Source organism: Tachysurus vachellii, chromosome 21 (genome assembly GCF_030014155.1).
Source record: "Tachysurus vachellii isolate PV-2020 chromosome 21, HZAU_Pvac_v1, whole genome shotgun sequence".
Lineage (NCBI taxonomy): Eukaryota > Metazoa > Chordata > Actinopteri > Siluriformes > Bagridae > Tachysurus > Tachysurus vachellii.
This window is the reverse complement of record NC_083480.1, coordinates 1,756,460-1,828,548: the sequence shown is the minus strand read 5'-3', so window position 1 is coordinate 1,828,548 and position 72,089 is coordinate 1,756,460. Positions and strand designations below refer to the sequence as shown.

The window sequence follows — 72,089 nt, the reverse complement described above, 5'->3', positions numbered from 1 at the left end:
ATTCGATCAGTCTGCGGCACTGCTCAGGTGTTATGAGAGCCCAGGTTGCTCTGATAGTGGCCTTCAGCTCTTCTGCATTGTTGGGTCTGGCATATCGCATCTTCCTTTTCACAATACCCCATAGATTTTATATGGGGTTAAGGTCAGGCGAGTTTGCTGGCCAATTATGAACAGGGATACCATGGTCCTTAAACCAGGTACTGGTAGCTTTGGCACTGTGTGCAGGTGCCATTTCCTGTTGGAAAATGAAATCTGCATCTCCATAAAGTTGGTCAGCAGACACAATCACATCTGCGCACACAAAACTCACTACCCTTGGACTCCGATACCCACAGATACTTTCCTCTCCTCTCTTTCCTCAACCATGGATGTTCTCTGCCCCCTGTTCACTAAACCCAAGAATACTTCTTGTTCTGCTCTTTGGCTTTCAGATGTGCTGCGCAACAATCGCAGAGCGCTAGGATCATCTGAGAGAAAGTGGAAGTAATCACAACTTGATGCAGATCTTGATTCTTACCGTACACTCCTGGCCAAGTTTTTCTCAGATGTGACTTCTGCCAAGACTTCTACAAGGAAAATCTTGAAGCTTTGGGACATGACTCTCGGAAGCTCCACGACATCATCTCTTCTCTACTCAACCCCCCGCAGCTCCACCTGCTTCATTCCTCTCTGATTGCAGAAGACTTTGCTTCTTTCTACCATGAGAAGATTGAGGAAATCTGCGGGACCTTAAACTACTTTCAAGAGAGCAAGGGTTATCCCATCTGAAAGAAACCTGCTCTGGATCCATCAGACATCAGTAACAACAGACCGGTATCACTTCTCTCTTTTCTTTCAAAACCTCTTGAATGCATTGTCTAAAATCAACTGTCTGTCTATCTCTCACAGAACAACCTCCAAGATCCCAACCAGTCTGGCTTTAAAGCATCTTTGGATGGTTGTCTCTGAGAAACTACATGTTGCTAGATCAGCCAAACTGTCATCCGTCCTTATCCTCCTTAACCTTTCAGCAGCGCTTGATACGGTCAACCACAAGATTCTCTTGTCCACCCTCAAGAGTCTTGGGATTTGCAGATCAGCTTGGGAATGGTCATATAAGGTAACATGGAGGGGAGTGACATCTGCTGCACGCAGACTCTCCACTGGTGTCCCACAGGGCACAGTACTTGGTCCTCTTCTTTTCTTCCTGTATACTCACTCTCTTGGTGAAGTTATTTCCTCACATGGGTTCTCTTACCACTGCTATGATGATACACAACTTATCTTCTCTTTCCCCTCAGATACCACAGCTTCTGATTGAATCTCAGCATGTCTGGCAGAAATATCATGGATGACTGCTCTTCAGTTAAAGCTCAGTCCTAGCAAAACTGAACTGCTGATCATCCCAGGTGATTCATCCCCAGGTCATCATGATCTTGCAATATCCCTCCATAACGATCTGATCTCCCCTTCAGCCACAGCTCGCAACCTTGGGGTAACCAAGGACAATCAACTGTCCTTTTCCTTTCATGTTGCTAATGTCGGTTCCTTCTCTTCAACATTAGAAGGATTCAGCCATTTTTGTCCTCACAGGCTGCTCAGGTACTTGTCAATTCAATCTCTTGTCATTTCAAGACTGGACTACTGCAATGCACTGCTAGCAGGTCTACCTATGAACGCAATTTATTCTCTGCAAATGATCCAAAATGCAGATGCACAGCTTGTTTTCAACCTGCCTAAGTTCTCACATACCACCCTGCTGCTGCGATCCCTCCGCTGGCTTTCGGTAGCTGAACGCATCAGATTCAAAACACTGATGCTTCCCTACAAAGCCAAAAACGGACCAGCTCCCTCTTACCTCAAAGCCCTCATCACTCCTTGCACTGCACCCCGCACTCTCAGATCTACCAGCACAGCTTGACTGGTCTTCCACCATCCACCATCTCTCAGGGTAAGAGGCAAGTATACTACAAGACTCTCTTTTGTTCTGGCACCAATGTGGTGGAATGAACTTCCCCTAGGGGTCCAGACAGCTGAGTCACTGGCTATTTTCAAACGATGGTTGAAGACCTACTTATTCATGAAACACTTCAACTAGCACTTCCTCCCTTGTCTGTTGCATATATGTTTATAAAAAACAAAAAAAAATTAAAAAATTTGTTTTAGACTCATGGTATCTTAAGTATGTAACCTAGTGAACCAGAGTTAATGTATCCAATGATAAAGACTTAAGCACTTCTGGATAAGGGCGTCTGCCAAATGCGAGTCGTCAGTGGGAATTCCATATTGGACCGGTCGAGGCCCAGGTTAACAACGACGGCGCTGTTGACCCACAAGGTGTCGGCAGAAATTGGACTACTTTTGTTCAAGAGAAGAAAGGAGGGAGAAGGGTTCATAGACAGAGAGGGAAGAGGAATGGCAGGAGTATAGGTCTGAGAATACAGACTCTTGTTGTTGGTACAATGACAGTTTATCTACCTTCCTTCATGTCCGCCAGCTCTCTTCCTTTCCCTGCGTGTGCAGAAGAACAGGTGGAAGTGGAGCAAAGTACGTAGTGTTGGATGGGGATGAAACCGTTTTATTATGGTGTGGATAGGAATGAAATGAGTGATCCTGAAGGATGAGCTTGTGAGGAATGTTTTAGAGGTGAATGAGTGTCAGACAGGGTCATCATGCCAAAGAAACAAACAAAAAATTTTGCTAATTTCTGAACATTAATTCACTTGCACCCAAAGCACTTTATAATTAAATGAAATAATCTCAGAAAATAGCCTTACCGCATTTGGCTTAAACCAAATGATCACATTTGTATAAATGAGTCTACCCCATCAAAATATATCTATAAGCATGAGCCTCATCAGACTGCTCGTGGAGGTGGTGTTGCCACTATCTTTTTAGTGATTTCCTTACTGTTACTCAGAACACAATATAGATTAAACTCCTTTGAAATCCTTGTTCTTAATGTTACATTGTTGAAATACACTCAAAAAAATCCCTGATGTCTCTTGCTCTAGCAACCGTGTATAGACCATGTATATATAAAATGTCTACACATTTTCTTAGAGAATTTGCAGATTTTCTTTCAGACTATTGGTTAATTTTATAGTGTTAATTGTAGGAGATTCTAACATTCACGTTGACAATACAAATGATGCTTTAAGACCCACTAAACACATTTGTGCTTAAACAAAACATCACTAGAGCAACTCATTGTTTTAAATCATATGCTAGATTTAATAATATCACATTGAATAGATGTCACTGATATAGATATCATACCTGAAAGTGATGACATCACAGACCATTACCTCATACTGTACACACTACCTGTAGAAGACTAACTGTGTCTCACCACGTTATCAACCGTGCCAAATAACCTGCCTGATCTGTCTGGACTTCTTACTGTACCCTTAAACACAAACCATCTAGATGTAATGACTAACAGCATAGACACTATACTCACTAGCACATTAGACAATGTTGCCCCAATCAGATTACAGAAGGTTAGAGATAAAACGCTTGCACTGTGGTATAATAGTCACTCACACCCTCAAGAGAGAAACCCGTAACCTCGAGCGAAAGTGGAGAAAAACTAAATTAGAGGTTTTTAGAATTGCGTATAAGGAAAAGTATGTCCAACTATAGACAGGCTCTAAAAACTGCTAGGGCTCTGAGCACCTGAGCAAATTCATAGAAAATAACCAAAACTCTATTCCTTCACAGTTCAGTAGTGAGGACTTTGAGATTCTTCACTGAAAATTTAAAGTATCAGGAACAAAATAGTTGATGTTCAACCCGTGACAGCATCTCGTGATCCAGTCTCATCTAAAGCTCCACAATCACAACTACAGTGATTTAAAAATATAGGACAGGAAGAGTTAGATAAACTTGTAACCGGGTGGTGAAGAAAGAAACACACACGGCAACAGAATAGCTAAATTGTTATAAAGGGGTTTATCTGACTGCTGTTTTTGTTTTACTTTTAGTTTTCAGCGATATTTACCAGGAGGAACAGCACCATTTTTAGAATAAATTCTCCTCGATGTCTACACAACACGCAGCATGCGACTGCTCCACAGCGTTCTCAAGAAAATGGCCGTTCTATTCTCTCGCATGTGGAAGGGAAATCTCGCGAGCCCAATCTCTTAAAGGGCAACACACGCAATTTCAGCACAGTGAAAACTAAAGGCAAAAAATGATTTATACCACTGGCCACAAACATATTACTACATGTGTGTTAGATAACAGATAACTTTTTAATACAATTTACTTCTCACTATCTTTAGGTTACGTCCCTAAATCCTTCAAGTTGGCAGTTATTAGGCCCTTCATTAAGAAACCTAATTTAGATCCTAATGAACTATCAAATTACAGACCCATTTCAAACCTCTCATTTATGTCTAAAATACTTGAAAATGTTGTGTCTGTTCAACTGAGCTCCTTCTTACAGGACAACAATATCTTTGAAGAGTTTCAGTCAGGCATCAGGCCCCATCATAGCACAGAAACTGCACTTGTTAAAGTTACAAATGATTTGTTTCTAGCTTTGGCCCAAAACTGCATCTCACTATACTTGACCTTAGTGCTGCATTCGATACTATAGATCACAAAATTCTCTGAGATCGCTTACAAAATTACACAGGTATTTAGGGATGGCCTTTAAGTTGGTTTAGATCCTACCTCTCTGATCGATACAATTTTGTAGATTTAAATGGTGAATAATCCAGTTTATTGGCAGTTAATTATGGGGTCCATCAAGGATCAGTTCTAGGACCTCTGATTTTCTCAATATACATGCTTCCCTTGGGAAACATCATTAGAAGGCATAGGATTAGTTTCCGTTGTTAAACTAAAACCAGTACACAGAAGCTATCCGCTTTCATCTTCCTTTTAGAGGGATGTACTGTAACTACTAGCTCAACAGTGAAATACCTGGGTGTTATATTAGACAGCAACTTGTCTTTAAAACCATATCTCACATATTACAAAGACAGCCTTCTTCCACCTTAGAAATATTGCCAAGCTAAGAAACATCCTTATCTGATGCTGAGAAGCTAGTTCATACATTCATGACCTCTAGACTGGACTATTATAATGCTTTACTAGGTGGTTGTGCTGCATCTTTAATAAATAGGCTTCAGTTAGTCCAAAATGCAGCTGCCAGAGTTCTTACCAGGACAAGAAAATGCTCTCTGAGATCACAAAACTCTGGACTTCTGGTAGTTCACAGAATAAAACTACTAAATGGGGTAGAGCGTTTTCATATTTAGATCCCAAACTTTGGAATAGTCTTCCTGAGTGTTCGGGGCTCAGACACACTTTCTCAGTTTAAATGTAGATTAAAAACTTCTCTTTATTCAGGCATACACATAATCTTGTAATCTCATAATCTTCTGCTCTGACCAAATGCACATTATCATCTAGTGCTTGCTAATATTGTGAACAGTGCTTTTCTCTTTCTACCCATCCCGAGGCATCCAGAAATTGCATCCAGAAAAGATTTTGGACCCTTACTGAGATGAGGCCGACTCTGTGAGGATCCTGAGACATCTAGACATGTACTAGCTCCAGTTGGACTCTGCTTCATGAAGGATTCAGATATCCTAAGAGGAGATGCCAACTCCATGTGGTCTTTGAGGACAGATTGTCAGACTGTATATTTTCACACCCTCCAGTGTCCCCCAAATGAGGATGGGTTCCCCTTTGAGTCTGGTTCCTCTCAAGGTTTCATTGTTTACCATCAAAGGGAGTTTTTACTTGCCACTGCTGCCTGAGTCACCTCAGACTTGCTCATTTGGGATAAATACAAATACATTTAAATATATCTAATATTAATCTTGCATCTAGGAGAGAGTGTAGCCAGACAGCACAGAAAGAAGATAAAGACAGAAAAGAAGACCACGCTGAGACAGGCTTTGGGTGGTCAGGAAGAGCTTCCATTTGACATATGGATGTGCTAAAAGAGGACATGAATTTAACTGGTGCGAGAGTAGAGGATGATGAGAGTAGAGGATCAATGAGAGTTGATGATTCGCTGCAACAGACATGACAGCTGTGAATTTTGGGGGGAAAAAAAATCACCAAAACCCTCTGACATTCTGAGTCTCCAGTATGAGATCCATGACATCCATGACAAAGCTTTAAAAATTCAAAACGCTGAGTTTTCAAATAAATGTATTTCATGCACAAGCTCGTGGCGCCATCTTGTGCAGGTAAATTTCTGAAAACATGCGACAAAAAAAGAGAGCACAGGTTACATTGTCCTCAAGTCTGCAAGCGTAGAAATCAACTTCTAAAGAAACGCTGTTGGAAATATCTTCTGTCCTTGGTCATTTGGCAGGAAAAGTCTGGTTTCCTATTTATTAAGAAGAATAAAAGTCTTTGTATGAGGAAGCCTCAGCCTACTAGCTTGTCCAGAGCCACAGACTTCAATGAATCCAACATCACAAACCTTGCATCTGTCGTATAAAAACATGACACCACACCCAAAAATATCTGGAATGTGGATGAGACAGAAATCACAACAGAACACTTCAGAAAAGGCGATGACAACTAGGTGTGTGTCATGAGCTCAGGGGAAAGGGGCAGCCTGGGGACCATGACCCGGGTTCTATACCCAAGGCAGAGGAGCTAACCCAGCCATTAATAGTATACTAATACTACTGCTTATACACTAATAATAATCACTCAACTTCTTGTTTTGCTGGTCCCAAGCTAGGACTAAATGGAAGGGGTTGCATCAGGAAGGGCATCTGGTGTCAAAACTGTGACAAACCAAATATGTGGAAATCACTGTCCCCACAAGCTTAGCTTCAGAATTATGTATGGTCATTTAGCAGGCAGACGAACGCAGCCATGGATCTATTACACTAGAAGTTCCTCTCATACCTAATGCAACTAGCTTGCATAATCCTATAGTTAAATATTAATTGATTCATGTCATTTGTTTTTTGGGATTTTGTTTGTTGTACTTGTTAGTGGCTTTGAAGTAAAGCATCAGCCAAAAAGTAAATCCACATCAGTGCAGTAATCTTCAGTACAATAAATACAACTAGTAAATGAAAAGATACTGTGAGGCTGGTGGTTATGGCAGTGTTTCTTAACAGAATCTGACAGTTGCTGGTCACAGACCACAGGGAAGAACGGGTGATATGTTCATATCTTCTGGTTCTAGTTAGGACTCAAGCTGCTGCTTCTGGACTAACTGGAGCTTGTTTATGCTCCTAATGGAACATCCAGACAGTAAAGCATTCCAATAATAATGAACTGGTGTTTCTGCATCATTCATTCATTCATTCATTTTCTACCGCTTATCTGAACTACCTCGGGTCACGGGGAGCCTGTGCCTATCTCAGGTGTCATCGGGCATCAAGGCAGGATACACCCTGACATTTGCCATCACACTGTAATATACACATGTGCACAAATAACGTTACACAATATAACCTTTACAACACCCATTTTTGGTCTTAGCTTCTGCTCTCTCTTTCAGCGAGTAACAAGTAGTATGTGGCGGCGATGACCATGTATTTTTAAGAGGTGCTACCCGGAGTCGTTTGCCTTTAGACAACTCCTGGGGGCCGTTTCAGAAAGGAGGTTCAACCAACTCTGAGTTTAAACTTGAACTCTGAGTTGACAAACCCCGAGATGGGAAACTCTGAGTTTTCGGTTACAGAACAGCTGAAAAGAGTTAGTTTTATCAACTCTAAATTGACTGACTCTGAGTTAAGCGCGTGCACTACAACTAAAAAAAGCCATTATCAATGGAGAGCAGATATAACGAGTCACCATGGCAACAGCGTCAGACAAAAGAAACGTCTACATATTTCTCGGCCAGCAGAACCGGAAGTGCTTATGCAAGCATATGTAGAATTTGAACACGTATTTAAAAAATATATATATATACACATTTTTAAAATACACCTTTAAAAGTTTTAAAAAAATATATTTTTAATGTAAACTTCTCCCTCTAGTTACACACTTTGTTCAATTCAAGGATAATTCATGCAATTGTATATTGCAATTGTATATTGTTTCTCCTTATTGTTCAAGTGGTTGAGGTTGATATGGGATTTAGAAAGTAATTAATAAGTAAGTAGACCAATACTTTCTAGAGATAGTAATTATTACATTAATCTAATTAGACTTGTTGAAGATGTAATTTATAGTTAGTAATTAAGAACTATTTTAGAGTAAATTCCCAACTGTTATAATATGTGAGGTGAAACTGGAAGAACAGTATTTTATTTTATCAGGAAACAACACAAAAATGGTCAGAAAGCGCTTAAGAGCGAGGCACACTTTCCTGACCACTCTGCAATCAGTAGCCTTGCTAATATGTTCTGCATCCCCGAATGTTATACACAAAACTACAATTCGCAAAGAAACATAAGGTAACGCAAAGCATCTGCTCGCATGAAAGAGCATGGCCGTGATGGCTGACAAAAATCCACTCTGGGCTCAAAAGAATTAATACAGACTCTTCATCAACAGGATCGTCCATAAAAGGACACGCCACTACATTAATTTTACATTTACGGCATTTAGCAGTCCCCCTTACCCAGATTGACTTATATTTTGTTTCAATTTATACAGCTGAGCAATTGTGTCCACAAAACCTTAGTGGACCTGGGATTTGAACCCCTGACCTTCTGATCAGTAGTCCAACACTTTAACCACTGAGCTACCACATCCCACATTTGCTTTGCTGCGAACTGCGTAACTGAAACGTGGGCAATGAATGAGGTGTTTAAACGTCACTTCCTCTTTAAAAAGGGGAGGAACTGAAAGAAACTCTGGGTTTACTGAAGAAAACCTGCTCCCGACCAGGTTAGGTTCACAGAGTAAGTTACTATGGTAACTGACTCTGAGTATAAGTTACCTCACTTTCAGAAACGGGCTTAACTTAACCTGCTTTCTCGGGTTTAACTCACCTCCCTTTCTGAAACGGAAAACCCAGAGTTTCTCTCATTTCAGGGTTAACATACTCAGAGTTTTCACATAACCTGCTTTCTGAAACAGGCCCTGCTCTATGTCTTCTTTATTCTCTGAAAAATTATAGAAACAAAATAAGAAACAAAACTATATATCACTCATTTGTTTATATTGTGCCGTGAACGAGTTACGATGAAAACATTGCGATATTTATTTTTGGAAAGTGCAGTTACCTTCGTGAACATAGTTGCTTTAAAGGTTGCATACCAACGCTGATGCTGGGTAATATCTCTTCACATTACCACTTTACTAAAAAACCAACAAACAACTTAACTACTTCTTAATTGAGACAAAGATATTTCCATTTATATTTCTTTGGGCTGGGTTTTTCTTGGTCCCAACAGATTCGTATGGTAATAAACCCCAGGCAGTTGTAAGTAGCCTACTCAATACACCATAAATTATGACAAATAGTATTATAAAGTGTACTCTATGAAATGCTCATCTTCACAGGATGATGGGGATGAAGAAACCATTTCTGCTACCACAGAGAGGCCTACAGAGGTAATGTTAATATTATGTGTCTACACATCAAACAATCTACACATTCGCATTTCTTCACTGTTTTATGTGGAGTAGCCTATAGAATCTAAGTTTATATATATATATATATATATATATATATATATATATATATATATATATAAATGGTCTTTCTTATCTGTGATGTTATCATATCTTTTTTGTAGAAAATAAAGAACAACATATAAATTGCTGTGATTTTGTGTTGATTCATTTTCTTTTTTTTTTGTTTTGTGGTGGTGGTGAATATCATGATTAATCTGAGAAGACATTGCGGCATATCATATCCCGGACTACCCTTCCATCCTTGAAATCTGCAGGGTTGTAGGGCAGGGTGTCGCTCCCCTCTAATTATGGCAATATTATGGAGAACAACACATGCCACAATAATGTCGCAGGACCTTTCAGGGGTTACCCTGAGGTGACGTAGGCACTGGAAACGTGCTTTCAACAGGCCTATGGTCATCTCCACCCAGGCTCTCATCCTGCAGTGTGCCACACTGAAGCGCTGCTGGGGGCCTGGTTTAGATTCTGGGTAAGGGGTAATAAGATTTTGGCATGTGTAACCCCTATCTCCCAGCAGAAAGCCATCAATCTCTCCTGTAAGAAAGTTCACATTGCTTTAAAGCTGCATAGAAATTCCCCTGCAAGTGTATAGTGCATACATTGAAATATGTGTATAGGACATACATTTACTTACCCCTTTCCAGTCTGTTGCTCAGGGTCGACTCCTGATACATTATTGAGTCATGAACAGAGCTGGGCTACTTGGCCTCCACATTTGTGATTATGTGCAGCATCACATATAATCTTGAAAGTGCAAAGAATGAGACATGTACAGTATTGTGATGTAGTCTTTGACCATTAGAAACAGTAGGCTGTTAGTGTAGCTGCACATTAATACTGTGGATGGACCTCCTGTTGACATAATCCGCTTCATTTTCAGAAGGTGCAATAATTAGAATATGTGTGCCATCAATGCATCCAACCACATTCGGAAATCCTAAAGGGAATTCTAATTATTAGGTTACTTCCAGGGGTCGTAGCAAGATATTCTTAACTGAATGTCATTTATCAGGTTAGCATCATTTAAACCGATTTATATACCACTGACCTGCAGTCCTGTAAAACTCCTCTTTGATGACTCTCACTGGTTTGTGCCCAGGAAACAACACAAAAATTCTCAGAAAGCACTTAAGAGCGAGGCACACTTTCCTGACCGCTCTGCAAACAGTAGCCTTACTAATATGTTCTGCATCCCCGATGTTATACAGAAAACTACCATTTGCAAAGAAACGTAAGGCAACGCAAAACATCTGCTGAGCATGGCCGCGATGGCTGATGTTTCTGATGTAAGGATGGATGACATTATGGATGTATCTTATTGACTGTAAAGAAAAACGAGAAATAAAAATGCATGATATAACAAAAAATCCAGTCTGGGCCTCAAAATCCTCTCCCGATGTAAATGTAACTCCCTACGAATTAATACAGCCTCTTCATCAACAGGATCAATTTCATTCCCTTTGATGCTCTCTGTGTAACTGAAATGTGTGCAATGAATGAGGTGTTTAAACATCACTTCCTCTTTAAAAAAGGGGAGGAGACCTAAAGAAACTTTGGGATTACCGAAGAAAACGGGCTTGACTTAACCTGCTTTCTCAGGTTTAACATACCTCCCATTCTGAAACTTAACCTGGGTTAGGGTTAGATTAATTGATTTCTCAACTGATTTCTCCATCAAATGATTTCTATTGAAATCAATAGAAAAAATCTCATTTTACAGATTTGCAACAGATGGACAAAGAGACAAGTGGAGATCTGTGTTGCATTGTGAAAGGATGTTTTTTCCCCACTCTGGCACTCACTCTAGACAGATCAACTTCACAGTTATGTTTGTCCCAAAACAACATTTTCAGCACCAACACCTCTGTTTACTGACATGTGCTTCTCTAATGAGAAAGGGTAATCAGGTGGTCCTGTCTAGTACAGTCTGGCTATGGTTCATTGGTGAGTGTAAATAGCGACAGGAGAAGTCAGGGAGAGACTGGTCATAAGAACTGTAGTCTGTGGGGTAGGGTTCCTCTGGTGGCTTCTCTCTGGTGTTGTGGCAGCAGTGGGACTGTTCGGACCATTAGAGCAGGAAGTCTGGGCATCGATCCAGGGTAGGACTTACAACAGACAATTTTTTTATTTCATTATGCCACATATATATATATAGCTTTTCAATCTGCTTGTACCTTCTTGCCCTTAACTTACTTTTCCCTCTCTAATAACTTCTGCTTCAATGTATGTAATTGTCTTTCACTAAAACGTCTTTCTCAGGGAAACCACACTCGCTTATTCACATTTCAACCTGACCTACTGCTCTTGGCCCATAATTATTAAACATGTGTTGTATAGTAGGTTAGTTTAGTCTAAGTTTAGGCAGGGGCTACATCCCTTCATCCTGATCCTGTCAGACCGCCGCCTCATGACGGAGATGGCGTTAGCATCACTAGCACCGTCACAGCTTCGAGCGTAGCTTCTGCGGACTTTAAAGCCAAACTTCTTGTTGCTCTCCGAGAAGAGATGGTAGGCATTTTCAAGTCTGAGTTACAGATGGCTATGACTGAAAACTTATCCCAAATAAAGTCAGAATTGCAAAGTGTGAAAACGGAGCTGACGGCTAACCTAGCCGCTACAAAATCTGACGTGGGTGAGCTAAGGGGGGACTGTGATTGCGATGGAGGAATCGCTGTCAACTTGCACAGATGATGTGGCGTACCTCAAGAGTAAAGTGGAGAGCCTATCTAATAAAGTTCTGGCTCTTGAGAATAAATGTGAAGATCTAGGAGGTAGATCTCGCCGCAATAACATCCGTATAATCGGGTTATCTGAGCAATGTGGCACGGTTACCGCGGCATCTACCTCCGCTTTGCTTAGGGAAGCTCTTAACTTGGATAAAGCACCTCTCATTGATTGTGCTCATCGATCCTTAAACCCCAAGCCCAAACCCGGAGAGCGGCCAAGTCCAATAATAGCACGTTTACATTATTATGCAAACTGTGTCGACATCCTTCAAAGTTCCAGGACCCAGCAGCGGATCAAGATTGGGGACTCTACAATCTCCATCTTTCCGGATCACACAGCCCGGACGGCGAGAGCACGCGCTGCCTTTAATGATGTCAGGAGGCATCTCAGGGACATTCCAGGCATACGGTATGGTCTGATATATCCTGCCCTCCTCCGGATCACAACGAGTGGAGGGGTTACAAAGGATTTCATATCCCCTGGGGAGGCTGCCGTCTTTATTAAAACCCTTAAATAGTTATAACTGATTTTGAGTGCCACCTGCCTACAAAATGACTTTGAATGTCTATATAACATGAATATGTAACATCAAAGTAAATTTGACTTTGAGACATAAGTAACAGTGGCAGAAATATTTTATTATTTTGATATACAAATATCTTTCTCAGGTTCACACAAGTTGCACTGTTCTAGTTGAATGTACACCCTGTAATTTAAGTTACACATTTTATTATTGTTGTGCAGGGGCTCCTGCTGAGTTTGGAGAAGCATGAAGTTGACTGTTAGGTCTAATACACGGAGTTTAGTTGTTTTGTTAATGACTCCTAGTGGAGTCTGCACAACCTTATCGTTTAAGCATGGGGTAATAGTAGGTGCGGGGGGAGGGGGGTCTGGGTTTATCTCTTATTTTTGTCTTTGTCACGGAATCGCCAGGTTCTCCCCTCACTCAGCAAACCAGATCCTCATCACCTGAGTTCTGATCACCGTTACCTGGCACCCGTCATTACCACTACACATAAAAGACGCTCACAACACACACACTTTGTCCGGTCTCGTACGCGCTAGCTGCTATTGCACGCTGTGTCTACTAACCTGACTCTTTATCTCTCTTTATGCAGTAGTCATCCAATTTCATCTTCCTCCCAAGAAGCTAATCCGTGTGGTTCTGCTTCCAGTGATCCCGTGTGTGTGTTGGAGCTTCATCTGCACTGTTTCACCATCGTTCACCTCATTTCACTACCTATTGTCAATAAACGCTGTTGTTTTGACATACCTCTGTCTCCGTTGTCTTCTGGCTGTGACAGTCTTTTCCCCTTTTTTTTTTTTGGAGGTCGAATTGTGGTTGCAGTTTCAGTTATGATATAAATTAAACATGACAAGTATTAAAGCTTTAAATGTGAGATTTGTTAGTTGGAATATCAAGGGTTTGGGGAGTGCTGTCAAACGCTCAAAGGTGTTTTCTCATTTAAAGCGTTTAAAGCCTGATATTGTTTTTCTGCAGGAGACCCACATGTGAAATAATGACCAGACATGGCTGTGGTGTCCCTGGGTTGCAGAAGTATTCCATTCCAGCTTTAATTCTAAAGCCAGAGGGGTTGCCATTCTGATTAGTAAATCAGTTCCATTCACACAGACCAAAATCATTTCAGACAAGGACGGCAGGTATTTGATCATTTTAGGGACTGTATACCAGGTTCCAGTGCTACTTGTATATGCACCAAATTTTGATAATCCTTGTTTTTTAAATAATCTGTTTAAGAAACTACCATCTTTAAATGATGTATTTTTGGTTTTCGGCGGGGACATGAATTGTGTTGTGAATTCCCAGCTAGACCGTTCTTACAGTCAGCTTGAATAAGTCACAAATGGCTAAAACTCTAAGTAGTTTTATGTCCAACAATGGCTACATTGACCCCTGGAGGGATCGCAATCCAACTGGCAGACAATACTCGTTTTATTCACATGTACACCAGACATTTTCCCGTATCGACTTTTTTTAATTGATGCCAGACTGATGCCCAAAGTGACAGATACTTATCATCCTATTATTATTTCAGACCATTCGCCTTTAACCTTGGACATTCAGTTCTCGTCTGGATCTCGTTACTCCACCCACTGGAGATTTAACATATCTCTTTTGTCTGATGATAAATTTCATAAATTTATTATAAGTACAATTGAGGATTTTATATCTCTCAACCAATCTGAATCAGAACCCATTTCTAAGACGCTCCTGTGGGAATCTTTAAAGGCCTACTTACGGGGTCAGATTATTTCATATTCTGCTCATTTGAAGAAATTAAGAACGTCAACCATTCAAAAATTATCAGCCGATCTGGAATCTGTGTATCAACAGCTTGTCTCATCCACGTCTCCTGATTTGTTAAGGCGGCGCATGGTATTAAAAACAGAGTTAGTCTTGATCACAACTAATGAACCAGAGCGGTTACTTCTACATTCTCGGGCCAAATACTACGAATATGGAGACAAATCTGGAAGATTACTAGCTCACCGATTGCATCGACAAGCAGCCTCACGTTTAATACCTCGTGTTAGAGATGAGTCGGGGATGTTGGTGGAGGAACCTGACCTTATAAATTCAGTATTTTCATCCTTTTATAAATCTTTGTATAGTTCTGAATGTCCTTCAGATTTGACTGATATGGATGCGTTTTTGCAAGATCTAGACTTTCCGGATATGAGCACAGATGCAATTGATCAGTTGGATTCTCCACTGACTACGCAAGAACTTACACTGGCACTACAAAATATGCAAAATAATAAGTCCAGACGGGTTTCCGGTTGAATTTTTCAAGGCATTCCATAATCAACTCGTTCCGCTGTTACACACTGTTTATGTAGAATCTCTGTCAAATATCTCTCTTCCTTTCACTTTGAGACAGGCCTCTATTAGCGTTCTTTTGAAAAAGGGTAAGGATCCCGAACTTTGTACAGACCTATCTCTTTGATGAATGTCGATACAAAAGTTCTCACGAAAGCCTTGGCATGTCGTCTAGAGAAGGTGCTTCCGACAATTATATCTCAGGAGCAGCCAGGCTTCATAAAAGGACGCCAGATTTTTCCTTTAAAGTAAATAACATTTAATAAAGTACAAACATTATAATGTTTTACATTTTTAGCGGCATTACGCGTTCCCATATCGAATTCAAACTTTCTTTATATGCTGATGATCTGCTATTGTATATCACAAATCCTGTAGGGGCGTTCCCTGCTATCCTTTCTTTTTTCACAGATTCGGTTCGTTTTCGGGATACAAGATGTCTCAAAGAGCGAATGTTACCTGGTCAATGCCCTAGCAATGCAATGAAATGCAAAGCTCTCTCAATCTTATATCCCCTTCAAACTGAGTCCTTTGGGATTTAAGTATCTGGGGGTTCATGTGGCTAAGTCCTACAAAACTCTTTATGATGTAAACTTTTCTCCCCTATTAACTGAGATTAAGGCTGATTTCCAAAGGTGGGGTTCCCTCCCCCTTTCCCTGATCGGTAGAATTAACGTGGTTAAAATGAGTGTCCTCCCAAAATTCTTGTTTCTGTTCCAGTGCCTACCTATATTTTTATCTAAAGGTTTTTTCCAAAACATTGATTCAGTTATATCTCATTTTCTGTGGAATGGTAAGACACCTAGAGTTAGGCTGAAATTACTTCAGAATTGCAAATTCGATGGTGGCCTCTCTCTACCAAATTTCAAAGTTTATTATTGGGCTACGAATATAACCAAAACTATATTTTGGCTAAAATTGGTTAACATACCTTGGTGTCAGTTGGAAATACAATCATGTCCCTCGTCCTCTTTAATGGCAATACTGACTGGCATGGCTTCAGTCAACCCCTCTGGCAACCCAGTGGTCATTTCCACATTAAAGATATGGTTTCAATTTAGGAAGCATTTTAAATTTCTTACTCCCCCCATATCAAGTCCACTGTTGAGGAATTATGCGTTCAAACCTGCATTTACTGATTCTATTTTCACTTTATGGCATGATAAGGGTCTGAAATGTTTTAAGGATTTTTATAAAGATGGGGTTTTTCATTCTTTCACAAATCTAACTAGCGAGTTCGACCTCCCACCTTCACATCTTTTTAGGTATTTCCAAATTAGGAACTGCGTAAAAAATTTATTTCCGAATTTTCCACAAATTCCTCCCAAGCAGACATGGGACAATCTTTTACGGTTGAATCCTTCACAAAGATCTTTCATTTCAAAAGTCTATGGTACTATTCAGTCCTACGATGATCATTTAGCCTCTAGGACGAAGGAGGCTTGGGAGAAAGAGTTGGGTTTGGACTTTGATGTTGACTGGTGGGACTCTGTTTTAAACGGAATTCACAAAGCCTCAATCTGTGCCCGCTTGACCTTAATACAATTTAAAGTAGTGTTCAGATGTCACTATTCTAAAACCAGACTATCTCAAATTTTCCCTAATACAGTTGATGTCTGTGACAGATGCTCTGGCTCGCCCTGTACTCTTGCACATAGGCTTTTCTTTTGTCCATCTCTAGGAAATATCTGGCAAACTTATTTTGACACCATATCTAAAGTGCTCATCAAAACCATTAATATTTCTCCGCATGTAGCCATTTTCGGTACTCCTCAAGAATACCACCTCTTTTCATCGGTGCAGTTAGAGGTCCTGGCTTTCACTTCCTTGATAGTGAGACGCCATCTCCTCCTTAATTGGAAAGCAACTAATGCCCCATCCAGTACACTTTGGATCACTGAGGTCGTCTTTTCTAAAACTGGAAAAAATAAGATATTCTAAAAAAGGTAATCTCGCCAAATTTTACAACAAGTGGCAAGCATTTATGCAATTTTTCCAAGCTAGCTAGGCCTGACACCAACATACATTCTTTAGTTTTTTTTTTTTTTTTTTTTTTTTAATATATGTATGTATTTATTTATTTGCTTGTGTTTTTTTATGGGAAACAAAAGGAAAATGTTGTATACAAATATGTTGGTTATTGTTATCCAAGTGTCTTCACGTTTTTTTTGTGTGTGCAAACCAATAAATATATGAAACAGAGAGAAAATGATGACTGGAGATTAAGAAATTAAAATATCTTACTATGAATTTTGTTTTAGGCTGATCCCAGTGTTGAAGCAACATGGTGAACCCAGGTTCTGACATGCTCAATACCAATCCTGGGCTTCAGATGAAGTAAAGCCTTGAAGGCGCTGTGCTCACACCTCCCTGGAATTCCCCCTGCTGTCCTCAAGCACTTGATCCTGTTCATGATGGCAAGATTGTTGTGGAGTTGGATTGAAAAAAAAAACATATCACTTTGAGAACAAACAAGATGGGGCATTCAACAGTCAAGTCCCTATCGCTATCTAACATAAAAGGAGTTGTTTTCCATGTCTTTGGTGATTTATGGTGTACAGACATATGATGTGCAGTTAAAACTAAATGTACAGACATAGGTCAGACAATGGCCAGACAAAGGGCCATGAGATTCTGAGCTTCCTCTTAAAAAAATCATTACATCATCAAGATTCTTTTAGAATACAAGTTTTAACCTTTAACCACTTCACAAAGTGCATGGTGGCAGCTCTGCCTCAATTGTGACTCCAGAGCATCCATATACTGAATCATTTCAATGACTGACCAATTCTAAGTCAGTCAAAACAGTCAGTAGTACTGCATCAAGATGTCATGCTTGCCAACATCAGATGTTTGGGGCTTGAGCTGAACCTGGAGAGGTGTGTGCTATTTTCCATTCTGAGAATCACTTTTTTTAGGGGTAGCATGTAATTCAACCATGATGCAGTTGCAGTTGTCTCCTGCACATATACATTGCTGCTATGAGTGGCATCAGGCTAGGCCAAGATTTATAAATTCGGTTCGGTTAAACAAGGTTTTTGGGTCTAATGGCAGCAGGCAATGTTATTCCATTGGTCTATTGCATATAAGACCATTCCAGGCCTTGCTCAAGAACAGAGGTTTTCACTCTGAACTACCAGCTAAGGGTCATAACATTTATGTATAGGGATGCTTTATATCATTAATTTATGGAAAAGACACCAGTTTTTGACCTTGGAGCATGCTGCCATGACAAAAACACCTCTGACAGATGCCTTTGTCATGGGCTGTTGTCCAGGTCTTGATGGCTGCACAGCCATTGGCCTTTAACTACCTGCATTTAAACTACCTGGAGATGAGGCCTGGGTTTCTCGGATTGAACACAACTGAAGGGCAACCATGTGTTTATCCACAACACTACAGTGATCTCTTACATCAACCACCGGGGTTGGCTGTGCTTGCACCCCCACTTGCCACACTTTAGGCATATTGGGCATATTTAGGCATGTAGTCTTCCTTAAGACAATTGGTATCTAAGGATTCCATAACATAGATGCACTTTTATTGCCCACTTACACCCATTGCTACTATTGCTTCTAATCACTATTGGTCAATAGAATTTGATTTCACACATGCTCTAGCCAGCAACAATTTGCTGAAGACAAGGAGACTAAGGGCATGGATTACTGAACCATGTCCCGTGGTCTGATAAGACCAAGATTAACTTATTTAGTTCAGATAGTGTCAAGCGTGTGTGACGGCAACCAGGTGAGGAGTACAAAGACAAATGTGTCTTGCAATTCAAGCATGGTGGTGGGAGTGTCATGGTCTGGGGCTGCATGTGTACTGCCAGTACTGGGGAGCTACAGTTAATTAATTGAACTATGAATGCCAACATGTACTGTGACATACTGAAGCAGAGCATGATCTTCACCCTTCAGAGACTGGGCTGCAGGGCAGTATTCCAACATGATAACAACCCCAAACACACCTCCAAGAAGACCACTGCCTTGCTAGAGAAGCTGAGGGTAAAGGTGATGGACTGGAAAAGCATGTTTCCAGACCTAAATCCTATTGAGCATCTGTGGGGCATCCTCGAACAGAAGGTGAAGGAACGCAAGGTCTCTAACATCCACCAGCTCTGTGATGTCATCACAGAGTGATGTGGGTGAAAGAGGACTCCAGTGGCAACCTGTGACGCTGTGGTGAACTCAATGCCCAAGAAGGTTAAGGCAGTGCTGGAAAATAATGGTGGCCACACAAAATATTGACACTTTGGGCCCAATTTGGATATTTTCACTTGAGTACAGGGGTGTACTCACTTTTGTGGCCAGCGGTTTAGATATTAATGGCTGTGTTATTTTCAGAGGAATAATTTACACTGTTATACAAGCTGTACACTCACTTTTACAATTTACATTGTAGCAAAGTTTCATTTCTTCAGTGTTGTCACATGAAAAGATACAATAAATTATTTACAAAAATGTGAGGGGTGTACTAACTTCTGTGAGTTACTATTGTTGTGGAAATTTTAAATATCATGAGTGTTTTTATAATTTTTTATAATTATATTTTATATAATCACTCACGATTTGTGAAGAGGATGTGAATCGGCTCTTTCAGAGACAGAAGACAAGGAAAGCTCCCGACCCAGACGGGTCTCCCCCTCCTGTCTCACCAACTGGCTCCTATCTTCGCCCATATCTTCAACAGATCACTGGAGCTGTGTGAAGTCCCCTCCTGCTTTGAACTCTCCACAATCATCCGAGTCCCCAAGAAACCCTCCATCACTGGACTGAATGACTACAGGCCTGTCGCTCTGTCGTCATGAAGACCTTTGAACAGCTGGTATTGGCCCACCTGAAGACTAAAACAGAACAGATGCTGGATCCCCTACAATTTGCCTACCATGCAAACAGATCAGTGGACAACGCAGTCAACATTGGACTGCACTACATTCTGCAACACCTGGACTGCCCAGGGACATACGCCCGGATTCTCTTCAGTTTGGGTCTAATGGCACTTCAGTTCACTTTTAATACAATAATTCCGGACATTCTCCACTCCAAACTCCTAAGCCTCACTATACCCCCTTCCATCTGTCAGTGGATCACCAGCTTCCTGACAGGCAGGAAACAGGGGAGACTGGGAGGTGTCACCTCCAGCATTCGGGCAATCAGCACTGGCGCTCCACAGGGATGCGTCCTCTCCCCACTGCTATTCTCCCTCTACACTAATGACTGCACTTCAAGTGACCCAACTGTTAAACTGAAATTTGCACATAATTCTACGCTCATCAAGATGGTGATGAGTCTGCATACCAGCAGAAGGTGAAACGGCTGGTGCTATGGTGCAGTCAGAACAGTCTAGAGCTAAACATGCTTAGATGAGCTAAATGCAGAGATTCTGATAATGTAATTATTAATAGAATCAAAGCATTGATAGCCAGTCAAAAATAAATGGCTGCAGGTCAATGGAACTTGTCTACAGTTGAAAAAGTTTACAATTTTTTGATCTGCTCAGTGAAAAAGGGGCGTAATATTTTTCAACACAAACAGTTAACCATATCTAATTTTAATATAAATTAACAATAAAAATTCTTAGACGATATTCATCAAAGACCATATGTGAGCTCACAACCCATGGCATATTTTCTGCTGTGAATACACTTACCACTTTTGGTTGTTTCTAAGATCTTAGCAAGTAGTGACACCTATCGCAAGCAATCTGCCTATTGTCTGCCCATTGTTTCAAACACCATCACGGATCAACTTCCCAACCCCCTCGTCAGGCAGACAGAAAGTCCTTTGTGGCCCAAGGCACACAATGTGTCAACTAAAAATAGTAGATATTGTTGATGTTTTTAATGAATTTCCAAAACAATTTCTTAGTCTATGTCTGCTTTCACCTTCTTCTTTAGATCAATAGTGATTGGGGGTCAATTCACTATGGGTGAACAGTTTATACTTTTTTGTAAGATCCACTTTTAGTGTGTTTTCTAAATACAATTTTCCCTCTACTTCTCACTTTCAGGTCTCAATGTTCACTCTGCTTCCCTTAGAAAATGTCCTGTTCTATGTCTTCTAGATGATTTTTTGATGACTTGAAAAGTTTTGAAACAGTTATCCACGCTTTTATCTCAACTAGACTCGACTACTGTAATTCTTTGTACTCTGGGTTACTCTCTTTTCTATCTCTCATCTTCAGATAGTCCAAAATGAGGCAGCCTGTCTACTCACAGGTAGCCAGAAACAAGACCATATTACACCACTCTTTTGTTCTTGCACTGGCTGCCAGTCCGATACCGTATCAACTACAAGTTTCTGTTATTCGCTTACAAAGCTTTCAATAATTTAGCTCCCAAATATCTATCTGATTTAATTGTTATGTACAACCCTTTGAGATCACTTAGATCCCAAAATGGTCATCTTTTGGCTGGTACCATGATCTCGTCTGCAATGCAGGGGAGACCGAGCTTTCGCAGTAAAGACAAAGACAGTAAACAAACCAGCTGGTACCAGGGATACAAGTTTGTCCAGCAGACGCTACTTGTACCAAAATACTGCTGGCTACAGTGGACTTACGTACATTTCAGACATGCCCCCTTTCCACTCCCTCCTTTTCGGTTACCAATCACACTTCTACTCACCTACTTGGTCCAGAAGCTTCCGGAAATTTTCCATTATCTCCAAATGGTCATTATTCTTCTTACATATATTATTACTTACATTTCCCATTATCTTTAAACGCATTTCTCTGGACACAGCCCTCATTTTTAGGGTACGTACATGTTTTCCCTAAAACTTGGAAGTTAAGGATTACCAACATTCTTTCCTATATGATTCTCTTTCTTTAAGTTGTCCTTGTTTCTTAAGATTATTATTGCCTTATTAACCAAATGTACAGGGCCTATTCATGTGAATTGGAGCCATATGTGCTTAATGAAATACACTGAACCTATGTGTATTTTCCCAGATGAAATTCCTCTATGAATTGAATGATTTCTGGGTAAAGTCGACAGTCCTATTCCTCCATCTGTTGCAAACACTCTCACTGAAATCCTTATTTTTTTTACACTAAAGATTAGGAGAGTCAATCAGGATGGTCTACTCATCTGCTGCTACGAGGGTTGATGTCTCACCCAGGCTTCTACTTTTACTACTCAGGCAACTCAAACTCTTTCCTTCTCATCCTCATGAGAAGCGTGGCTTGTTAACAGAAGAACTCAACATCCTGAGCGATGTGTTAAAAATTATTACATAAAGAAGAAATGATTTTGACACATCATGGTTCACATGTTCCTTATTAAAGTTGATGATCGGTATTGTTCCTTATTTCTGTGTGTATGTGTGTACAGTATGTGTATTATTCCTGTGTGTAGGTGTCTTTATTTTTCCATATAACATATCCTTACCCGTGTTCTTCTGAGGACCCAACAAACTTATTGGCCTGCTTACTGTATAATGTTTAAATAACTCATAACATATGCTTCTCCTTTACCTTCTCCATACTTCACTCTTTTCCTACTTCAATTACTTTTATCAGAAAATTTCCCATATAACCTCGAGCAAAAGTGGAAAAAATATAAACTAGGGGTTTTTAGAATTGTGCACAAGGACAGTATGTCCAGCTATAGACAGGCTCTAAAAGCTGCTAGGGTTGAGCAAACTCATAGAAAATAACCAAATCAATCCTAAGTTCTTATTTAGCACAGTGGCCAGATTAACAAAAATCTGATATCTGAAAACACAGTTCAGTAGTAAGGACTTTATGAGATTTCTCACTGACAAAATTGAAAGTATTAGGAACAAAATAGCTGATGTTCAACCCGTGACAGCATCTTGTGATCCAGTCTCAGCCTCACTCATAACTACAGTGTTTTACATATATAGGACAGGAAGAGCTAGATAAACATTACTACAGCTATCTTTATGTCACGTCCCTAAATCCTTCAAGTTGGCAGTTATTAAGAACTATCAAATTTCAGACCCATTTTAAACCTTTCGTTTATGTCTAAAATACTAGAAAGTTTTGTGTCTGTTCAACTGTGCTCCTTATTACAGGACAACAATATCTTTGAAGAGTTTTAGTCAGGTTTCAGGCCCCATCATAGCACAGAATCTGCACTAAAATCTTTGTTCTTAGCTTCGGACCAAGACTGCATCTCACTATTAGTTCTACTTGACCTTAGCGCTGCATTCGACACTAAAGATCACAATATTCTCCTAGGCCGCTTACAAAATTACTCAGGCATTCAGGGACAGGCTTTAAGTTGGTTTAGATCCTACCTGTCTGACTGATACCATTTTGTAGATGTATATGGTGAATCCTCCAGTTTATTGGCTTTTCTCAATATATAGTATATCACAAAAGTACACGAGTACACACCTCACATTTCAGCGACCATTTTATTATAACTTCTCAAAAGACAATACTATAGAAATGAAATTTGGATATATTTTATAGTAGTCAATATGTTGCTTGTATAGTGGTATATATTTACTGTCCTCTGAAAATTACTTAAAATACATCCATTATTGTCAAAATAGCTGGCAAAAAAGGTGAGTGCATCCTAAGTGATAACAGCTGTACATTGTTTAACCATGCAAAGCCGCATGCCCTATTCATCATGTTCATGTCTTTGTCTGCCTAACAGGACCATACAAATCTTTTATTAGAGCAGTTAAAATTTGCTGCTTTGAGTACAGTTCTCTCATAATGTCAACACTGCATGTTGAACATGGCGCCTCATGGCAAAGAACACTGTGAGGATTTGAGAATTAGAATTGTTACTCTCCACAAAGATGGCCAAGGCTTTAAGATCAGTAACACCCTGAAACTGAGTTACAGTACAGTGGCCAGGGTCATACAAAGGTTTTCATGACAGGTTCCACTCAGAACAGGCCTCGCAAGGGTAGAGTTGAGGCCTCTTTATGTGCGTCAGATGCAGAAGTTGGCTTCAAAAAACAGATGAGTGCTTCCAGCATTGCTTTAGAGATTGCAGAAACTAAAGGTCAGCTGGTCACTGCTCAGACCATACGCAGCACACTGCAACAAGTCTTTATTGAGAGATACATGGATTCCAATATGTACTGTAACATTCTGAAGCAGAACATAATGCAATCCCTTCAGAAACTGGGCCAAACTGCAGTTTTCCAACATGATAATGACCCCAAACACACCACCAAGATGTTAACTGCCTTGCTGAGGAAGCTGAAGGTGAAGGTGATGGAGTGGCCATGTATGTCTTCAGACCTGAACCCTACTGATCAACCTGTGGGGCATCCTCAAGCGAAAATTGGAGAAGTGCCATGTGCCTAACATCTAGCAGCACTGTGATGTCATTATGGAGGAGTGGAAGAGGATCCCAGCAACATCCTATGAACTTCTAGTAAATTCCATGCCCAGGAAGATTAAGGCAGTGGTTGACAACTATGGTGCTCACACAAAATATTGAAACTTTGGGCACAGTTTTGACATGTTCACTTAGGGTGTAACTGGCTTTGTTGCCGGTTATTTAGACAATAATGGCTGTATGTTGAATTATTTTTAGAGAACAGTAAAACTACTGCTATACAAGCAGCACATTGGCTACTCTAAAGTATATCCAATTTTTATTTATGTAGTATGGTCCTTAAAGAACATATAATAAAATGGTTGCTGAAATGTTAGGGGTGTACTCACTTTTGTGAGATAATGTACATACTTCCCTTGGGAAACATCATTAGAAGGCATGGGATTAGTTTCCATTGTTATGCTGACGATACCCAGTTATACAACCCCTGGCAAAAAGTATGGAATCACCCCTCTCAGAAGATGTTCATTCAAATGTTTAATTGTGTAGAAAAAAACACAAGCACATATATGCCACAAAACAATTTTCACTCAACAATCCAAACTTCTGGCTGTATAAAACACTTAAAAAAAAACAAGAAAGATAACTATAGTCAATTACAACTGTTTTTACAGATCAAACAGAGGAAAAAAATATGGAATCACACAAATCTGAGGAAAATTATATGGAATCACCAAATAAAAACACTACTAGTAATTTGTTGCACCACCTCTGGCTTTTATAACAGCTTGAATTCTCTGAGGCATGGATTTATCTAATGACAAACAGTATACTTCATCAATCTGTCTCCAGCTTTGTCTTATAGCAGTTACCAGATCAGCTTTGCAGGTTGGAGCCTTGTCGTGGACCATTTTCTTTAATTTCCAACTACATGTCTCTGAGGACAACAAATTGACAGACTGTATACTTATAATCACACCATCCAGCATCACCCAAATGAGGACAAGGTTCACTTTTGAGTCTGGTTCCTCTCAAGGTTTCTTCCTCTTCCATCTAAGTTTTTCCTCACCACAGTCGCATTAGTCAACTCAGGCTTGTTCATTAGGAATAAATACAAACACATTTAAATATAAGTCTAATATTAATCTTTATTTTAAACCTTTTGTTTTATGTTTATGTTCTGTAAAGCTGCTTTGAGACAATGTCTCAAAATGACAATTTGAAAATTCTAGACAAATTGAGGAGACAGATAATACGAATGGTACCAAAAGAGACCAGAACAATTTCCAAAGGGATTAGAGGTGAGCTCCAAGGTCAGGGTACAACAGTGTCAAATCGCACCATCGATGTTTGAGCCGAAGTGTACTTAGCAGAGGACTCCACTGTTGGAATTTGCCAAAATGCATATTGACAAGCCTCAAAGCCTCTGGGAGAATGTCATTTGGACAGATGAGTCAAAACTGGAGCTTTTTGGCAAGTCACTTCAGCTCTATGTTCACAGACGCAAAAATGAAGCATACAAAGAAAAGAGCACTGGACTTACTGTGCAACATGGCGGAGGTTCGGTTACGTTCTGGGGCTGCTTTGCTTTACCTGGCACAGGGTGTCTTGAATCTGTGTGGAGTGCAATGAAATCTCAAGACTATCAAGGTATTTTGGAGCGAAATGTGATGCCCAATGTCAGAAAGCTCAGTCACAGGTTATGGGTCCTCCAACAGGATAATGAAAAACACAGTTAAAAACACCAAAAAATGGCTGAGAACAAAACATTGAACTATTACAAAACATTTATAAGCCCTGATCTAAATCATATTGAACATTGATTGCAGTGATAGCCTCAAAAGGTTGTGCAACAAACAGCCTGTCTACGGACAGCCTGAAGTTATGTGTTTTGTAGTTAACCATGTGAATTTTGGTGTTTAAATTCATTCAGTTCTCTGGAGGGATGGAGGGACAGACGGACGGACAGACAGATCTTTGTTGTCATTGCCATAGTACAGGTACATAAAAAATAAGGTAACAGAAGTGCAAATCAAGGTAACAGAAGTGCAAATAGTGTAATTATTCAAACAAACAAGTGCAGATAAATATGTAAATGTGTTTATGTGTATGAAGCATATGAATGTCTGTACAAACGTACAGTATATGTGCATTATGTACATTGTAAAACCAAGTACCCAAGATAATAGAGTGTATAGTGTAAGAGTGTATAGTGCTAAGGCATGCTATGAATTTACAATTACAATTATAGAATGATATTGAGATAATACAGAATGTGCAGGAATGGTGGAGAGGAATTGCAAGATGATAAGAGGCAGTGAAGGCTGTAAACATACCTGCAAACTCACAAGAGGTGAAAAAGGTGACAAGGTTCGAAATATACACTTTCAAAAGTGCTTTATTTGAACGGAGAAGGACAGGTACGCGCAGCGTGCACGCGCAGTCAGAGCTGGATGTGTTTATCTATAATGTTAATCGCTGCAAAGACGGCAACCAAAAGCAGTGAAATTTCACTATTCTTATTACCAGAGTTGTCATATAACATATAATATAAAACTCTTCTTGTTTTAAATTCTCACTGAGGGCTAAAACCCCCTAAAGATGAAATCCTAAAACTGCCCCTGCTTGGAACCTTAATAAATTGATGAACACAAATATATAAGACGCGAGGATGATTGAGATGTGAGGCGTCATCTGCTTACTAGTGCTTCACACTCCAGTCGGTGGCGGTGAATGCACCAAAAGTTTGGTTTGCCATCCACCATAAAAAGTCATTAGAAGTAGAGACGCGAGGCATCAGCTTGATAGATGGTTTACTACGCTGCGGCCTAAGCACTACTTCGCCTAATTATTGGATGGAAGTAAGCAGTTTCGGACACAGCTGAAAAAAGCCCCCCCCAAACTAAAAACTCGCTGAACTTCGCCGAAAAGCGACTAGTTTGCAGGTATGAGTAAAGCAGGTGTGGCCAGCATGCGGCTCTTACGTTCATACCGAAGTTTGTATTTGTGTCTTTTTAATATGCATGTTCACTTCACTTGAGTTCAATACAGTATTACAGATCCTCAGAGATGTGGACACCCAGGGACTAAAAGCTAGAGACATGCTCTACTTCATGAAGATTTTGGAGTTATAGTACAAAAAGTAAAATTCACATGGTTAAACCTGCTTTGCCCTTTTTGCCTTATCGTCTGTCTAAATCAACTAAGTAAATTAGTAACAGAATTGGGTCTTTCCTGAATCAGGAACCTGCTGTTTATAGTTAACAAAGGTCAGTTATTATTTTTATCAGTTTAATGTTTAAAATTAATTAAATGATTCTTTGTGAAAACCCAAGAGTGATATGCTGCCCTGTGCTGTGTGTCTACATGGGTTAAATGCAGCTTTTAAATAAATATCTCCAAAAGTAAAAACATATGCTACTGGGCCTCATATTTGTACCACCTAGTCATTGTATCTAGTTAGCAGGAGGCAGCATAGACCTGTTTTGCCTTAGGCTTTTTTCAAGACAAAGCTGGAAAGGCAAGACACATTTCTGTAAACATGAGCTATGACAAACAAATGTCAGGTCTATATTGTAAAGACAATATGTTGATGTACTTATGAGGTACAGAACCTGTTATAAGAATCTGAGACTTTCACTGCAGCTCTGTGTGTATAATCACTCAACACATTAAAACACTTAAGACAAAAAATAATATTTACAAAAGCTGTGAATGAGAAAAGCAAGAACAGTTTATTAAAACCAGGAAGCATCCTGAGATCAGTTCATCAGGACTATACAGAATGATCTAGTATACAATTATATACTATATTGTTGATGCTCCTCCCATATTTTTCTGAATCCCCTGCAAAAGTTCAAGTTTTAGATTTTACCAACATTTTTAATTCCCATTATTTTCAGATTTTTGGCTAATGAGTGAAAACACACTCTTCTTGTCTTTAACTTTCAACTGAAGTGCGTTCTTGTGTGTTCCAGTACATTACATAGTCTTTTTATTTCTATAGAGGATATAAACTGTGTTTACTTATAATCTTGTGCCTAAATGTCCTTTTATTCTGTATTCATTTTAAACTTCATATATTGTCTGCTCTTTTGCAGCTTCTGCTTCTGGGTCTTGCCTTTCCCGTAAGCACGGTCATTCAGACACAGCATAAGGTTTCCGTCGTCTGTTGGCAAGTATAGCTTGAAATAACAGCACTGTGGGAGCATCTTCATGCTTCTACACCCTCTACCTCTCCTCCTTGTCCAATCTACTGCATCCCACCTTTTTATTCTGGCCATTATCCACGCAGTAAACCTGAGCAGCCCCAGCCAGGGCCCAGCCACCAGTTTCTTTATTAATCTGAAATTTTCACCAGGTGTTGTCTTTATTTCCAGTTTTTAATTCCCACAAAACATTGTAAAGGAAGTGGAAGGAGGATTATGGAGTGTATACTATTCACAATTTGCTACATAAAATCCTGTATGTGAAAAATTTGTATTCTATAGATCTGTAAATTTTGTAAGATGAGAGAGGAGAAAAAAAAAAAAAAAAAAAAAAAAAAAAAAAAAAAAAAAAAAAAAAAACTTTGCATCATGATGTTAGTTTCATGTTTTTAGTGAACTATGTGAGATGTACTTGGGGTGTGAATGCCCACAAGCTTTATACATCAAGACAGCAAAAGTCAAGACATTTACGTTAGGAACATTTTTACATTTGTCTGAAATCTAAAATCTATATTCAGGACAAATTATCTAGGGCTCATATTTGCTGGTTTGCATTCACATATCATTCCTGTAGTTTTGAGTTAGCAAAAAGGGGATATGCATTAGGCTCATGTGGTTTTTTAATAGTAACCTGGATTCATGCATCATATAGCAGTACCTGCAAATAAAGCACCTCTCAAGATTTTCAGCCATGGAAGTGCTGCCCTGCAGCAGAAGCTTTGAGGTCCAATCAAAGTCTGGTTGAACCAATCATATTTGTCAGCCTCACACCACTATACAAAAGAGCTTTCAGACTCCAGAAATGTGTTATAGTTCAGGTGAAGTTCATTTATACCTTTGTAACTGAATGACATACCAAAGTACACAGAGACAACTGCTGGTTAAAAGAAAGGCACCTTTAATTGAACCTTTTCTGTATTCTGAAAAAATATTTACAGAAAATATACAGCAGAACTATTCAGTCAGGCCAAACATGAACCCAACACAATAGAATTATAAGAAGAGAATGGAAATGGGCAAACTGAAGTCTATAAACAAATGTATCAAACAAAACAATCGTCATTTTCAGCTTAAAATCCTTTTGTCTCCCTGGTCTCTATGTCCAACGCAGACAGTAAAAACAGTCATGCTGTCCATAGTGAAGCACAAAACAAAAAAGCATTCTGGCCACAGACTGCATATGATGGCTTATACAGAGCTTTAGGTTTATGATAGTTATAAGATCTTTTGTAAAATACTAGTGCTGTTCATCCTCTGGACATGAGTGCCAGGTTAGCCTCTCTTCATAAAAAGCAATGACCACCTGTGGGCAGTGTGTATTGGCCTCTTTTGCTGGCACCAAGTCTGCCTCATCTGAATCCTTCCTACAAACAGAATATATATTTATATATTATATATAATGCATATATAATTTGGGGGTGGGGGTAACAGACGACAGAGTGTTAATTTCTTTTTAAAGTTTTGATTAATAAGTACAGATATATAGAACCATCTGTCCAGTCTTGTCTTCACTTGCCAAAGGGCAAGACATGCATATGTTTTGTATGCAGTCTATAATAACCATAGCTCTACACAGCACTGACCTTTCCTTAAGATCAAATGTTCAAATATTTGCTGCTGTATGGTTTACATTTAGATGACACTAAGGAATTGTCAACATTTCTACTGACAGAACCCATGCTTAGTTCACATAAAGTTACCAGAACAGAAAAGTAGACATCAAACTGCTGTATAGAGGGGGTTAAATGTCCCACTACACTGACAACAGTGCTAACGCATAGACCTAAGGCAAACATCATGGGAACCATGAATAATGCCACAGGAGGTCAACAGTACATTTCCAGGGAGTTACACAAGTGGACAATATGGCGCCATTTACTTCCACTGTACAGTCTGGAATCCTTTTGGGTCACAAGATGACCATTTTGAAAGGGTTTGCTCAGTAGGTTAAAACTGGAGCCAGAGTCTACACTGTAGAGAGCTCTGCTCGTTCATGACAGCAGTGAAAACATCAAGAGCTGTTACCCAAGTGCAACTTAAAATGATGCACCAAATATGCAACAGTACAACTTTAGTTGTTAATTAATTTACAGAAATGCTAAGTTGCATCATAGTTTGCACAAGTAATGATTTTACAGTTGAGAGGAAAATACTTTAAAGCCTGAGTCTTGACTGATTGAGGCACTCATAACTAGCTGACAGTGGATAGGGCTAGCTTAATAAAACGAATGCAAATGTAAATTAACGGGTGTAAAAAAAACAAAAAAAAAAACCCTTTTAAACACGTACACTCAATACATGTGAAGTTTACACGAATTTTTGTAGGAAACAAAAGGGTATACACATTTCTCTCTCTAATTTCTGAAAAAACAATAGAACACCATTAATGAAAATGTGTTTGGATGTAACGTAAATTTGGCTTGGTCCCATTCTCCAACATGGGAATAGGTAGGGTTAAAAGCTGTACTGCAGCCAGGCACTAAATGGCCTCATACATAGCACCTTCATTTTCACATTTAATTTGGTCAATTTTGCCTGCCAGCCCAACACCACATATTTTGCTTGGTATACAAAATTAACAAGAATAATCAGGTTCTCTCACCATTTCATGAGAAACATCAGTTCTCCACTGCTATCTGTTGCCCCTATGATCCGCTCCGGTTCCAAATTCCTTGCAAACCCCCTTGGTTTTTCATTCTGTTTAGAAGTATACAGCAAGTTTAATAATGCCTTTCAGCAACATGTAACTCACATCAGTCATACACTCACCAACTCTTTCTTCCTCTTGGCCTTGCTCTCCTCAGTCTCTGGCTCATCTGTGGAGGACTTCCTCTTGTTAGAGTCAGGGTTCTCAACCACACCTTTTTGTGACTCCAAGAAGGCAGAAATTAACTCTGGGCAATCAAGATTTTCTTCAGGCTCCCAAGTGTTATCAGTACTGTAGAAAATATTGAAGTGATTTGTTAGAGAAAAGCACAAGTAAGACGGGGTGACATATGTACCCACTGTTAATTTGAGAGACTTTTTTCAGTCAGAGAAAGCATGTCTGTATAAATAAGTGGCAAAATACTGTAAGGGTGTTGACTCTGAGCAATGCTGTACACACTCCGTGTTTTGGTACGTGTAAAGCTGCAGCTTTGTGCCACACTGTTGGAATGGTTTAAACTTTAAAAATCACACATTCTTCAACTCACTCTGAATATAGTGAAACAGATACTCAGGTTGTTCTTGACTACATTCTGAGTAAAAATGGATTAGAAATGGGTCAAAAAAAAAATAAATACAAACATGTAAATTAACAGTCCCTACTTGGGGACACAGAGCTTTTTTGTGATTCTTGTGGCCAAAAATGCTTACTTTTGCTGCGGCCCTTTTACAAAATGACAATGCAGCTTATGGAGATTTTATTTTTTCAGAAGTACTACAGGATATTTTAATCTCCTACCAGTGGAGACACATGAAATGACTTTCTAATGATAGCTGCACTCATGTGCGACGCATGTGAATGAGGCCTGAATGCGCGCGGTGATGACGTCACACGCCCACATCTGCGGAGGTTCCGACAAATTACAAGCTTCTCAGACTATTGGCGATTTGCTGGGTTCTAATTAAGGTTTACGAACACAATCTGTTTGGATAGGTTATAATATAATGAATAATCCGACAATGTTTTCTCCGTGTTATTAATACTCACTCTGGAAATCCTTTCCACTTGAGGAAAAACTCCACCTTCCCGTTGACCAGCCGCTGGTCCATCACCTTCTCCACCACAAACTCCTCAGGCTCCTCAACCTCCTTTCTGGACTTTCCGGTCTGTTTCTTACCCATAACTAGCTGAAAAAGCACGTTATAGCTGGTCATGTACACACTCTGACACGCACTGTTTTATCGGATAACCCACTTTAGCTTTGTGGCTAATATGAAACTCGTGTGCAGGCCTCATTAATACAGCACACACATGTATCCGTGTCGTTATAAACACATCATTACTGTGTGCTTGGGCCGGGGTTGAGTCATAAAACCCTGAATCCAGGCAAGAAGCAACACAACTGTAATGACGATGAATACACAAGCAGTGCTGAGTAGCTGCAGTACTGAGTAGCTCGTGTGTATTTAGAGAGAATATAACTAGTCAGTCGTACATTAATTGCAGCCGCTCACACGCTTTACAAACCAACAGCTAAGCTAACCAAGTTAAAACATTCAGCTCACTGTGTCGTTAAAGAGCAAATCGCATAATCTTTATAACACTGTAGCTTTTAAACACAGAGTTTCCATATAAAATCACATGAACACAGTCGAGACACGAAGCACTGTATAGTTTAAAGTAGCTGCTCTATGATCAACAAGAATGGCTGTGAAAGATAAACACCCGTGAACACAGTAAGGGGTCAGTGATAGTGTCTCACACACACACACACACACTGTAACGGGTCAGTGATAGTGTACCAACACAACACACACACCCCAGGCTGGGCCTCGTGGGCGCGAAAACACGAACAAAAGAGGAGGAGCAAGAAAAATACGCTGAAAAGAACAACAAATTCTTATTAGAACGAAATATATTTACAATATACACCACTCCTAAAAATCACTTACGTTAAGCTGATTTAAAAAGCAACTCCAAAAAACAACGCGATCTGGAAACTTCTCACAATCTTTCGCTCAGCAGCGACTCAAACACAAGCAGATCCCTGCACTGCTTATCACTATGAACCCGCTTAGAAACGTGCGCGCCACCGCAAGGATACGCGCCTGCGTCATCACGTAAGGCCAATGAATTTCGACCAAGATTGTGTCGTAAACATTTGCTCACCACCCAGTTTAATTAGTCGATATTTAAAAAAAATAATAAAAATTAGTCGATATTTCAATCCACAAAGTGCCCCTTCCTCTAGATCTCGTTTTATTTGCTAAAAAAACATGTCACTTTAGATCTATTATTTTTATCATATGTTTAATTGTATTTCTGTTGATTTTGATCTTTATCGGGTGTTTCTGGTCCCCTACCTCTAAATGTGAGACCCCACGTGTCTTACTTGCCAAACTTTGTTTACAATAACTGATCTGAATATAAGCATTTCAGTGATTTCAATAGAATTAAACACATTAACAGCCTTGTAGAATGACTATGTACGCGGTTTGTAACTTTTGTGCTGGAAAACAACCGTGTGCAATATGTTTGTGTATGTTAGAAATCAAATAAGATGATCTTGTTCATAAATGTCGATAAAAGAATGTAAAATTAACATGAAACATGACATTGTCTGATAAATTTAATTAAAATAATTTTTTACAAAAAAGTGGTATTTACCATATAAAAGTTTGATAAACAGGTTTAAGTGGTAATCACTCACTCACTCACTCACTCTCTCACTCATTTTCTACTGCTTATCTGAAGTGGTAATCACCATTTAATAAAATAAAATAAGCAATATAAAAATATTATATACATATATATATATATACACGTATATATATATATATATATATATATATATATATATATATATATATATATATATATATATATATATATATATATATATTTTAATCAAGGATGGTTCATTACTGGGTAGATTCAGATGTCTTGGCTTTGTTGTTTCTTAATAAAGTCTTATATAATATTAGTGTGTTTATAATTAGTTATGTTTCACACACAGTCACACACACACACAGACAGACAGACACACAGACACACACACCATATATATGATGTGTGTGTGTTCAGTTCTACTACAGAGCTCATTAGGATTCAAGAAATCATTTTCCCATTTTAAATACTTTGTTTATGTAACCAAATTTCAAAGATCAGAGAGTTGTGCAGGGATATAGTGAGATCCTCACCTGAAGATGAATAAGAAGTGGTAAGAGAACCTATGTGAGGATAGAAGGTCATCAAGAGAGTGAGTATAGATGTAGAAAAGGAGAGGACCAAGTACTGAGCCTTGTGGGACACCAGTGGAGAGTCTGCATGGAGCAGATGTTACTCCCCTCCATGTTACCTGATATGAGCAACCTTTCAGGTAGGAAGCAAAACCTTCCTCTGTTGCTTCATAAATTCCAAGACTCCTGAGGGTGGAGAAGTGTGTCTTGTATGTGAATAATTCTGCCTGCATAGCAGCTGCATGCATGGTAATATATAAGTGCCCTAGCATGCAGCTTTAAAGTGTGTGCAATGGGTGTGCAGTCATAGTGCTTTCTGTGAGCTGTGCAAATGTTCAAAGTGAGCTATGCAAAAGTCCAGTTGAGGTAGTGGATGAGCTCGTGAGTGCTGTAAGTGCTACAAGCAAGCATAATTGGCATTTAGCTTGTTTGCTAGATTTATGTCTGCATTCACTATTCTGGAGGATGTTTTATAGTCCATGATTGTTCTCAGTCTGTGCCACAAAACAGTTTTGATCTAGATGTATAAAATACATTCAGACTCAGAGGTGGTAGAAAAAGCAAAGAAGTAAAGAAAGAATTTTATTTGGCTGTAGCAAAATGGCGTCTTCCATACAGTGTATGGATTCCATTTTCAGCTTTTATCGAGCACATGTACACATACTCCCCTATTGTTCCCATTTTTCTAGCACGTACAATGTTATCAGTTGGAACAAGGGCCTCTTGTTCTTTCTCCCTAATCTTTCACACAGAATACTGTAAAAGCACATAACATTATATATAAACACACATGATATTTAAAATTTCCACTACATGATTCACATTTCCAGTTGCAAGTGCTGTAGGGAGCAGAGAAGGATCTCAGAGCATCAAAGATGGTTTTATCTACCCACGGCCTCTGGTAGGGAAATGTTCAGATGTTGTTATTTTTAAATCCCACAATCCTGCTAAACATGTTAACATGAAGTCATCAAAGCTGTACATGTCCCAGTCTGCATCTTCTACAGCATCCTTCAGAGCAGCCACTGATTGGCCTGTCCAGTGTATGACAATTAGTAATTAGCAATGATTCAGCCATACTCCTGAACAATTCCCCCAAAACCCCTTTCTCCTGTCTTTCTTCAACTCTAATGTCTCCTCTCCAGTCAATGAACACGGCCTAGGCTCTTTCAACCAAATTAATCTATAGTCAGCCAATTCAGTCTGATTTTGCACCAGTATTTTTAAATTAAGAACGATATATCGAGTCACACTGTACACTCAAAATAAGCAAGGGATGGCCCAATTGTTAAAACCAAAGAACCAAGAACGTTTTGTTCAAAGGTAGTGTGTGGCTACTGCAAAAGTGTCATTACACTCATTATCTTTAATATCTGTAGCCCTGCCATGTGAAGGTTGTTGGCAAATTCACAATGCAAAGTTCCCCCAATGCTTCTGCTATCAACTGCTGTTGTACTAAAGTGACGTGACATACGGCTAAGTATTGATTTCGCATATCCCAGGCTATTATGAGCCTGGGGACAGAGTGCAGAGTGCAGGGTCAGCCATCATGCGGCCCCCCGCATGAGCAGGTGGGCCTTGCTCAACGACACAACGTAGATGTCTCAGCAGCTTGTGGGCTTGAACCCTGACCTTCTGATTAGGAACCCAGTGCCTTGACCGCTGGACCATCACATCCTCACAAATGTGGAACAATTACCAGACATCTGCAAATAATCAGACAATAGGGAATAGTTTTTTCAGTGCTGAACTTAAAATCTGGCATTTGTTGCTGCAACAACTGGTGTAGCATATATAACAAATTTGATAGGTACAGTTCTCTTCATGGGCACGGTGGCTTAGTGGTTAGCACGTTCGCCTCACACCTCTAGGGTTGGGGGTTCGATTCCTGCCTCCTCCTTGTGTGTGTGGAGTTTGCATGTTCTCCCTGTGCCTCTGGGTTTCCTTCGGGTACTCCGGTTTCCTCCCCCGGTCCAAAGACATGCATGGTAGGTTGATTGACATCTCTGGAAAAATTGTCCTTAGTGTGTGATTGCGTGAGTGAATGAGAGTGTGTGTGTGCCCTGTGATGGGTTTTCACTCCGTCCAGGGTGTATCCTGCCTTGATGCCCTATGACGCCTGAGATAGGCGCAGTCTCCCCGTGACCCGAGGTAGTTCGGATTAGCGGTAGAAAATGAATGAGAGTGAGTGAGAATGTGTTCTCTTCATGAAAGTGACAACAGTTTAAAAAAAACAACATCAAATACATGGTGGAGAACAAAGACTCTACATATTGTCAAATACAATAATGAGTTTCATTTTTGAACAATCTGATCATTGCAACCTCACATTCAGGGGCGTCACTAGGCCCTTTGCTTTTATTGATGGATTGCTATGATATGACATCTGCATCGGTGCAGTTCTTGTAATTGCAGTTTACTGGACCAATACACAGTTCGGTTTCTCATCCAATGCGTCTTCGCTGCGTTCAACTTCAGCCCTTATCACAGTGTGATAATTGTTTTTTCTTCCCACAAAAAAAATCTTCATTGTAAAAAAACTACATTAACAACTCAAAATTTTCTAGTGACTGGTCACATCTAAATTTTTCATTTTTTTACAGTGAAATACAGGGAATACAATGGAATAGTGGATTGCAATAAGGTTAATAGTATACAACCCTACCCTGGGGGCTGAGCCCCCCTAAAATGAAAATTCTAGAATCGCCCCTGCTCACATTTATTCCCCAGGGTAACTAGAATTGGTGAAAATAAACAGATCTTGTAAGCTGGGTATGAATGAAAATATACTGTATATATTTTTCCGATAATAACTATTAGTTTGATTTTGTTAAATCATGTCTTAATGGTGGGGGGCATGGTGGCTTAGTGGTTAGCATGTTCACCTAACACCTCAGGTCTGGGGGTTCGATTCCCCCCTCCACCTTGTGTGTGTGGAGTTTGCATGTTCTCCCCGTACCTCGGGGGTTTCCTCCGGGTACGCCGGTTTCCTCCCCCGGTCCAAAGACATGCATGGTAGGTTGATTGGCATCTCTGGAAAATTGTCCACAGTGTGTGATTGCGTGAGTGAACGTGTGTGTGTGTGTGCCCTTCGATGGGTTGGCACTCCATCCAGGGTGTATCCTGCCTTGATGCCCGATGACGCCTAAGATAGGCACAGGCTCCCCGTGACCCGAGGTAGTTCAGATAAGCGGTAGAAAATGAATGAATGCCTTCTTAAAGGTGTTCACTTTGGCATTGTATTATATCTAAAAAAATTATTTATTATTAATTAATCAATTTTTTATAAAGGCAAGCAAGAATCTCACTTTATGAGCATGCCATTAATTCTGAAATTCAAATGTTGAATCTGAAATAGTTTTCATGTAAAATGTCATTTTAAATACAGCATAGCAATTGCATAGCAAGCTGTTGAGTCTGATCACTATTAATCATTATCTGATCACTGTCACTTTTAAAATATGTCTATACATACCCAGTGCTTTTGCTACATACCATTTAGCCATTATAGTGTAGTTTTATCATCATGTCTTATTTAAATATTTAAAAGGGGAAAACTTTAGTATCCCTAGATCAAGTAGCCCTTAAGGAAAAATATGCACATTCAGTACATTATACAAACACAATCAAAATGTAAATCAAAATGGTTGTTAACGTTTTTTTATCCTTCTCAATATTTGTTGTTTTGGTCCTTGTTGTGATCATTCTCACAGCGTTTGTTCGTGGTCGGACCACTATTCGTCCGTTTGTACCACAGTCAGGTGTGTATCGCTCTTGGTTGAGGGACTGTCCATGTTCATCCCTTAGCTGAACAAGTACAACATGAAACATTCAGCTGTAACTGGCAGAGACTTGGTGGTACATTTTCTCTCACGCAGAAGGGAATCACACTGAGACACTAAGTCTCTCCAGCCTCAGCCTGTACGCCCAAGATGGCAGACAGCTTCCCTTTCCTGCAGTTTTTTGCAGCTAATTTTTTTTTCCCATGTCTGCGTACATCCCGCAGTAGCATGACCTCTGATGTGGATAGACTCCTCCCTTCCAGCAGCTCCAGGAAGTCTTCCACTGGCATGTTAACAATTTCAGGGGCAGAAAATGGAAAACCAAGAGCCTGCAGACGCTGTTCATCCCAGCCTGGCTCTTCCACTCCAGGTTCATTCTCATTCATTACTTCTTATTTTATAGCTTGAGTTTGGGTCTAGTTTCGTGGGTTATGGTCATCAGGTGACCGGGCCACATAGTTGTGGTCATGCCAGATGTTGTTAATGCTTACCTGTGGCCAATCATAGCATGATGATGCACAAGCTCCACCGTAACCTAAAAAGTATTCTAATTCAGTACTGTAGCCCATGGCTCCATCCTTGCAAAACGAATCTCTAGAGGACATGGAGGCTGAGGAAGGGTTCTGGAATTGGTCTCCAGTGACAGGCCACTTCCTCCAGCCATGGAGTATCCAAACTGCCATAAATTCCATTTATTACCTCTTCATCCACACTACCCAGGCCCTCCAGACCCAACAAGTCTATCTGTTCAAACACAGCCTCATGCAAATACCCAGCTGTGGAGTATGAGGTTCCATGAAAGTTATTTCTTAATGAGGAGAAAGGGGGTAAAGCCAGAGCACTGACAGCTGTTGAAGGTGTATCTCTATTGTATGAGTTAATAGATTCTAGGCTGAAGAGAGGCATGTGGTGTGGTGTGGCATATGTTCCACCTCTAAATGGGTTTGGTCTGCAGTCACCATTACTGCTAACCATGGGATCTTGAGGGCTGGCATTGTAGTTGATGGGGTCCATGTCAGGCACATGCTGTGCAAATAAAGACTCAAAATCCTGTGGGTGTGTGAAAAGAATAAAGTTTAAACTACACATTAATTCACAATCCCATTATTCAACAAAATGGCTCAACACTTGACCAAAGAGTTGGAATTTATCAGATAACTAGATGACCAGCCATTGTCATGTTTTCTTTAGCTACTGCTGTACTCTTTTGGTCAAATATAGTCTGGATAGATTAGTGGATTCTTGATTGCATTGTGCCTGTTTTTTGTAATTATCTCAGTTACTATAGACTTCTTACAAGTTCAAATAAGTCGGTCTATTATCCTGAATTTATAGAGGTCAGAGAGAACTAACCTATTGTGTTACTCGCTGGATGTTTTGGGTTTTTTTACACAATTCTGTATAAAATTTAAAAACTGTTCTGTGTCTGTAAAAGGTGAATACAAGATGAAGGATCACAACTTCATCCTTTGTGTCCTAATAGTTCCATCTAGATGTGCACTAAACAGCTTAGAACTTGATGTGATGTATGTGTCATATTTCAAGTTAATCTAAGCACGCCAAAAGCCTTAAATATGCCTGAAATAAAAGTAAACTTTGACACAATGCCATGGCAACGGTGTTTGAGATATCAAAAATCCGTTTGCAATTTCGCATCTCCAATATCTCTGCGTCATGGTGGCCAAGTCTGGTCTCAATTGCATGAATCCCCTAGGGGGAGTATTTAAAAGTTTACCGCATGCAGCTGTCAAAAATATAATAGTTAAGAGCGCGAAAGTTGTTCGGGTTGATGAGATCTATATGCGTACCAACTCTCATACATGTGCGTACATAATTGCCCGATCTGTGCACCAATGTTTGTTTTTGCATTACAGGGGGCACTACAGAGTATTCCAGCCATTGCCCGAGCCTGGTGTCGCACGACTCTGACGTGTGTGCCAAATTTCAAGAGTTTTCGAGCATGTTAAGGGACCCCAATTGGCCAATGTGTAGGAAACAAAAAATAATAATAAATATAGCTGCAAGCAGCGATGGCGGGCTTTCGTACGTTTTTTTATCGCTATACGGTGCCTTCCAGAAAACAATGCACGGTGGGCAAGTGCATCAATTGGGTAAATATCAGTGGACAATTTTATGTTGTTACTGACCCATTTGGCGCTATACCCGGGACTCACAATAAGCACATCGATGCGATCGGAATCCTTGGCCGAACATCGGAATCCTTGGCCTGACACACCGCGTGTCATCACAATAAGACATTTTTTGCTTTAGATATTAGACACTTTCTGTTTCTCTGAATTCGCCATAATTAGTCGCCTCGCCATGGCAACACCGTTTGAGATATCAAAAATCCCTTCGCGATTTAGCAAGTACAATGTCTCGGCATCATGTTCACCATGTTTGATGTCAATCGCATGAATTCCCTAGGAGGAGTATTTAAAAGTTCACCACATGCAACTGTTGTGACTGACACACTTCCTGGCGCCTGTTGGTGGCGCTATGTCCGAGATTCACAATAGGCACATCGATGCGATCTGAATCCTTGGCCGAACATACACACCACGTGTCATCCCAATAAGACATTTTTTGCTTTAGATATTAGACACTTCCTGTTTCTCTGAATTCGCCATAAATTTGGCGCCTCACCATGGCTGCACCGTTCGAGATATCGAAAATCCCTTCGCAATTTAGCAAATGCAATGTCTCGGCATCATGTTCACCACGTTTGATGTCGATCGCATGAATTCCCTAGGAGGAGTATTTAAAAGTTCACCGCATGCACTTATAAAACAATCCAAAATGGCCGACTTCCTGTTGGGTGGAGCTCATAGTTTAGAATGCGAAAGTTGTTCGGGTCGATGAGATCTATATGCGTACCATCTCGTACATGTGCGTACATAATTGCCCGATCTGTGCACCAATGTTTGGCTCACCAAAATTTTATTCATGATGTAATGATGCCGGTCTTGAATCAGATCAGTTCATGTATGTGTGCATTCTCTACAAACAGTGTGTCCAATGAATGCAGTCATTAATAAAAAAAATATTCACAAGACAAATCAATAAATGTTATTTTTGTTTAGTTTCGAATGGATAGTTTGCATTTTATTTTCTTTGTGCTACAATTCTGGTAATAAGAATAGTGAAATTTCACTGCTTTTGGTTGCCATCTTTGGGGAGCGTAATGCAATCTAGGAGCAGTGCTTCGCCAAACCTCCCTTATTGCAGTCGCACACATTTCTTCTGATTTTATTTTGTAGTAACGAGTCACGAAGAAGCTTAGTGGAAAATAGCGGAGTAAAAGTAGATATTTTATCTAGGAAATGTAGTGGAGTAAAAGTGAAAGTTGACATAAATTTAAATAGCAAAGTAAAGTACAGATACGTGACATTTCTACTTAAGTACAGTAATGAAGTATTTGTACTCCATTACATTACAACACTGTTATTAACAACAACAATCAAAAGGCATCAATGCCTTTATTCACCATACTTGATCAAACAAATAAGTAAAATCATTGTACAGAATTGTCTCAACTGGACACTTAAAGTTGTATGTTGTAAGAATGGGACCTTTAGGAGTAGGTAAAATGGATGATTAAGGAAATGAATGGTTAACTTCAAGCTCAATAAAGCAACCTTACCAATGCTATCCAACTTCAAAACCCTGCTCTCATATTCCCATACAAAAGAAAAGTGAGATTCAGGCTACAAATACCAGAAAGCGACAAAGACAAAGGAAGAAAAAAAGAAGAGAACAGAACAAGCAGCAGAAGAAATAAAACAACTAGTGAATGAATTAAAGAATATTGTCAGTAACGCGGGGGTAAAAACGGACCCAAATGCAGGACAGCTTAACAAAAACAGGATTTATTAACTTAAAAAACACTAAACAGGACAAAGACAAACCAGATGAAGACAGGACGACAACAACAAAAGACAACAGAGGATTCCGCGCTGCTCAAGGCAACGCGGCTCAACTAAATAGTACAAATGATTAATCGGACATGCGGGACAGGTGTGCAGAGGCGGGGAGGAAAAGACAAGGGCGGGGCAGACACGTGAACACAGAACATAAACAAAAGGCACATGGCCAAAGTCCGTGCAAAGTCCTGACAAATATGAAGCTTGAAGAAATCAATGGATGAAAAAATATCAGACTCTGTACCGAGACAGAAATGAAGAATGGATCAAGATCAAGAATATTAAAGTAATTAAGGTTTTTTAAAAAAAAATTTCTCTCTGCTTTCAAAATATGTACACAATAATATTGCTTATTTTGTTAAAAGGTAATATGTGCTGAATATGCTACTGTACTGTATATGAAGGCTCTCTTAAAAAGTCAACTCTCAATGCGCATAGGATACCGCTGACAATGTCGCTGATGAATATCTGTAACCCTTAAAGGGAAACCACAGCGTGCGTGGGTGAAGGACTTAGTTAGTGAGATGATATTGCAAGCTTGTGCTTTTTTATCGGTTGCTGACCATGGGGTCACCGACTCTGAGGGATGGTGGAGGATGTTGATTTTATGAGAGAGGAAAGGAAAAGGATATTGGTTTTGGAGTCGATGGGAATGGCGTATTGGTAAAGGGCTTGAAAATGTATAAAAGCTTGTCTCGAATTACATTGTGTGTGCATTCTAGTGTAGGCAGGCTTAGTGCATGTTATACTCTGTGTGCATCAGAAAAATTGGTTTGTTATTGTCTTTGAATTTGAATTACTTTTACTTATTCTAATACTGTTTATTTGAAGGAGATTTTATTTGTAATTTTATTTTATTTTATTTTACATATATTACACACATCTATTTGTATTACACTACTTTTAATAAAAACAAGGCCTCCCATTGTGAGGATCCTGAAAAGACAAGAAGGTCTAAGTCTGACTCCTTCATCTAAAGATTCAAACAATAGATTACTGTAGGTAGAAGAACTTGAAGGGGCTTCGAAGGACACCTGCGTTCAACTTTGGTAGTTGATAACCCGTGCAAACTAGGACACATCTCTTAGTAGGAGAGCGGGCAATCCAAAAATGTGTCACTAAGGGACACGTACGTCAGTATAAATTACTTCAAGTACAATATCCCATGTGCAGGACTGAACTGAGCTATTGAACTGATTTATTCATTTGAGTCTGCACACTCTGGTTCACATAGCTTTTTAAGTAAAATAAAAAGTTTTACAACTATGGCTGTTGACCATGTGTTTGGCCATTGAGGGTGGACTTCTATTTCCCCCTCATTCTGGTGTTGAACAGTGCCACTTAACAGAACCTTTCAAAAGTACATTACACATACAACATACCTGTCAGGATCCAGCCCGGACCTTTGGCCATTTTGGTCACGTGTCTGCCCTGCCCTTGTTTACTCCTCCCCGTCTCTGCATACCAGTTCCTTATGTGTTGATTGTATTTAACCGTGCCGCGTTGCCTATGGTGGTGCGGAATCCTTATCCTTCTGTCGTTCTTGGTCTTGTCTCTTGTCAGGACTTTGCCCATGTTTTGTGTTTTTTAATTAATAAATGCAGTTTATTTTACACTATCCTGCATTTAGGTCTGTTTTTATCCCCGCATCGCTGACAATACCATTATTAAAATAATTTGTAGGTACATGAACAGTAAACATATTAAACATATAATATAACTTGTAATAATAATAATAATAATAATAATAATAATAATAACAATAGCGATAATAATAATAATGATGATGATAATAATAATAATAATAATGATAATAAGAATAATAATAACACTAATAATAATAATGATAATGATAATAATAATAATAATAATCATAATAATTTTAGTTTCCCTCTTGTTCCAATACTGAGCTTTGAATTAGTTGGGTTGCTGAGTCAAGATTGATTCCATCCATTTTCTTTTACAAGTCCCTCATCTGTTTGTGCTAAAATTGTCTCCTGGAAAAGTACATATAAATTAATACTTTGGGGCTCTTGAAGCTGTTTCAACAAGAGAGAGCTCATGATATCCTCATACTCACTGACAATAAAGTTAACAAAAAAAGTTCTTATAAATATTAAGAAATAACAACATCTAACAAATGTGCAGGTCCTGGTACTAGAGTTATAGATATACTATGCGCTATCTAGACAACGTTTTTTTTATAATTTTTTTTTTATCAAGCCTCCAGACATTCAAAGTGAAAGTGATATTGTCCAACAACTCCCATGAGGATATTTTGCATTCATTAACCAACAATAAACTACTAAAATTCACTGAAATCACACTGATCTAACCAGAGCTTGCACTCTCTATCTCAGGGCTGTCAAGTGTCACGCATTGAGAGTGACAGTCACGCATTTTAGTCTTTTGTCACGTTCTCCCACCACACATTGTATTTCTCACACAAAAAAATGTATCATATATTTAATATGCCGCAGCGCCCAAAATGTATCAGTCCGCACCGCTGTCTCTATGGAACCAGGCAGGTATCAAGCACGTCTCCCCTGGAGTTCTTAGTCGAGCCTGACACTTATCAGCCAATCAAAAAAAGAGGCTACACAATAGCCAATCAGAAAATAGCACTATTGTGTCTGGGTAAGATTTAAAGCAACAAACAATAAAAAAAAAAACATGCATTATGGAGGTTATTTTCGATGGTCGGTTTGAACAAAATCTCAACACGAAACAGCTTGTCTCTGAACGGGACATTGTCCTCAATCATGACACTAAAAATGGCTGAAAATGTCACTCTTGCCTGTCTTCAAAACTTGAGAGCAATGTTCTATCTACTGTTGTTACACATATCCTGTGTCCCGGGACATCATCATCATCATCATCATGTTCGTCATCTTATCATCAGCTGCTAACTTGGACAACATTTAATATTAAGTGCGTTCATTTGCGTTTAGCAATAATACATTTGTCTAAGGTTGTAGTTTCATCAGTCGAGTCTTCATCGCCCACATACCCGTTACTGTCCGGAGGTTCCTCCGGTTCCACGCAGTTAGGCACCAGGTGCAGAAGCCATGCACCGTCACGTGGCGAATCGAACCGTGAGCCGAGAGCATGCACTTCATGCAGAAGCCTCCGGGTTGTAAAATAATCTTCCAGTTAGGGTAATTTGGGGTACATGTGATGACCAGCCGCGATGTCCCGGTAATAGTGAAATGGGTTCTGTACGAAAGCTGAACTTGGCCCACCGTTCATCTCTATTAATTGTGTTTTGAACAGGATGTTGAAATAGGAATTGTAAGGAATTTCTCATTCTCTAGAACAGCGGGTAACAAGTCAACCCCATTTTTGCTACCCGTCGCCTGCATAGCTTTAGTCAACTTATCCTTAATTATTCGATTAGTTCTTTCCACTATCCCTGAGGATTGGGGATGATAAGGAATATGAAAACACCATGACAGAGACAGGTACTTACACAGATCTTGTGTTTTTTAGAAGTAAATGGCGTTCCTTTATCTGAGTCAAAAGCGTGTGGCAGGATTGGCAGGATTTCTTTGGCCAGAATACGTGTAACAACCTTAGAATTTTCACGCTGACAGGAAAAAGCCTCTACCCACCTTGAGAACTTATCTACCATCACCAGGCGATATTTGAAAGGCCCCTGTGGTGGCATATGTGTAAAATCAATTTGCCATTCAGAAAATGGTGCAGTTGGTATTGGAAGATTTTCATGTTTAGCTGTGCTTTTAGTAGGATTATTTTGAGCACAGGTCAGACATCTAGATAAAAATGAGTCTATTGTACCTTTCAAATTAGCTACACAAAAGAGTTTATTCATATCTTCCCATACCCCTCTTTGGGCGCGATGTGTAACACCGTGAAACTTACGCACAACCTGCACCAGCGAAGAGTGGGAAATAAGTTTCCTCTCTGCAGAGCAAAAGCCACGTGTTTGCCAAATTCGTCCGAAATCATGGACGACGCCAAAAGCATAACGTGAATCAGTGTAAATTGTCACATCCTTACCCTCAGAGAGAATACACGCGCGAGTTAGAGCAAAAGGTTAAGCTGCCTGAGCAGACATAAAAAGTAAAGAATAAGCTTCAACAACAACAAGGCAGAGCACACACAGAACATCCACACAGAAAGTGACCATAATGTGGCTTTGAACAAGAGCCATCAACAAATAGCAAATCGCCTGTATTTAATGGAGTGGATTCTAAATCAGGGAGAATGCTAGTAGAGTGAATAATTTCAGCACAGCAATCATGCGGAGTGTCGTGCAGTGTGGCATCCTGAGTTCTAAGTAAACGTGCAAGAGCGTGACCTAACGTATCTAATGAGGAGGTGGCTTTAATTTCTAGATTACTGGTTGAACATAAGATAGTTTCATAACCTGACCTCCTCTGTGCCGTCGTATGTTGAGTCTGTAAGTTCTGAAGGACCTGTTTTACCTGATGTAGTGAATGTAAGATCAGGGGATGAGACAGAACAATTTTCTCAGCATCTTGTACCATCACAGCACAGGCGGCCACAGCCCGGAGACACGCTGGTAAGCCCTGGGCAACAGTATCGTGTTTTAGACAGGAATGCGCATAGTCTCATGCCCCCCCATGCACCTGGGCCAAGACAGCAGAGGCAGTGCCCTCATGCTTGCAGGCATAGAGATGGAACTCTTTCGCATAGTTCGGGAGCCCCAGAGCAGGAGCGGAACATAGAGCCGTCCACAGAGCCTCATACGCTTCAAGCCTTTCAGGAGTCCAAGTTAGCAGACGTTGCATTGGGTCCTTGTGGGAGATTGCGGACCGGAGGCATTTGTCATAGTAAGAACAGTCAGGTATCCATTGATGGCAGTAGTTTATCAGTCCCAGGAAAGACATGAGAGCATGTTTTGCGTCAGGATGCCATGTGTTGAGGATTACCTGTATACGGTCTTGAGAGAGTTTTTTACTGCCTTGTGAGAGCTCAAACCCCAGATACTTCACCGTGGGCAGACAGAAACCTTGAATCCTTTTGAATCTAGATGGTGCAGGAGGCAGAGGGAGGCTTGTTCACAGAGTTTTTCAGAGGCTGCCGAGACTAAGGGCTCATCTGCATACTGTAAGACAACAGAACCAGTGGGGAGAACAAGATCACATAATGCATCCCTTACAACACTGCCGGAGAATCAATATACCCTTGTAGCAGGCGTGTCCATGTTTACTGCCGCACCCTGTGTGTGAAGGCAAAGAGAGGCTGCGTATGCTCTTTGACAGGAACACTGAAAAAGGCAGAACATCAGTCAATAACAGAAAAGAAAGTATGTTCACATGGAATTGAGGTGAGAATTGAGGCCACATCTGGCACAACAGGTGCCACAGGGATAATGTTGTCATTTATTTTCCTCAAATCTTGTGTGAAGCGCCAGGACCCATCCGGTTTAGGGACCGGATTGACAGGAGTGTTGTATGAACTTACACACACCCTGCAATTTAGCTTCAGACAAAGGATATTGCTTAACAAACACAGGGTCTAAATGTTTTAACTTAGCCTCATAGGGTGTACATTGCACGAGACCCAAGTCATTCTTATGATCAGCCCACAATGAGGGCGGTAGAGTGTCTAGTAAAGCAAAAGATGGGGATGGTGATTTCTGTGTGGTAGAGAGAAAACAGTCATTAAACATCATATCAGATAAATGTGACAGTGGAGCAGACTCAGGAACAGAAATGACAGAAAGTTTAGAGCCAGAGAAGCTAATAGAAACGTGTAGCCTGCTCATGAGATCCCTCCCCAAAAGATTAAAGGGACACTCTGACACATAAACAAATCTGTGAAATCGGTTCCTTTTGTGACCCCTTCTATTCCCACAGAGCTAACGGATCCCCCGAGAGAGGACCCTCATATTGCTTCCCCATTACTGACATTGTAGCTCCTGTATCAAAGAGGAAAGAATATACTGTGCCACTTACACATAACTCAAGAAAATACACTTCATTTACCTGATGTGATTCATATGTACAATGTAGCATGGTCGAGGTTTTCTCTCTGTGGGCATCTCTGTGGGATTTTTATAAGATAAAGATACACCACGGCCCAGGGGAAAGATGAGATGAGAAAAACGTACATCAAGAGTCAAGTGTTATACTGTGCATAGGTCAGGAAGCAAGCAGGTCGTCGAGGTCAGTGATTGATTAACCACCCCTATAGGCTAAGAATACACAGAAACCAACTCACACACACACAGGCAGAAAAGACACGCGCACACAGCATTAAGGAAAAACTGAGCAGAAGGGTTTTAATAAAGAAATGCAAAATCATAAGGAGTCACTTCTTAACATAAAAAGGTTTGACAGCATAGCGAGGAGGGTGTTGAGTCCTTTTATTGACACGCCATGGAGCTTGAGTAGCCTGAGTATGTGTAGATGGAGGGGGAAGAGTCTGAGTAGACTTGGTAACAACTGTAGCAGTCTGTGTTGAGACATCAACCCCCTTAACAGCAGACGTGTCGCTGGGTTGACCACGACTCTCCATATCCTGGATATAATGAGTAATGACCTCAGTAAAAAGATCAGCAGTAGGTGAAGGTGTGGAAGGGTCGGTTTCATCCAGAAGGTGTGCGACCCATGCAGAGATTGAAGCTAGAACACACCACAAACAGGGCCTTAGTAAGCATATGCAATACATGGCCATTGGGGTAATGAGTAAACCAATGACCACTGCACACCATATTCACAGAGACTGAACAGTAGAAGAACAGGTTTTAATCATATAGAAGAGAAAAAGTGCTAGAGTACAAGGAAAATCCATACATACCCATGAATAAGTGTGTTATGTTGAGTTGTGTTGAAGAAGACCCCAGAAAAAGAGAATAAGTCAAAAAGCACATGAAACCAACTTATAAACTCCATGGCCTGATGACGTAGGTCCAAAGTCCATGAGACCGGGGCCCTCCGGATGGAAAATAATGGAAAATTGAGAGGGCCTAAAGCACGGGCAAAACTTTCCAATGTGGAAATAATGGTAATTTCTGAAGCGGGCGAAACTGTGTACGTGAGCGGAATTATGATTGGATAACGAAGGGGGTATGGCAAAAGGGGGGGGCATGTCAGAACTGTATATAAGCTTGTTGCAATCAGCAGTGCTTTGGTGCAAGTATCGTCTACTGGACAAACTTGTATCCCTGGTACCAGCTGGTTAATCGCTGTCTATACGACTGTCAATAAACCTACCTCAACTGAATCCAGTCTTCGTGAGTTTGGCTGATCATTTCTTCTTTGAATTTTTACTTAGAACAGTTGTTTAAACTTATAGTCAGATTGCAGGAGCTGGCCTGGGCCAATGTAGGTTGGAGTCGGTTTTCTCCTACATTGTTTTGGCGAGCCAGCCAGGAGGGTCCACGGGGACCCCCGAACACCGGACGTGGGGAGCCATAGCGCCGCCGTCCAGACCAGACAACTTTGGCCATCATAGAAAAAGGTAAGCAGAACGCCTGTTAGATCAAAGTATCTGCTATAGTCTTGTGTGGTCTGTACGGCCGGAGCGGCCCCATTTCTGGGACGGATCAGCTCCGTGACTCTCCTAAAAAGAACCTAGTAAGCAGTTCGATTTTATAAAGATCCAAAGGATTTATTAAAGTTTGATTGACTTATAGAAAATCCAAAGGATTGTTAACAAGAAATCCTTGATTATTGAAATCCAAAAGATCTTACTAAAAGTTGTAATTGACTCATAAAACCAAAAAACATTGCTCGTTTTCATGAAAGATATAAAGACTGGATTTGGGAGAGATTATGTGAAGTTTGCAAACATTGATTGGTAAAAAGTGTATGTGAGACCGCGGGTAATAAATGTTTGTGCACATGAAGGTTATTGTTTCATCTGCGGCTACCGCTGTCTTTGAGTAAAGACAGGTCTGAACGGGCAGATAGTGTAAGTTAAAAATTTCCCGAGATACCGCTGGGGTATGTTGCAGCACAAAGGTGAATAGAGGAGAAAAGTAGATTCATTGTCTTTATACAGGGAAAAGAAAGAGCAAAGGTGAGCAGAAAGGAGTAAGTGAAAAGGCTCATTGCGGGCTGTCAAGTGAGACAGCAATTTAAGTGTTTGTTTCTCTGTATAAACAGCTGCCCCAGGGCTGCATGGTCGGAAGGATCTGAGATACCGCTGTGAAGGGCACAGGGCTGCTTGGTCAGATCGGTGTGAGGATATTGTGTTAGAAGCTTGTGAGAAAAGCGCTGAAGTGGAATTCCATTGATGTGTATGATTTTTACGTGTGAAAAAGAAGCTGAAGTTGCTTTGCATTGTGTATGATTTTTACGTGTGAAAAAGAAGCTGAAGTTGCTTTGCATTGCTGTATGTGTGGTTTTATGTGTCAAAGGCAGATCTGCATTACTGTGTGTATGTATATGTGATAAGAGTGGGTTTGTGTGGCCATGTGTGATTGCTGTGTGTAATTTTCTATGACAAAAAAGCTAATTTTCATGCTTTGTGACAAAAAGCTGATTTCCCTGCTGTATGTGATTCCTATGACAAAAAGTTGATTTCCCTGCTGTGTGATTTTGTATGGCTAAGCTGATTTGTGATCAGGTTTGTAGGATTTAGTGTATTACCAGTGCGTTTCTCAGTGTGTGTAGGAATTAGTCTTATTCACTAACTGTCGTATTTGCTTTTATAACTGTTGATGTATTACTAGGCTGACTGTTGATGTATGTGGACTGTGGACTGTGGACTGCCATAGAAATAGCCCTTAATTTGCATATAGTGGCTTACAGCTCATTTAAGTGCTCAGTAATCTGAGCAGAGGGACTCCGAAAGAGCCCCAGTAATAGATTGCAGGAAAAGTGAAAATAATATAGAGATTAAACAAAGATAAGTGTTATACTACTGTAAAATACATTTAATAGGACTAAGACAAAGTAAAAATAGCCCCGAATGACGCTCCACATGTTGGTTCCCTGCTGTGTAGGCATCGAAGAAGGCAATAACGTTAGCATAGCCTCAGAAATTTGTCGCACAGTAGCTCCTAATCATCCAATTGTGCAGCTGTTGTTAGAAAACCCATCTTATGATTTAACAGAGAACAGACTAGAAGGCGATAAGCTACACCTCATAAGATACAGATTAATTAGATCCCACAATCAATATAGACTAGTGATAAGATACGTTGAAAGCATCATTGAACCAGAAGAAGAACCCCTGAGGTAATACTCCAAAATAAAACGTAGGGTTAAAACTGGACCCACATTGAACATAGAATAATCAAGTCGCTTACGTATGACTACATGGTGGTACACCGTTTTAGCATTATACCCAAGTTTTTTGAGATTTGAGGAAGAATATAGAAGCCAGGTCCCCCCAAGAATATTGACGGTATCGGCCGACAGCCCACTAGTGTTACTACTCCTTACCAATCCAGGTCGTGACTTAATAATCACCCAGTATTACATCGAAGGCCGACGTGTTAGAAGATCCCTCTGGTGGTTGAGAGTCTTGTGTCGGACAAGTTGAATAGTTAATGGCACCACAAGATATACTTATAGAAACGAAAGGCATAAGAACACACTTTTGGGACGAGCGCACATTTAAAGATAAGTGTGGAGTTGAAAGGTGGCAGTCGAGAGAATTAATTGCTGCTAAATTGTGGTATCTGACTAAGTGGAATAACTTGTTGAATTTACAGGTTGAGTTTCCTGAGATTGATTGGACGCAAACGTTCAAAAAACTTTGGGAACCCACACTCCTAAGTCCCATATTACGGAGACTAGTGGAAGATCCTAGTGCTACTAAGGCCACCATCCCTTTGTTTGATTTTATAAAGGATCCAGACAGTGAAGAAGACGAGCCTGCGATAGATTTCAATCAAGCTCGACCTATCCAAAACAACTACTGCTCAGGGCTTACAGCAATAGTTACTGTAGAGTTAAGGAGTGTGAATTGGGAGAGAGGATTGGCAGTATCATCATTGATAGATAAGATAAACACATTATCGGAGGTATATAGGAGGAAGAAACCAGTCAGACCAGCGATAACTGTCAAGCAGATAAACGTACATTTGGTTTGGTCAAGACACAACCAGAACTTAGGAGAAAGAAGCAGCGCCCACAGAGCGCGACAAGGGTGCGTCATGGGGAAAGTAATAACAACAAGTCAGCCAACACCGGCGGATGTGGTGATTGCTAAACACAAAACAGATGAAAAGTACATTAAAAAGTGTATGATGAAATGGCATGACAGGACACAGGGAGTGTTGCAATGGCCGAAGGAAGGGACATTTAGGCTAAAAAGGTGTGAAAAAGTGAAAGAAATGTTGCGACATTGGAAAGTAGGGAAAGAAGATGATAAGACGAGAGGAAAAAGGATAAAGAGGCTAGAAATACTTAGCTGGTTTGAAGAAGAAGGCAGAGAAATAGAAAGAAGAGAAGAAGAAATACAGAAAGTGATACAGAAGGAAGAAGAGGAAGAAAAGAGACGACAAGAAGGAGACGGGTGCAGTGAGGAAAAGCTCCCACCCTATATGACACATCGTGGACTGCAAACACACAGGAAGCGATAACCAGGTGTAACACAAATGGTGGTGCAAGAAAACGATGAGAAATGGACGAAAATTGAAGGAACAATAACTGGAAGAGTTAAGCTGTCCAGAGACGTAGACGGAGTGGAATCAACAGGTCATCAGGACAGTATAACAGAAGATCAAGATGCACCCATAACAGCTAAAAGAAAGCTGCAGCTGGATGGACTAAGAGAAGAAAGCAACAATTATCTGAAAGAAATAGGTCTCTCCACCAGCACACCCTCGGCACCAGAGGAAAGCGAGATGGAAGAAGAATGTCAAGCTAACAACACCCGAGATGAAGAACACTCCGCAGAACAAGGACAATGGAGAGAAATATCAGAAGAGGAAAGCACCAGAATCAGGACAGCACCAGATAACAATGACACAAGAAATGCAAATGGACTTGTTGAAAGAAGAGTGAAGGGGACACTGTACATAGAGCCAGAAGCCACAGCATTGAGAAGAAAAGAAGATCAACAGATGCAGGAAGAACTGGTAAAGTCACTCAACCGACTGGAACAACAACTGAAACACACTGAGGAAATCGATGCATATGCTAAAAGGACACTGGAGAAAAGTTCTGCAGAAATGGAAAAAAGAATGCGACAAATAGAAGAAGCAATTCAACGAGAAGATGACAACCTAACCGAACTGGAAAAGAAAGAGAATCACAGACGCTGGGAGAGTAACTGGCCCAGTAGTGGACGCCGGAAAGGTCAACAAGAGAAGCCGGAGAGTCCACAACAGAGAAAGTCAGGTAGACCGGTAAGGGCACCACGAAGATATGGGACAGAAGAAGACCTACCAGCCACTGTGATGGAAGAACCGGAAGTGAGCCAGTGTCCCTTAATAGCAAAGGGAGGAGAAGTGCGTTATGTGCCCTGGTCATTTATGGACATGACTGGGTTAGCAAACCAACTCCCAGACATATGCCAGGGAGGGCAGAAATGGATAACAAAGTTTGAAGAATGTACCCCACCAAGATGGACCCAGGTAAACTGGAAGCCACAACAATGGGCGAAGAAGAAAATGCCTTAAAGTTCATCCAGAACTTCCAGACCAAATGGCTAGAAGAGACGGGTACAGCCTGGAACCTGAATGAGACAAACCAAGGCTTGTTCAAAATGATGCTAAAAAGATGCATGCCAGCGGCAGTGCAAGAAGCACTAGAAAATGTGGTCGGCCTGAATACCCTACCCTGGGAAACATTTCAAGCTCATCTCGTACATCACATAGAACAACACAGGAAAAAGAAGAGAGAAGCTAAAGATGCAACTGAGGCACTAATGACACAACTATACAAAACTCAACTAGGAGAACTCACCAAAGCCAGAAGAGAAAAAGAAAAATCAGGAAAGATACAAGCCTCACTGCAAGCCCCAACAGTTGAAGCAGCAGTACTGGTACCTGCTACATCAAATATAACTCAGATGGCACCGACCCAGGCACCCCAAGTAACGACACAGACATACATGCAGCAACCTACGCTGCCTCCAGCACAAATACCCCCAGGTACTCAACAACAAATGATGTCACAAGCAGCTATGCCCCCAATACATGTCCACCTCGGTACTCAACAAGGGGCACCACAAAACCGCCCTATGAGGGGACCAGGCCTGAGACAGGGGCCAGGACGATGGCAAAGATGGGCCCAAGGCCCAGGACCAAGACAGTTCGGGAATCCCCAGGCTAGTGGAAACAACCCACGAACACAAACCCTTGAATGTTGGGGATGTGGTGGAAAAGGACACACCAGAAGAAACTGTCAGGTCAATCCATGGGAAAATCAACCAGGACAGCCAGAACACAGAGGTCAGCAAGGGATAGTAACTGGTCCCAATCAATGGTCAGGACAAGCAGGACCCTGGACAGGGCCTGCAGCGAATTGGAGTTGAGGATGCCCAGAGAAGCCGGAGGGGGAGAACATGCAGTACGTCACCACACTGCATCCAAGGCAGGAACCAACAACTATGGTGTCTATTAACGGTACGAAATCAGTTCCCTTCATGATAGACACTGGTGCCACTTTCTCATGTATAGGACAGGAAGGCTCCGGACTCCCCCTCTCACGTAACTCGATTAAGACTACTGGCTTCTCGGGGACAACACAGATATTGAAATTCACGGAGCCCCAGACCTTAACAGTTGAAGACACCACGATAGTGGCACCACTCTTATACTCACCCCAATCCCCAGTGAACTTACTGGGAAGAGATTTACTGTGCAAACTAGCAGCAAAAATACACTGTAGCCCAACAGGAGTCTGGGTAACTTTCCCAGATGAAACGTTGGCAGGTCAACACCTACTAAAGGAAGCGGACAAGGGAAGGACACAGGATACAGTGTATTGGCTGGAATACATCACCCCTGAAACATCTGGACTAAACCAGACCTACATGAAATGGAAAACGTGGATACAGGCCATGCGGCCAGACTGCAAGGAACCAAAAAGTCCCTTGCATTGTACCTTATACTATGACTATAACAGCGAGAATGAAGAGTATGGACAACTGTGGAATGGATTGATGGAAACAAAACAGTTCGAAATAACGACAACAGATGTGATAATAGGCCCACAAGGAGTAGCCGCCATGACAATCCTGAAGGCTGAGCTAGAAACGTGGCATCACATTCCAAGTGCAGCCCCACATATCTCTCTCATGGTAGCAGAGGGATTTGAATCAAAAGATTTAGGGCCAATGGTTAGGGATGCAGCTCAAGTCAGAGAGTGGAAACCGACGCATAATGCTTACATACACATTTCACCAGATGGCAGGTACACACGCCTCGCACAAAAGGCAGTAGATAGCGTGATAGCTACACACACATGGATAGAGAGGCACATGCCGTTGTCATCGCATACACTAGCACTCAGGACAGAGAATGGAGCCGATGAAGACGAGTCATTGCTAGAAAGGGTACCAGATATCTTGTGGACAAAGCATCAGACGGATGTAGGATTCGTTAAATCAGCAGGTCAAGTCCAAATTCAGGTTAAACCCAATGTTAGGTTACCTTATCAACGACAATACCCGTTGTCAGTACAGGCAAGAGAGGGAATTAGACCTACAATTCAAGGATTACTTGAAGCAGGCGTCCTAATTCCAACTAGCAGCTCTTGCGACACCCCCATATTTCCCGTCAAGAAGCCCAACTCTGACAAGTGGAGACTTGTGCATGACCTACGGGCAGTCAACAGAGTAGTACAAGCAGAGACACCTGTAGTGCCCGATCCGCACACTCTCCTGTCCAATATCCCAAAAGACTCAAAGTGGTATACGGTAATAGATTTATGTTCAGCTTTTTTCAGTGTGCCCTTACATCCAAATTCGAGACATCTGTTTGCGTTCACATACGAAGGTAAACAGTATACGTATACAAGGCTCCCACAAGGGTATTGTGAAAGCCCATCAATCTTCAACCGTGTGTTGGCGGAAGACTTGGCCTCGATCGACATTTCTAGCATTCTAATTCAGTTTGTTGATGATTTGGTGATATGCAGCCCAACCAGAGAGCAGTGCAGAAAGGACTCACTAGCAGTGCTCAACATGCTTGCAGAAAATGGTCATAAAGTCAGCCGAGAGAAATTGCAGTTTTGTAAAGAGAAAGTTGAATACCTTGGTAGGATGTTACAAGGAACAGATAGGTCTCCTACACCAGCTCATGTGGAAGCGGTACGCACCGCCCCAAAACCCCAAACAGTGAAACAAATGCTTTCCTTTTTAGGCATGGTGGGCTATAGTAGACAATGGATCTGTGACTTTGCGTTAAAAACAGCTCCTCTGCATGCACTGATACATGCAGCCGATCAGAGAAATGAAAAAGCATCTCTTACTTGGACCTCAGAGGCCCTCGCAGCATTTGAGCTGCTAAAAGGTGATCTGTGCTCTGCACCAGCCTTGGCTGGACCAGACTATAGCAGACCATTTCACCTATACGTCTCTGAGAAACAAGGCTTTGCGACTGCAGTCTTAACTCAACAACAGGGCCAGGGAAAGCAGCCTATCGCTTACTTTAGTATGTCACTTGATAACGTTGAAAAGGGAATGCCTCCTTGTTACAGAGGGTTGGCAGCGGCTGCCTTTGCTTATCAAAAGGCATCCACGATAACTATGGGCCACCCAACAACCCTGTATACGACCCATGCACTGCATGCCCTCTTGACTAGCCCAGCATTCGTAATTACCCATGCACGGAAAACAGGATATGACGTAATTCTGTCAGCACCAGAATTAACAATCCAGAGATGTCGTACGGTAAATCCGGCAGACAGAATGATGACCCCTTTAGAAGGAGAGCCACATGATTGTCATGCTGTCTCCAGTGCGCATCTAAAAGCGCGGCAAGATCTCGAGAATCAGCCACTGCCACATTCAACTCTGACTTATTTTGTCGACGGTTCGTGTTTTAGGGGAACGGAGGGGAATGTAGCTGGTTATGCGATCGTGGCCCCCAGCCTTGACCTATCATCCTTCGAAACCGTCCAGGCTCTGCCCGTGAGTCAGCCCTGTTCAGCCCAATTGGCAGAACTAAAAGCATTGACAGCAGCATGTGTATTGGCCAGTGGACAAACATGCACAATTTACACTGACTCAGCATATGCTTACGGAGTGTGTCATTTATACGGACCAATCTGGGCCCAGCGCGGGTTTCATAGGGCAGACGGCTCACCGGTTACGCATGGTCAGGCCATCTCAGATCTATTACATGCCATCAAACTCCCAGCTAAACTAGCTATTGTGAAGTGTGCTGCTCACAAAACGGATGGCACATTCGTGTCCAAGGGAAATGCGGCAGCGGATGAAGCCGCTAAAAAGGTGGCATCACAACGAGTAGATATCCTAGCAGTTACTGTCCCGCATGACACTCCTCCACCAGAGGCCAACTTGGCATCTTTAGCTGCCTCACAGAATGCAGCATCAGTCCATGAGACTACACGTTGGGAGGAAATGGGAGCACGGAAACACAGGCAAACTGGCCTATGGCGAGGGCCACATGGACACTTTGTTGCCCCTGTATCACTTTTGACTACCCTGATCAACACTGCGCATGGTTTGGACCATTGCGCAAGGGGGGAGGTGGTGAAAAGGCTTAAGAGAACATGGTGGTCGCCATTTTTAGGCCCAACGATCGATCATGTATTAACTAGCTGTGAAATATGCACCAAACGTAATATCAGGAAAAGCTTTACCGCTCCAATAGGGCACATCCCACAGCCCGACGGTCCATTCCGACATTTAGTGATTGATTTCATCGACATGGTTGAGAGGAAAGAAAGGAAAAGATATGTTTTGGTGGTAGTGGACAGGTTCAGTAGGTGGGTGGAAGCCCATCCTACAGCACATGCTGACGCTGAGACGGTAGTGAAATTCCTTTGTAGAGAAGTGATACCTCGATTTGGAATTCCCGATAAGATCAGTTCGGATAATGGTATGCATTTCTTGAACAAAGTTGCCAGCAAAGTGACGCAGGCCTTGCGGATAAAGCACAGGTTTGGATGTGTGTATCATCCGCAGTCGCAGGGTATGGTGGAAAGGGCTAATGGGACACTAAAAGCAAAATTGGCTAAAATCTGCGCAGAGACCAAATTGACATGGGTACAAGCATTACCATTGGCATTGATGAGTATGCGCATGCAGACGAATCGCATCACACACTTGACACCACACGAAATGCTTACGGGTCGACCCATGCCGGTGCCGTACTTGAGAGGTCCCTACAAAGGCCCCCCACTTGAACAATTAGAAGAGGAACTGGCTAGTTATGTAAAACACCTAACCCAAATACACAGAACTTTGTTTCAACAGGTAAAAGGGGCAACAGAAGCGAGAGCGATAGAACTACCCGACGAACTACGAAAAGTAGGACCAGGAGACTGGGTGTACATCAGAGCCTTCAAAAGGAAGTGGAACGACGTAAGAAGGACAGGACCATACAAGGTAACCCTAGCCACACCAACAGCCGTAAAGGTAGAAGGTAAGGCTGGATGGTACCACCTCAATCATTGCACACGTGCTCGAGACCCAGCTGCACCCTCGGCCCCAGAAGTATTCACCAGACAGGCACAGGACCCAGCACCGGAGACACCTGAAGCACCAGAGACACCTGAGACATCTGAGACACCTGAGACACAGGAAGACAAAGACACACCAACAGAGGACCCACCACCAGAGGAAAGACGGCCTGACGAGACCCAAGAAGGGAGGGTGCCGCCAGAAGAGCACTCTGATCCGTGTCCGGCACCGCCAGAGGTGCTACCTGAAACATCAGTAGGGGCCCCAGGAGACGACAGGCTGGGGCAGCCCGAGGAAGGAACCTCCCAGACAGCGATCAGCCCACAACAGGAGAATCGCTGGAGGGTAGGAGTAGAACAGGCACTAGATGCACTAAGACGCGAAGTGGAACAGATTCCCGAACTGCCCCAAGCAGCAAGAACACAAGAACGGGCTGACAGCCCAACCCTACCTGAGGCTGAAATACCGTCCACTATTAACAGGGCAGAGTGGGAACAGATACTTGCTGGGTGGGACAGCATAGATCAAGGGATAGAAAATATAGTGCCTGAAGATATAAGGGGTGGACCAGCATCCAGAACAAGAGCAAGAACTCGACAACAGGAACACAGCCACCGTCGGGAAACCCAGAGCAGCTGAAGATGGCCCCAAGTGGCACCAGAGAACAAATGAAAATGACCCAAAGAGATGTTAGAAGAATAAACCCAATGTCTGCAATATTAATAACGATGGCGATAGCAGCTATACTCATAATAGCAGCAGGGCTGCTGAGAACCATAAAGCGAACAAAGGTCCAGATAGACTGTACTCAAATGTGGAAGATAAAAACTGGAGGCGCAAGAGGCAGTAAGGTAAAATCATACGCCCACAACACGACCAGCAAGAGCCAGGAAAAGAAGAACCCAGAAGGCATCCAGCAAACACGGGTACCGCGTGAAGCAAAACAAACAATACTGGAACACTTGGAAGAAGTAAACCAAGGAACGGAAAATCTGTACCTTAAATGGCTGATGTTCACTGCCAAAGAAACTGTGAAAACAGACTGTGTAATATGTGCTCGGAGGAACTTACCTGTTAGGGTGGTCCCAATTCCAGGAAATTTAGCAACATGCCAGATGCGGAGCTGCAAGCTTATGTCACCATGCGCATTCCAGGGATGTGTCCCGTTCTGTCTGAATCGTTTCTTCGACCCAGCTATTCCATCAGTGAAAAGGCCAATAAGTAAGCCTGGAGAAACGCCAATAAGGTATGGCATTAAACATCTGTATGAAGAAAGCTGTGAGAGGATAGCCTCCCTAATAACAAGACCAATAGCTTCCAAGCCACCCGGAAATGTGAAAATAGCACACGATCTACGATTTCCCCACTGCTACAGAGGATATGGCCATAAAAAACTGGGAGAACTAAAGAACTGTGAGGAAGTGTGGGAAGCCAATAAAAATGTACGAGTACCATCTTTGGGGGTAGACGGGAAAATATCGAAGCATATCTGGACAATCTCCGACCTGGTGAAAAAAGGAACGCTGCCAATAGCAGATGTATTCTGGTATTGCGGACAGGGACAGTCATTGCGACAAAAACTTCCAGAGCAATGGGGAGGAATCTGTGCCCCAGTAATCCTGATTGGGGCCCTAAGGGTTCTGCCCATAGGACAGATAGAGAATCCTGTACCGACTCTTCCCCTAGGACCAATCACGAATCCTGTGCCGACTAGATTGCCAAGGAGGCGGAAAAGGTTCAGCTATGATGAGGATAAATCCGTTTATGTAGACTGGGCAGGAATTCCGGTAGGCATCCCGGATGAGTATAGAGCACAGGGACAATCGGCCGTGGATAACCTCTTAGTGTTCTTTCCATGGTTACAAATGAAGAAAAACGCAGAGTGGATCAACTACATATGGTATAATCAACAGCGATTCGTAAACGCCACAATCCTAGCTTTTCAAGGAATCGAGCGACAATTACATGCAGTATCTGTAATGGCATTACAAAACAGACTTGCCATCGATACCATGAGAGCACCCGATGACGGGGTGTGCAGTCTGATTGGAGATGAATGTTGTTCAGTAATACCAATGCATACAGGGGAAGGAGGTAACCTTACTGTAGCCCTCAAAGCATTGGAGGATCTGCGCATGGAACATGTGCGAAACACCCACAAACCAGATGCAACCGGAAGAACTCGGTGGTACTGGCTGTTTTCAGGAAGCTGGAGAGCTATTCTAGCACAAATGGGGACGGTGCTAGCAACATTCTTGTTAATACTAATGCTGATTACTTGCTGTGTGATACCTTTGATTCGTAAAATGATTTCTAATGCCACACAGTCTATATTTGGACAGAATCTGCAGATCGTAGAAAATATTGAACCAGAGTACATGGAAATGAAAACCTTCGGGATATATGACATCCCCAAAAAGGCACTGGCCTGCCCAGACAATATAAAATTCCTGTAAATAAAATGTAGTGTGGTATGTTAAGATGGAAGAAAAATAAAAATATAAAAATGAGTAACATAAAATTACATAAAAAACAAAAAAAACAATGAAGTATATACAAAGCACCTCAAGTTAAAACCTAAGTAGTACACATTGCGTAGAACTATTTATAATCTAGAAAACTAGAATGGTGTTATGTGTTGTTTGTCCCCGTGTTCTTTGTGTCCTGTAAAGTAACAGGAAGTGTGGAGAAGAAAATGACGAATATGGGACAAAGCAGGGACATCCTGAGGGACGAACTGGGAGAGTGGAGGTTGACCCACTGGGACAACCCAATTCCACAACAGGCAGACTACATCACCATGGACAGAAAGTGGGTAGCAGCATGGGAGAAACAGGTGTACGGGCCCTTGAACGAGGAAGGAGTCCAGATTTGGGTAACATACACGAAATACCACCTGATGCGAGAGGTATCGTATGGACTCAAGGTGGGAAACCTAGAGTGGCATTCTTTGAACACACCAATGTGGAAGAACATGGAAACCATCACGATTTGTGCAGGGACTGATAGACTGTGGGGTGACCAACCCGTGAAAGTGGAACAGCTCTTGGAAGCCTTACCAAGTGCAAGGGCTGGAAGGCAACCTAGGGAACGGGGTGAAGTGCTAGTAACCTCTCCCCTGTTCCCCACCAAGCCTCTCTACGTGGTGCAAAGCCACCAGGGGCAGAAGTACACCGTTCTAAGAGGCGACAGAGAACAACGAAGAGAACCCACACACAAAGAGTAATAGATAACCTTCACTAATAATGTATTCACTAATGATGTATGTAATAAGTAGGGCACATCAGTAATCTAGTACTATAAGTGATCTGTAATCGACATGACGTGTAATGCATAATTAATATGACATGAAAACATGTAAACGCATATAACATGCTGGGATGAATATACTTAAGTGCAAGGTCCAGGTGATGAATACACTATCGAGCATAAAAAAGCTGACAAGGTGAGAATTTTTCCCTATCAATTGGCAAGTATGGGAGGGTTTTTTCACTCACCTCTGGACCAATGTTTAGACATGAATAATGTATGTATGATGTATGTTGTGCTAGCATAAAATATGACATGCTTCCCTTTGCCACCCATAACTCCATCGAGTTTGTAGCTCTGCAGCTACAAAAGGGGGGAATTATGTGGGATTTTTATAAGATAAAGATACACCACGGCCCAGGGGAAAGATGAGATGAGAAAAACGTACATCAAGAGTCAAGTGTTATACTGTGCATAGGTCAGGAAGCAAGCAGGTCGTCGAGGTCAGTGATTGATTAACCACCCCTATAGGCTAAGAATACACAGAAACCAACTCACACACACACACAGGCAGAAAAGACACGCGCACACAGCATTAAGGAAAAACTGAGCAGAAGGGTTTTAATAAAGAAATGCAAAATCATAAGGAGTCACTTCTTAACATAAAAAGGTTTGACAGCATAGCGAGGAGGGTGTTGAGTCCTTTTATTGACACGCCATGGAGCTTGAGTAGCCTGAGTATGTGTAGATGGAGGTGGAAGAGTCTGAGTAGACTTGGTAACAACTGTAGCAGTCTGTGTTGAGACATCAACCCCCTTAACAGCAGACGTGTCGCTGGGTTGACCACGACTCTCCATATCCTGGATATAATGAGTATTGACCTCAGTAAAAAGATCAGCAGTAGGTGAAGGTGTGGAAGGGTCGGTTTCATCCAGAAGGTGTGCGACCCATGCAGAGATTGAAGCTAGAACACACCACAAACAGGGCCTTAGTAAGCATATGCAATACATGGCCATTGGGGTAATGAGTAAACCAATGACCACTGCACACCATATTCACAGAGACTGAACAGTAGAAGAACAGGTTTTAATCATATAGAAGAGAAAAAGTGCTAGAGTACAAGGAAAATCCATACATACCCATGAATAAGTGTGTTATGTTGAGTTGTGTTGAAGAAGACCCCAGAAAAAGAGAATAAGTCAAAAAGCACATGAAACCAACTTATAAACTCCATGGCCTGATGACGTAGGTCCAAAGTCCATGAGACCGGGGCCCTCCGGATGGAAAATAATGGAAAATTGAGAGGGCCTAAAGCACGGGCAAAACTTTCCAATGTGGAAATAATGGTAATTTCTGAAGCGGGCGAAACTGTGTACGTGAGCGGAATTATGATTGGATAACGAAGGGGGTATGGCAAAAGGGGGGGGAATGTCAGAACTGTATATAAGCTTGTTGCAATCAGCAGTGCTTCGGTGCAAGTATCGTCTACTGGACAAACTTGTATCCCTGGTACCAGCTGTTAATTGCTGTCTATACGACTGTCAATAAACCTACCTCAACTGAATCCAGTCTTCGTGAGTTTGGCTGATCATTTCTTCTTTGAATTTTTACTTAGAACAGTTGTTTAAACTTATAGTCAGATTGCAGGAGCTGGCCTGGGCCAATGTAGGTTGGAGTCGGTTTTCTCCTACATCTCTATGGGTGCAGCTTGGGATGGTTGTGGAGGCAGTGCTGGAAGGGGACCTACGGGAACATCACCCATCTCTCTGTCTTCTCCTACATTCATTCATCCAATCCCCAGCCTCTCCCTCGGCCCCTCCCTCAGGCCGAGTCACCATTATATGCATTGCCTTCAGCCACAGCGAGGCATACTACTTGTCTACTTTCTAAAATACCATCGCCTTCCATGGTGCGCACTCTCTCCCCTAGAGTTTTAACTTTCATATTGCCACGATCTGTGAACTGATCTTTAAGAACCTTTTGCACCTCAAATCTACAATTATGCATGAAGGTTGTGAGGAACAAAGGATTAGCGATCAAACTTCGGCAGAGATTTTTTTTTTTTTTTTTTTTTGAGTTTGGAATAGAGTGATATTTATCCCAGATTAGTTTCATTTCTAGCCATTACTTATAACCGTCTGTCATGTACTGAAAATCCTAATCAGAGTCACTGAAGGCGTCATATATTTGAATGTAAGCAGACACCAAATATTCAGGTTTAAAAATACCACCGCAAGGATATGTCAAAAACTGAGGTTGTGATTCGGTCCATCCTGCTAAATTATCTAGCCAGGGGGTAGTATAACAACCTAGACCACAACGGTTCATCCAGTCACGAGGAGTTTCCTGAATTATTTTGTTCCTGAATTACCCATGTCCAACTACAGGTACAACCAATATTATTCCACACAAACAACACAACACAATCAACACAACACAAACAACACAAACAACACAACACAATTAGAGACCAGCGATCGAGACAGAGAGGGCGATCAAATAAATTTATAGCCTCTAACCTTAGAGACGTTGCGCGTGCTTTTTCACTGGTTCAATAACCAGTGACGAATTCCCTTACACATCGTGCATACCTTCGACAATATTGATTTAACTATACACGGATATGGATATCAGCACAGTAATGCCTACACTTTGAACGGAATGACTAGATACCAATTAGCACTTGCCCGTCCTTCTGATATCGCCCAATATAAATACCAGTACACAAGGTAAGTGCCTACACTTTAACTGGTATGACAAGATACCAAATCAGCACTTACCCGAATACTGGTATCCCGGACGAGCCCCCAAGAACTATAAGGAATTTCTCATCTGTCGCCTGGACAGGGTAACCCTCTTTTCATCTGCCACCTGGGCAGGATAACCTTAAATTCAGCCTCTCGTTCCTCTGCTCGGTTTCTGTTCTCCACAAGGCCTTGGGGAAGTCTCAATGAAACACACACGCGTCAGTCTTTCAAAGAGAAGTTCCAAAGTTTATTAGGAAAAGCAGGAATATATAGTCATACAAGAAGAGGGAGGGTGTAGTGGGTGTGTGTGTTGCTATGTGTGTGTGCATCTGTGTTTAGGTAACCTCTCAGTTACCCCAATAACGTCAGATGTGAACCTATACTTCCCTTAGTTCCCATGGTTGGTAACATAAGGAATGATTATGGCAGGGCCATCTGTTTTAAGACTAATTAGGGAACAAGAGAATTAAGGGACAAGAGTGTTTGTGTGTGTGGGAGGAGAAAGAACAATGTGCTCTTTACAGACAGTCTGCAACATTATCAGAAAAGATTGTTTTATACAATTATTCTTACAGGAATCCACATCCCCTCGAACACCTATCAGGCTAAGAAGAACCGTAAGTTGAATCAAACCATCCAAAAAATAACATCTCTATGTTTCAAATCGATTCTTCACAAAGCTTCACCAATTCTATCTTCAAACAAACAGTCGAAGTAAAGCTGCCTAAACAAAAGAGCACACGTTTCTTCTCCGCCCAGACAAAGGGAACATCCCTATTACACTACACACTATTCCCTATTCCCTATACACTACACACTATACCCTATACCCTACACACTATACACTACACACTATACCCTACACACTATACCCTACAACTGACTTGTTTAATCAGTTGTTCTTGGCTTTTAGTAGACTCTGGTTTGCCTTGGTTGTAATAAAAATCTGCACCCACATCGGCCCTTTCCGGATAAGATTGGACATCGCTGCCCTATACCCTACACACTACACACTATACCCTATACACTACACACTATACACTACACGCTATACCCTACACATTATACACTGTACTCTATACCCTATACATTACACACTACACACTATACACTACACCCTATACCCAATACACTACACACTATGCCCTATACCCTAGACACTATACATTACACACTATATCCTACACCCTACACACTACACACTATACCCTATACCCTATACTCTATGCACTATACCCTATACCCTATACACTACACATTATATACACTACTCACTATACCCTATACCCTATACTCTATACACTACACACTATACCATATACCCTACACACTACACACTATACCCTATACACTACACACTATACCCTATACATTATACACTACACACTATACCCTATACCCTACACACTACACACTATACCCTATACATTACACTACACATTATACCCTATACCCTTCACACTACACACAATACCCTACACACTATACACTACACACTATACCCTATACCCTTCACACTACACACTATACCCTATACACTACACACTATACCCTATACATTATACACTACACACTATACCCTATACCCTTCACACTACACACTATACCTTATACACTATACACTACACACTATACCATATACCCTTCACACTACACACTATACCCTATACACTACACACTATACCATATACATTACACGCTATACCCTTTACACTATACACCACACACTATAATATATACACTACACACCACACACTATACCATATACACTACACACTGTACCCTATACCAGTGGTGTCCAATATTATCCACAAAGGGCTGGTGTGGGTGCAGGTTTTCATTCCATCCAAGCAGAAGCCGCACCTGATTCCACTTGTTTAATCAGTTGTTCTTGGCTTTTAGCAGACTCTGGTGTGGTTTCTCCTTGGTTGGAATAAAAACCTGCACCCACACCGGCCCTTTCCGGATAAGATTGGACACTGCTGCCCTATACCCTACACACTATACACTACACACTATACCTTATACAATATACACTATACACTACACACTATACCCTATACCCTACACATGACACACTACACACTATACCCTATACAATACACTCTATACAATACACCCTATACCTTATACCCTATACACTATACCCTATGCACTACACACTATACCCTATACCCTATACACTATACCCTATACACTACACACTATACCCTATACGCTATTCCCTATACACTACACCCTATACACTACACCCTATACCCTATACCCTGTTTCTGGATAAGAATGCCCTATACCCTACACACTATACACTACACATTATACACTACACCCTATACCCTATACACTACACCAGAAGTGGGAGTAAGTCACACATGTGCAAGTCACAAGTAAGTCTTAAGTCTTAACCTTCAAGTCTCAAGCAAGTCCGAGTCAATTTTTGTGAGAGTCAAGTCAAGTCAATCAAGTCACTGCTTTATGTCAAGCAATTCAAGTCAAGTCGTACCTTGAGTCAAGCAAGTAACTGGCAAGTCATACAGATGTTTGATGATTTAACTAAATGTATATATTAAACAAAGTTAAATCTACAGTATTTATGGACTATGAGAGTTTTATTTGCAACAAAAAAATTATTATATGCATTTATTTTTAAAAGGTGTCCACATACAGGTGAGTTGTAAGTACAATAAAAATCTAAAAATGAATAAAAATCAAAACTACAAAGCCTAAGATGTAAATGTAACTGAAATAAGGCCAACATAAAAGCATGAAAAGTTTCAATATGCCTCAAACATGGCAGAAGACCATGGAAAAGTATATATAAAAATGTACAATGTTTTCTAGGCAATCAAATGGCATTTTTTGAACAGGCATTCCCTTTTAATGGGACATGAACACATCCTTAAATTAGATCCTTCCTTTTTAACAACAGAATAACAACAACAATCAATCACGTCAATCAAAAAACGTAAATTATTGAATCACACAAACCTTGAAGTGAATTAACTATTGGAGAGGGAGAGGGAGAGAGAGAGAGAGAGAGAGAGAGAGAGAGAGAGAGAGAGAGAGAGAGAGAGAGAGTGTAATTTATTGATATTAAAGGGATAGTTCACCTAAAAATGAAAATTCTGTTATGTTTTTCTCACCCTCATGATGTTACAAACCTGTATAAATTTCTTTGTTTTGATGAACACACATGTAGATATTTTGTGGAATGTTTGTAACCAAACCATTCATGAGCCTCATTCACTTCCATAGTGTGAAAAAAGAATACTTTGGAAGTGAATGGGGCTCATGAATGGTTTGGTTACAAACATCCCTTAAAATATCTTCCTCTGTGTTCATCACGGTTTGTAACATCATGAGGGTGAGAAAATGAAAGAATTTTTTGGGTGAACTATCCCTTTAAATTGAATGTGTGTGCATGTGCATGCGAGACAAGAATATGGCTGTGCTTGCAACTCTAAGGTTTTTTATTTTTATATTTAGGTTTTATATATATATATATATATATATATATATATATATATATATATATATATATATATATATATATGTGCATCCCCATCGATCCATACGCTTTTCACTCAAAGCCTAACACTGAAGACCAATTATAAGTGCTATTGCAAAAAAGCTGACATTTCCACATAAACAGTGACCAACCATTTACACTACATTGCACTTCCAAAAAATTAATTTTGATAGAACTTTGTCACTCAATTGCAGTGTTGCATAAAGTACTAGAGAGCAATACTTGAGTAAAAGTACAAGTATCGTACTATAAAAAGACTTTGGTAGAAGTGAAAGTTACCTTTTAGAATATTACTCAAGTTAAAAGTCTTAAAATATCTGATATATACTGTACTTAAGTATCAAAAGTAATTTTCTGATATTTAATGTACTTAAGTATTTGAAGTAAAAGTAAAAAAGTAAAATTTCAGTGATTTTCGGTAGGCATAAGAGCAGGGGGTGGTTTTAGGATTTCATCTTTAGGGGGTTTTAGCCCTCAGTGAGAATTTAAAACAACAAGGGTTTTATATTATATATTATATGACTACATAGTAAGCCAAAAGTTATGGTATTATTAAATGGCAAAAGTGGACACCAAAATTTTATGCATGATGTAATGATGCCAGTCTTGAATCAGATCAGTTCATGTATGTGTGTATTCTCTACAAACAGTGTGTCCAATGAATGCAGTCATTAATAAAAATATTCACAAGACAAAGACCAAATCAATAAATGTTGTTTTTATTTAGTATTGAATGGATTGTTTGCATTAATATTTTGTTTGTGCTATCAACTCTGGTAATAAGAATAGTGAAAGTGGTTCTGGCTTATCTGAAGGACATTACTGGACCCTTACTGGACCCTCTGCAGTTTGCCTACAGGGCAAACAGGTCTGTGAATGATGCAGTCAATATGGGACTGCATTATGTTCTGCAACATCTGGACAGACCAGGGACTTATGTGAGGATCCTGTTTGTGGACTTCAGCTCTGCTTTCAACACCATCATCCCATCACTCCTTCAGCCCAAATTAACCCAGCTATCCGTGCCCTCCTCTGTCTGTCAGTGGATCACCAGCTTTCTCACAGACAGGCAGCAGCTAGTGCGACTGGGGAAACTCAAATCCAGCACCCGCACCATCAGCACTGGCGCCCCCCAGGGCTGTGTTCTCTCCCCACTGCTCTTCTCTCTGTACACGAATGACTGCACCTCTCATGACCCCTCTGTCAAGCTCCTGAAGTTCGCAGACGACACCACACTGATCGGCCTCATCCAGGACGGTGACGAGTCTGCTTACAGACTGGAGGTTGAACGGCTGGCTGTCTGGTGCAGCCTTAACAACCTGGAGCTGAACACGCTCAAGACAGTGGAGATGATCGTGGACTTCAGGAGAAACCCCCCTGCTCTCCCCCAACTCACCATAATGGACAGCATTGTGACAGCAGTGGAGTCATTCAGATTCCTGGGAACCACAATCTCCCAGGACCTGAAGTGGGACATTCACATTGACTCCATTGTGAAAAAGGCTCAGCAGAGGTTGTACTTCCTTCGCCAGCTGAAGAAGTTCAACCTGCCACAGGATCTGCTGAAACAGTTCTACACAATCATCGAATCCATCCTCTGCACTTCAGTGACTGTTTGGTTTAGCTCAGCCACCCAATCCGAACTCAGGAGACTACAGAGGGTAGTCCGGACTGCTGAGTGAATCATTGGCACAACTCTCCCTACACTCCAAGACCTGTACTTCTCCAGAGTGAGCAAAAGGGCAAAGAAAATCACTCTGGACCCCTCACATCCAGCACACTTACTATTTGAACTGTTGCCATCTGGCCGACGCTACAGAGCCCTGAGTACCAAAACGACCAGATATAGGAACAGTTTCTTCCCTCAGGCAATACATCTGATGAACACTTAACATACATCTGATGAACACCTAACATACACAGAACAAAACCTATTCTTACATTGTCTGCAAGTACACATTTATATTTTATTTTGCACATCTACATTTGAATTTGCACATCTTTACTTTAATTTGCACACTTATATTACAATTTGCACATACAACTGTCTATTATTTATGTGTTCATGTCTTACCATTGCTATATGTTTACACTGTGGAGCTCCTGTACTAGAACAAAATTCCTCGTATGTGAAAACATACTTGGCAATAAAGACCTTTCTGATTCTGATTCTGATTCTGAAATTTCACTTTGGTGATTTCACAATTTCGCTTTTGGTTGCCGTCTTTGCGGCTTTCTGCCGATTAACGTTATAGATAAACGCGTGCACGCTGCACGTACCTGTGCTCCTCCATAGAGCGTGCAGAGCTGCGTAATGCAATCTAGGAGCAGTGATTCACCAAACCTCCCTTATTGCAATCGCACACATTTCTTCTCTTTTTATTTTGTAGTAACGAGTAACGAAGATGCTTAGTGGAAATATAACGGAGTAAAAGTATACAGTACATTTTATCTAGGAAATGTAGTGGAGTAAAAGTGAAAGTTGACATAAATTTAAATAGCGAAGTAAAGTACAGATACGTGAAATTTCTACTTAAGTACAGTAACAAATTATTTGTACTCCGTTACATTACAACACTGCTCAATTGTGAGCGATGTGGTCGCATTATCAGCCCATCATGGCTGAATACATGTTCAACAGGTGCACTTGATGCAAGGATGGCCATAACACTTACCGCTACCTTGAACAAAGAGGGGAGGGTGTGTCTGTTCACAGCCCAAAACTGGAGTGAGTCCTGTTCATCACAAAATCCTGGTACCCGAACGCAATTATTTTTTGATTAATTATTGCACCGCCTTCCATGTTTCGTCACGACTGTAAAGGTTTATTAGTTAGTGCGCGCTCTCCCTCTGCTTCAGTGGTGGAACTAGAGTTTTATACATGGGGTGGCCAAGGCAACTTTATGTATATTATGTATATTATGGCTAAACTGGGGAACGAACCGATCTCTCTTGTCTGATTAATCTGTTAATAGCGTCTAACGTCAATTTATATAGCGACGTAACTTTCGAAATATTTTTCTGGAAAACTAAATCCTGATGTTTAATCTCAAAACTTACCAAAATCTGATGTTACAGTATTAGACTGTTACAGTATTCTTCTTTAACTCTCAACTCTTTATTGTCATTGATTGATGGATTTGAAATGTTGAGCGGCGCCGCAACCAAACGTCAAACAAAGACTTCTTTTGACAGGTGAAATGAGATGTCAATCATCACCAAACTTCCAATGCTATCAAATAAAAATTCGGGGTGGCACCTGGGGTGGCCAATCAGATGTGCAACTGCTCTGCTTGCCTGCTGCGTCACGTGGTTAGATTACGCTCTTGTGTGCGTTCAAAAACAGATTAAAAAAACAAAAAAAAACTTTATTTCGAGTCATTTAACTCAAGTCACAAGTAAGTCTCAAGTCATGAATGTCAAGTCAAAGTCAAGTCGAGTGTTTTTTTAATATTTGTCAAACAAGTCTCAAGTCTCAAATTTGCAACTTAAGTCTGACTCGAGTCAAGTCATATGATTCGAGTCCCCCATCTCTGCACTACACACTACACCCTATACACTATACACTACACACTATACCCTATACCCTACACATTACACACTATACCCTATACACGACACACTATACCTTACACATTACACACTATACCCTTTACACTACACACTATACCCTATACACTACACACTATACCCTACACATTACACACTATACCCTACACATTACACACTATACCCTATACACTACACACTATACCCTACACACAATACACTACGCACTTTACCCTATACACTATAAAACACCCTTTTGACATCTAA

The 72,089-nt window shown here is 41.0% G+C and overlaps 2 protein-coding genes across 2 annotated transcripts; both read right to left on the bottom strand.

Moving 5' to 3' along the window:
* Positions 1-29,493: 29,493 nt before the first annotated feature.
* On the bottom strand, positions 29,494-33,363 carry cbx3a (chromobox homolog 3a (HP1 gamma homolog, Drosophila)). Its single transcript, XM_060857212.1, has 5 exons — positions 33,212-33,363; positions 32,307-32,446; positions 31,382-31,550; positions 31,215-31,309; positions 29,494-29,976 (listed from the first exon to the last, which is right to left on the bottom strand). Exons 2-5 carry the CDS (start codon positions 32,438-32,440, stop codon positions 29,850-29,852), a joined length of 525 nt encoding a protein of 174 aa, XP_060713195.1. The 5' UTR covers positions 32,441-32,446; positions 33,212-33,363; the 3' UTR covers positions 29,494-29,849.
* Positions 33,364-38,110: 4,747 nt separating this feature from the next.
* On the bottom strand, positions 38,111-46,978 carry nfe2l3 (nfe2 like bZIP transcription factor 3). The gene is given in 11 exon segments (XM_060857399.1): positions 38,111-38,325; positions 38,328-38,406; positions 38,409-38,902; positions 38,905-38,934; positions 38,937-39,330; positions 44,110-44,158; positions 44,160-44,282; positions 45,045-45,108; positions 45,164-45,505; positions 45,669-45,858; positions 46,817-46,978. Coding segments are annotated over 11 exon segments (2,142 nt in total).
* Between the last annotated feature and the right edge of the window lie 25,111 nt (positions 46,979-72,089).

What these genes read in the sequence shown, in the direction of transcription:
- cbx3a (XM_060857212.1), bottom strand. Translation starts at nt 32,440, where the DNA reads ATGGGTAAGAAACAGACCGGAAAGTCCAGAAAGGAGGTTGAGGAGCCT. An exon ending in AAGTGGAAAGGATTTCCAGA is followed by an intron (nt 31,551 to 32,306) that starts GTGAGTATTAAT and finishes TATTTTCTACAG; the next exon opens with TACTGATAACACTTGGGAGC. An exon ending in CTGATGTTTCTCATGAAATG is followed by an intron (nt 29,977 to 31,214) that starts GTGAGAGAACCT and finishes TTCTGTTTGTAG; the next exon opens with GAAGGATTCAGATGAGGCAG.